This window comes from Phycodurus eques, chromosome 1, assembly GCF_024500275.1.
Source record: "Phycodurus eques isolate BA_2022a chromosome 1, UOR_Pequ_1.1, whole genome shotgun sequence".
NCBI classification, from domain to species: domain Eukaryota; kingdom Metazoa; phylum Chordata; class Actinopteri; order Syngnathiformes; family Syngnathidae; genus Phycodurus; species Phycodurus eques.
In genome coordinates, this window is record NC_084525.1 from 17,598,517 (window position 1) to 17,670,426 (window position 71,910).

At 42.4% G+C, this 71,910-nt stretch overlaps 3 protein-coding genes across 9 annotated transcripts in view; 2 read left to right on the plus strand and 1 right to left on the minus strand.

Moving 5' to 3' along the window:
• Window positions 1-268: 268 nt before the first annotated feature.
• On the plus strand, window positions 269-50,629 carry clstn1 (calsyntenin 1). 4 transcript variants are annotated; one of them, XM_061681144.1, is made up of 19 exons: window positions 269-548; window positions 23,947-24,069; window positions 29,005-29,034; window positions 30,386-30,581; window positions 30,775-30,983; window positions 31,370-31,519; window positions 35,637-35,822; window positions 35,909-36,157; window positions 36,774-36,895; window positions 36,982-37,144; window positions 37,368-37,418; window positions 38,168-38,325; window positions 38,445-38,593; window positions 39,071-39,315; window positions 41,242-41,412; window positions 41,497-41,642; window positions 41,732-41,867; window positions 42,804-42,988; window positions 47,970-50,629. In XM_061681144.1, exons 1-19 carry the CDS (start codon window positions 467-469, stop codon window positions 48,162-48,164), a joined length of 2,946 nt encoding a protein of 981 aa, XP_061537128.1. In that variant the 5' UTR covers window positions 269-466; the 3' UTR covers window positions 48,165-50,629. The 4 variants fall into 4 exon arrangements, with proteins under 4 accessions (XP_061537128.1, XP_061537147.1, XP_061537138.1 ...); XM_061681163.1 differs by lacking the exon at window positions 37,368-37,418; XM_061681154.1 differs by lacking the exon at window positions 29,005-29,034.
• Window positions 50,630-54,247: 3,618 nt separating this feature from the next.
• On the minus strand, window positions 54,248-60,873 carry lzic (leucine zipper and CTNNBIP1 domain containing). 3 transcript variants are annotated; one of them, XM_061684930.1, is made up of 7 exons: window positions 60,744-60,873; window positions 60,347-60,473; window positions 58,403-58,538; window positions 55,809-55,907; window positions 55,626-55,721; window positions 54,675-54,750; window positions 54,248-54,596 (listed from the first exon to the last, which is right to left on the minus strand). In XM_061684930.1, exons 2-7 carry the CDS (start codon window positions 60,445-60,447, stop codon window positions 54,541-54,543), a joined length of 564 nt encoding a protein of 187 aa, XP_061540914.1. In that variant the 5' UTR covers window positions 60,448-60,473; window positions 60,744-60,873; the 3' UTR covers window positions 54,248-54,540. The 3 variants fall into 3 exon arrangements, with proteins under 3 accessions (XP_061540914.1, XP_061540922.1, XP_061540903.1); XM_061684938.1 differs by having other exon boundaries at window positions 60,740-60,873; XM_061684919.1 differs by having other exon boundaries at window positions 60,672-60,873.
• A 56-nt stretch (window positions 60,874-60,929) lies between these two features.
• nmnat1 (nicotinamide nucleotide adenylyltransferase 1) overlaps window positions 60,930-71,910 on the plus strand; it is an 11,370-nt gene continuing 389 nt past the window's right edge. Inside the window, exons 1-5 of one of the 2 annotated variants that reach the window (XM_061681187.1) lie at window positions 60,930-60,980; window positions 63,727-63,865; window positions 63,987-64,170; window positions 67,062-67,186; window positions 69,329-71,910. The exon at window positions 69,329-71,910 is cut by the window's right edge and continues 389 nt beyond it. In XM_061681187.1, the coding sequence (XP_061537171.1) occupies window positions 63,751-63,865; window positions 63,987-64,170; window positions 67,062-67,186; window positions 69,329-69,729 (825 nt within the window). In that variant the 5' untranslated portion in view covers window positions 60,930-60,980; window positions 63,727-63,750 and the 3' untranslated portion in view covers window positions 69,730-71,910. The other variant, XM_061681196.1, reaches the window with a different exon arrangement.

A 71,910-nucleotide genomic window follows, 5' to 3' on the forward strand; every position in this document is an offset into this window, starting at 1 on the left:
CGGTTTCTGATATGGGGTGTGAAGCATCTCTACTTCTACTTCAGCACTTTTGCGGCCACTGCATGATTGTTATCATTTCATTTAGTATTTAGTAGAAACCAAAAGGTATGGATAGTACAAGTAAGTAAGAAAATGTGATGTTTATGGCCAAGTACGTAATTATACACAGAAGTGTTGTCACATGCTTCTCCCCCCCCCACCCCCACCCACGCCCTACCCCCTGTGTGGCATAGTTTCCGACCGTCTTTGAACGCCCCAAAGTGCAAACCTGCGAGAGAAGCGGCGATTGCAGACGGCCATCTTAGAGCTGCTGTCAACACCGCGGATTCATCTCCTGCTTTTTCTTTTCTTTTCCTTTTCTCGTTAGATAAGCCCTCCGCCGACAGAAGTAGAACGAGAACAGGAAGAAAAGAGGGGGGAAAAGGCGTGTGTGTTGAAGTTTGTCGCGGCTGAACTCGAAGTCGGGATGCGGTTCCGAAGGAATAAACTCTTTGCATCCGCCGTCGGACTGGTCCTGTCGTTGGTGTGCGCGCTGGATGCGGCTAAAGGTAACTCAGCTGTCATTTCTATTCCGTAATGCTGTTTGTTCCGCTTGGACACGTCGTTGAGGTTTTTCTGACTGTGGTGATAACCGACTGTTCTTTGGAGTCGCCTGGCTACTTCCTCGCCGGCGAAGGCTGACGCACTGAGGGATGCGTGCGGAGGAACCTGTTCGGGGCTGGTCAGCCGCCCGAGTCGCAGCAAGTGCAAACAGCGATGCTCGGCTCCAACGCACTCGGACACGGCTCTTTCTTCGCCCACGAAACAAAAAAACAAAAACAACACTTCTGTCCAGTATTGCGTTTCCACACGTCTCGGGCCGAATTGTCTTGTTTTTAATATTAATTCAGGCAACAAAACGACCCATTGGTATTCGTCTATTTTTAGCGTTCGACTGCACCGCGTCGTATTTGAGTTGCTTTAAATAAATAATGACCTCGCACCCCCCCCTTCTGATACCTTATATTTGGCTACCGGTTTGAGTACATTTAAACATTATGGAGAGACGCGCGTTAAATGGAGAATTCGTGGCTCGTTTTGAGGTTTGAACTAAATAAAAGCGTCCATATTCAGTGGTGCCATTAGCAGGCCTCGTGCAGGCTACGCATTGCAGATTTATCCTGTGGATTTTAAACACGCGTGGGATCAGTGAAGACAAAAACAATTGGTTCTGGTCGTAGTGGCGTGAGAATTCCCTAAACAAGACACAAGCTCGTTTCAGGGTGGAGGTGCTCCCAGGTCTGTGTTTGCTGCAGGCGGTGCACCTCCCTCCCACTGTCCCACGGCTCAGACACGATCACCCTGTTTGTGTTTCACGGTGGAACTCAACACACCCAGCGAGTTTTGGCCATCGCTGCACATCAGCGTGTCGCTGAGGCGAAAAGGTTGTTGTTCTCCTTGGGGTGAAGACGAGGAAAAACTAGAATGTCAAATAGTAAGGCCAAACCGATGCTGTGTTGGTTTTGCACCGTAATGTACACCCTTCACGAGCCCCCTTTACACAGCCTGTTCATGCTGGGCTTGATACACTTTTTTTCTCTCTCTCAGTATAAACAGCACGGGGAATGAATAGGGGGCTAAGTTGTTACAATATACCGCCTTCAGAGGTGGAATTTCAACTACAGTACACAGTCTATTCACAGTCTTTGTGCTATTTCTGAAACACCCAAAGATGCCACCAAAGCCCATTTTTTAAAAAGGAAAGTAGTACGGTGTCAAGGAAGTAGGTTGAAGTGATACATCTCGACTGAGAGATGTATCACTTCAACCTTTTATTGGATATCACAAAAATGTCTCATATAACACATCTTATACATGCACACAATCAAATATTGTTCAACAACACAAAACACAAACTCTTAATTGAACATGGGATAAATTACACTCAAATTATAAAATTTATCCATTTATTATTATCCATCCATTTTCTTTACCGCTTATCCTCACAAGGGTGACGGGGTACACCCTGAACTGGTCGCCAGCCAATCGCAGGGCACATAGAAACAAACAATCATGTCCACTCACATTCACACCTACGGGCAATTTAGAGTCGTCAATCCACCTACCATGCATGTTTTTTTGGGGGGGATGTGGGAGGAAACCGGAGTGCCTGGAGAAAACCCACCCAGGCACGGGGAGAACATGAAAACTCCACACAGGGATTTGAACCCCAGTCCCCAGAACCGTGAGGCAGATGTGCTAGCCAGTCGGCAGACGTGCTAGCCAGTCGGCCACCGTGCCGGCTGTTTATTATTATTATTATCGTTATTATTATTAATTAGAATAATAATAATGAAAATGTGGTTCATGTTGAGTCATTATTATGTACAACACTGTGTTACAGCTTTGTTTGTTATATTTTGTAAAGTGCTCTATAAATAAAGTTGAGGTGCGTTGTGTTCTGTTCTTGACACACTGCCCAGCAGGTATACAGTATGTGCTGCTTCTGTTGTACTCCTAGGGAGCAGTGTGGTGCACGCATACAGATAACATATGATGACATTGATGAAACTTAGACACACGAAGAACGTTGCGGCAGGGCTCCAGTTTTATAACTATTTTTTTCGCCGAGTAGAAAGAATATATGACTGCAAGTATTTTTCTGTCATCTGTCTTTATATGTTGCTGCGCACTTTGTGTTCAAATATTTGTTATTTAAAGGTTTAGGCTGTGACATTGATGCTATTCGTTAGCCTGTCTGTGGCGTTTTGCTTTGTGTGTTAGCATTAAGCTAGTGCTAGTAAGTAAATGTAGACTTTGCCGGAGAAGGATACAAACACTACTACAATAACAGTAACAATGTCATTGATAAAAATGTCCACGGTTTTCATGTGTGCAGGGTCCAAAATGCCACTGTAAGGTAAACAAACCAAACAACAACCAAAAACAATCCATTATCGGTTTTCATAAAAAAAAAAAAAAAAAAACGGTCTTTATGGATGTTTACACCCAAGCCAGGGCAGTCTTTGTGAGCTGCATCTGCTGGCTTCCCCGCACTTATCAGCCAAGGTGTAGTGTGAAATCACCATCTGGGTGAAGGCTTATGTTGTATCAGCCCAGCTTTATGTTCTATCAGCATGCTGTTGCTTCTGAATCTGTTGCTCTAGGCTCCAGCTCCTGTTTATCACCCCAGAAGCACACTCGGGTTGACCTCCATTATGTTCAGGTCTTGGCTAGTAATGATTTGCTCCTTATTTACCTGCTGAAATGTTTGTCACTGACATTGCAATGTGCACTTTTTTTAACATCCCGTGGGAGAGCACAACAGTTTTATCAGAATCAGAGTCATCTTTATTTGCCAAGTATGTCCAAAAAAACACACAAGGAATTTGTCTCCGGTAGTTGGAGCCGCTCTAGTACGACAACAGACAGTCAATTGACAGAGAACACTTTTGTGACATAAAGACATTGACAAAAAGAAAAAAACAGTCACTGAGCATAAAGGGTTGCTAGTTGTTTGGTAATGCCGGTAGATAATTATTTTTTGTTTGTTTTTTTGACAATTGTGCATAAGATGCAGAGTCCTCTAGCACTTAGAGCAGTTCGAATGACTAATATTGCAATAGTCCGATGCAATGACCATTGTGCAAAGGGCGCCGAGACTTCAAGGAGTGTATGCGGTTTAAAGTGACGAGTAGCGCGATAATCTGGGCCAATGTTGATTATGAAAATGTTGCAGATACTCCTCAATCTGTGGGCAAATGGAGCAGATGCTACTCTGGCATGAGTGCCCAGTATTGGTCAACAACAGATATGCAAATAGTGCAGCGTGGCGAGACTACTACAGTGTGTGAACGAGTAATATATAATTGGCCCCACAGAAATGTGACAACAAACACAAGTCAAAAAATTTCCAGCATGTTGTAATGGAATTGTAGGTTAGGTGTTTTCAAAGTTGATCACAAGAGGAAAGAAGCTGTTGGAATGTCTGCTAGTTCTAGTTTGCATTGATCGGTAGCGGTCTCGAGGGTTGACACAAGGCAGGTGGACAGCGTGAGGGGCAGCTGTGGCGAAGGATTCCTCCTGAAGTCCCGGATCATCTCTACAGTCTTGAGCGTGTTCAGCTCCAGATTGTGTCGGCCGCACCACAGCTCCAGCCGCTCCACAGACTCGTCACAGTCTTTGATGAGGCCGATGACGGTGTCATCTGCAAACTTTAGGAGTTTGACAGCCGGGTGCGTTGTGGTGCAGTCGTTCGTGTAGAGAGAGAAGAGCAGCGGAGAGAGGACACAACCTTGGGGCGCCCCAGTGCTGATGCTGCGTGTGAATGAGGTGGTCTCTCCCAGCCTCACCTGCTGTGTCCTGCCCGTCAGGAAGCTGTAAATCCACTGGCAGATGGCAGGTGTGACGCTGAGCTGGAGAAGCTTGGATGAAACGAGATCAGGCATGATGGTGTTGAACGCTGAGCTAAAGTCCACGAACAGGATCCTCGCGTAGGTCCCTGCACTGTCGAGGTGTTCTAGGATGAAGTGCAGTCCCATGCTGACTGCATCATCCGCAGACCTGTTCGCTCTATAGGCAAACTGCAGGGGGTCCAGCAGGGGACCTGTGACGCTTTTAAGGTGGTCCAGCACGAGATGTTCAAAGGACTTCATAACCACAGATGTCAAGGCAACAGGTCTGTAGTCATTTAGACCCGAGATTGAAGGTTTCTTGGGGACTGGAATGATGGTGGAGCGTTTGAAACAGGATGGTACTTCGCACAATTCCAGAGATCTATTGAAGATCTGAGTGAAGACTGGCGAGAGCTGGCCCGCGCAGACTTTGAGGTAGGATGGGGACACATGGTCTGGGCCTGCCGCTTTGTTAATCTTTTGTTGTTTGAAGATGCATCTCACATCCTGTTCGTGGATGGTAAATGCAGAAGTCAGATGTGTGATTGTGGTCGGTGCTGTGGCCGGGTGGGTGTGGGGTGTGAAAGTGTCCTTTTCAAAAAATTGCAGTCGAAGGTATTCAAGTCATTGGCTAGTGTGCTATTGTTCCCAGCTTGGGGGGATCGTCACTTGTAATTAGTCAGCGATTAGAATGCCTGCCAGACTGATTTAGAGTCGTTAGCGCTAAAATGTTTTTCCAACTTTGCCGCATAGTTCCTCTTTGCAACGTTAATTTCTTTAGTCAGCTGGTTTCTAGCGCGATTATACAGGGCCTTATCGACAGTAGTGGAAGGAATTTTTCACCACCTCTCACTCAATTTAAATCATTTACTGCTTAACGTGATTCCTCATGTAATGTATGCCATGTTCTAGCAATATTTTACTTTTGTTTCACATAACTTGCCCAAGTTACCCGCTTGCTGACTCACACTACAGTCAGCACTCTTTGTGTGCCACAATCAACACTTCCGCACTTATGAATGACACTTTTTTGGTTCCTCCACCATTTACTTTCTTTAATAATTGATGACTGAAATTTATGAAGCCATTCCGAATTGTTTACATCTGCATTGCGATGCATTAAATAATCTTTTTTTTCCACCACCCCTCTTTATCAGAACCAGAAAGTGTCTGCTTTTAAAAGCTGATCATGTGATGAGACTTGTTGCTCCAAATGTTTTTGATTAAGGCAACCTCCCCAACTGTAAACATAGGGTTGAGCATCGTTTGAATTTGAGCGATTACACTCCCGATTACAGTTCCTCATTTTGATTCTGATTCCAAACGATTCTCAATTCCGATTCTTTTAGGGGGCTGGGTCAAAAATGTTTGCATGGTTTAAATAAAGGGTGTCCAAATTATGAACATCAATTGTCTTAGCAGCCTGTATTATAGACTAAAATGAACATTTGACTCTGCGTTCTTTATAACCAGTATTAATATTAAACTTATGAACTAAAAGGCAATGTATGTGGAACTAACCCAATTGACTTAATATTCATAAATTAATGTTTCAGCTAAAAGTTAAACATAGCATTGCTAAAATTTTTATTTGGGACTGTTTTATCACATCAAATGGTTTATATGTGCAAGTTTTAACTTAACTTCCTGTTTTAAGCTTGTAGACTTTTATTTTGAAGGTTACGCACCGGATCTCAGCATTTTGGCATGAAAAATAACTTCACGCGACACCTGTGTTTTTTTTATGCTTCTTTTACTGAATGGAACCAAAGGTTATAAAACGTTGATTCCTTTCCCTACCCACCGATGAGGCACAAGGTTAGTGTTTGTGATACTGTGAGACAGCTTATTCTTCTTTTCCTTTCGGATTGTCCCTATAGGGGTTGCCACAGCGCGTCATCCTTTTCCATTTAAGCCTATCTCCGGCATCCGCCTCGAACAGGAACTGCCCTGATGTCTTCCCTCGCGATATCCATCAACCTTCTCTTTGGTCTTCCTCTAGCTCTCTTGGCTGGCAGCTCCATCCTCATCATCCTTCTACCAATACATTCACTATTTCTCCTCTGGACGTGTCCAAACCAACGAAGTCTGCTCTCTCTAACTTTTTCTCTAAAACATCGAACCTTGGCTGTCGCTCTGATGAGCTCATTTCTAATTTTATCCAACCTGGTCACTCCGAAAGCAAACCTCAACATCTCCATTTCCGCCACCTCCAGCTGTGAATTTTGTCCCAATTCAATGTGATTATAAAGTTGCAATGATGAAGTTTTAGCTCAATGTTAAGCTTTTTTTTCAGTCATCGGCTCTTACGTTGGTTTGAAGACTAAAATAAACATTAAAAACCATGAGTGCAAAAGTGCAACCAACCATTTACTTTGTCAGCTGCCTCAATGTTGGCATAGACGTATTTTATTGTTTCACTCACCCAATTGACTGAGAGTTGACTTCACTGACGCTCTGCACGGTGTAGGCTGAGGCTCGGAGCGCGTCAGATGCTACACATCGTGAAAGCCTCCTTTGCACAATATAATCTTATTCCAAGTGTTGCACTGAGGCGACTGGTCATTAATTTTAACAAAGTTGAGACACATTTTTGTTCGCTGCCGCAACCGTTGGGCACGAGAATGTCTTTGTGCGTGTTCTTCTTCGTTGGTTTTCGCTCCTTCTGCGTTGGTTTTCGCCACTTCTTCAGAGTTGGTGGACTTTAGGCATCAAAACTGGGAACCGAAATGTTTTAATTTGAATGATTCCGGGAGAACTGGAACGTTAGTCCCGGTTCCAATCGATTCTCGATGCCCAACCCTATGTAAACATTAACATTTTAGGTATAATAGCTTTAGAGTTTACCTTCTTTGGTGTCTAGATCTCATCTGTCTATTCAAGTTCTGCCGTGTGGAAAAGAGTCCGTCACTATTCCTGCCTTGGTCGACACAAAGCAGCTGTGACAAACAACGCATAAAGCGCTCTCCCAGCCACTTTAACTGGAGGAGGCTTTCATTGATCTGCTGAAGATTGCCCATGAGTCCGTTTTACAGCATTGTGCAAGGTCACTAAATTAATTGCATGGTCATCTGGCAGGTTTCTCCTCATTCACATCTTTACAGCACATTGAAATTATAACAAAGTATATTTGGTATGGGCTGTTTCTGTCCTGTTTTAGGCTGTAAAGGTGGCATGTGTAGTTATGCTGCATTTAAAGGCAAATAGAAACAATGTGACAATGTGGCAGCTGATGTTGAACTGTTGTTCTCAGTGGTGCTGGTGAGAGGGGCACTGTGTGCCTTCTTCATTCAGTGTAATAGTAGCATCATTACATTTCAAGAATGCCAATGCCATGTAGACCTTTATTTTTACAAATTATTAACCGATTGAAAGTTTTGAAAATCAATTCGATGAACTCTCTTCAACTGTAATAGAAGTGTTTTATAACTCTACCTCTTCATGATGCCGTTGAAGCCTTACAGCATTATGTCGCTCCAAGATTTAGTCTGTATGTTTTTTACAAAAACAAGTAAAAACATTTCCATTAGTTATATTTAAGTAGGCCAGTTTTGTTAAAAATTGATAGCTGTAATGGTTCGTTACAGAAAGAAGTCTCTTAGACCTTTGAGACAAAGTTTGGTAAGATGACATAAATGACAAAAGTATTGATACTTTCTCTCCAAAGGTATTGATACTTTCTCTCTCCCCGGTCCAGTATGCAGCTGTCTCAGGCCGCCCCCTACGTATAGACGCTGGTGCGCTCTGGTCAGTAAAAAATTCTAAGTCACAGAAAGATTTCGCCCGCCAAAAATGGCCCAAAAGTGCATTTTCAGTTGCGGACTGAAATATTTTTATCACCGAAACATTCCGTCCAAGATAAGATGTGGTGGTGACGCAAGGAAAAACCTCGATCGGCACGCACCTGAATGGATAACGAGCACAAATTAGCCTCAAGTTGATAGTCGAAGCTATCCATCCATCCATCCATCCATCCATTTTCTGAGCCGCTTCTCCTCACTTGGGTCGCGGGAGTGCTGGAGCTTATCCCAGCTATCGTCGGGCAGGAGGCGGGGTTCACCCTGAACTGGTTGCCAGCTAACGAAGCTAATGCCGCTAGCCTGAAAAGATTCATACCAGTGGCAGCAAGACCACAGAATGGCGGAGAGGAATAAGGGCAGCGACACAAAGTGAAGCTTCATTGCCAGATTATTATGTCCAAAAATGTGCGGACAACAACTGTACGCTAATGAGAACTTTTTTCATCATAGAAGTAAGACAGCGCACACCAAAACACCATGACACTTTGCGGCACTGTCGTAACACTTGACGGAATACGGCATACGACCGGCGTGTGTAAATCATAGGTCATCCCATGACAGTAAACAGCACTAAAAAGTTTGGAGAACGCTGCCTTTATATTCATTCATTCATCTTCCAATCCGCTTATCCTCACTTGGATTGCGGGCATGCTGGAGCTTATCCTAGCTATCTTCGGGCGAGAGGCGGGGTACACCCTGAACTGGTCGGCAGCCAATCGCAGGGCACATATAAACAAACAACCATTCGCACTCACATTCCCACCTACGGGCAAATTTGAGTCTTCAATTAACCTTCCCTGCATGTTACTGTGATGTGGGAGGAAACCAGAGCCTGCCTTTATATATTCAAAAATATATATGTATACATTATTTGTTTATGTATATATTTAATTCAAGGATAGTACCTTTGGATTCATCATCTCATTTTCAAGGGGCTCCTTTCAACACATACATATAATCACTAATATACGCAATAATTATTAACTCAAAATAATAATACAAGCTCTAATCATACACACATGTGCGTGTACAATACAGTATGTTATAATGCCTTGTTTTCAGTGAAGTCAGTACACAGTCACTGCCATGAATGCAACTGTACTAATAATTTCTTAAAGGCGCTTAAATAAATAATACAGTATAAAGACGCTAATGACGAAATAATCACTAAAATTTAACATATGGTATCATGAATAGACGGGGCCGTTACAGGTTCTGACGGCCAACTTTGGGCAACCACCTAAAAAGGCTTAGTGTCGGACCCTGACATTCTAATCAATGACAGCACGATATATTAGCGTTGTTGTTTTTTTAAGCTTTTTTAATGCGCAATTGAACATGGTAATTAGGATGTGTTGTGTTGACGTTGGTTTGCAACAGTATATAATAGCAATATAAGGTATAGTACCAACTTTATTCGGTAGTAACTGAAGCAAGGTGGCTTTTTTTTTTTTTAAACCGAAAAGTAGTGGTTTTCGAGCCCAAAGGTAACGTTATGTAGTATTCTCTATATCACAGCAAAGATAGGCTCTCACGTTGTTTGATTTGTCTTTCTGTCGTTTTGCTGTGTGAATCGCAGCAATATCCTGCCTTTTCTGGGTTCTGTGTGAAAAGCAAAGGTGATTGCCTGGGATCTCCATGAGAGAGGCTGGACTGTATATAGATTCTGATTCTGTTTGATGTTGGAGGAACATGTTGCCATTTTTGAGATGGTAGCAAGTCAAAAATGACAATGTCCGTCATTATAACCATGTACGTTTTCATTAATGGGATTCAATTTCAGTGTCAGTGATTTCTCCCATATATTTTCCAGTATTACCAGATTGTCAGTCAACTAACAGAGATATAAATAAGACATTTTTGCCACTCCTGGCCCAGGGTAAATCACAAATGCTGAGAAACCAACTGTATATTATCTGGAAGCAGTTCTGGGAAAATAAATGAGAACAGTAGGTTCTTTTTATTCTATATTAATTCATTCATTCACCTTCCATTCTGCTTAACGTCACTCGGGTTGCGGGCGTGCTGCAGCCTAGCCCAGCTATCTTCGGGTGAGAGACGGGGTACACCCTGAACTGGTCGCCAGCCAATCGCAGTTATTATATATTATTTTGGTAATTATATAAAATGCCATCAAAAGAGTAATTTAAAAACAGATATTCACCATTACCAAATATCTTGTGTCTGTATTACCCTGATTAACTTTACTTGGCCTCCCAGAGGAGCTCTGTTTTTACAAGCTAACTGATTTTTTTTTTAGGGTTTCCCGTCAAACAAAGAACATTTTTGGGGGGGGGGGGGGGGGGGGGGGGCAGGACTTGTGCATCTGGATTTCTCCATCGCATATCACAATGTACCCTCTGTTCAAAGGACCACAACTCAAGTCCTTCAAGAATGTGTACATGATATAATCCCCAGAAGGCGCCTAACTTTGGTAAATCACCCCAGAGTTTCAGAAGAGATCGTTCATGTCAAGACTGGTGACTTTGCTCACATTGGTGCCTTCACAGGCTGAATGGAGTCAACGAACCGTCAAGAATGGGTCGTTGAGTTGTGAATATTAAATCAGCGTCAGATGACTCGGAGGTTGTTGTGCGTGTCCCTGTGGAAGCTTTTAAATTTATATGAGGCCTTTTGGTGAGTTGAATGTAGTAGATTTTGGGTGGGAAAATGCATGACAGAGGATAAGTTGCTTCTGTGTGAAGGTATAAAAAATGTTCATGAAAGATCAGTATTTAATTGGGATATCTCAACTCTGATGGGAGTTAGATATCCATACAAAATAATTAACGATTTTAAAAAAATGCTTTCATGTGATAGCATGTCCTCATTGAGCTATTATCGGGAAAAAGGTAAGAGAACATTTTACCTGCTCGGGCAGGTCGGTTACACCCGGCAGCTCTCGACATCTCACTTCTTCCCTCTCACTCTCAGTGGCCCTTTTGTGGCAGTCACACAGAGACGCGACTGAGTTGCATTTAAGGCTCAGCATCTCCCAGACCCCAACCAAGCCTGCCCCCCTACTCAGAGGCGGTCCGTGGCCGCAGTGGGTGTACTTTGTGTCGGATGCTCGTAATTGCGTAGAGGACAAACAAATGCTGTTGCCTGGCGAACTGAGAGGCACCCCAATGTAGAGATCCTTGAGGTCTTGAGGTTCCAGGCTGTGAAAGTCCGACTTGAACAGTTCCCGATCTGTTTTGGAGGCGGCTCGCATCAACAAGCTCAGGAGGCTGTAAGGGGAGATGGACAAATAGAAAAGTGTGCTCACTGTTTCAGACCGTGAGCAGATTGTTGTTCATGATTCCTGCGCTGTAGAATTAAGAGAGCCACTTGAGCACAAATTGAAGCCATTAATGCAGAGATGGATGCGTCATACCTGCACCTATGGCGAGGATGTTCGTTTAAGGCTTGCTTGAGGTATGTTCACATACTTTTAATAGGATACGGCTCACAAGCAGGCAATAAAATGTTATGTAGCCTAGCAAGCTAGTGGTAGCACGAACGGTTGGACATAAACATGTCGTCGTTCTGTCGAATCATGCTCTAAAGTTTCATTTAATTAAAAATAAAGTAATTTAATTACAGTAAGTTAGCACCCATTATTTCTGTCATATATAATGTTGGTTTGACCTGAGTGATTAGAATTCACGATCTGACTAGAGCAGTGATTTCCAATCTTTATGGAGACAAGGAACATATTTTACAATTGAAAGATCTCACGGCACACCAACAAACAAAAATATCACAAAAAGTGGATACATTAATTACTGTATGTACTTCCTGCCATCTAATAGATGAGGATTCATTTGTTCTGTCTGTCACTATGCCTCACTGGCATAAATAGAGGAACAAAGATACATTATTTATTGTAAATATAATTTTTTGAGCAATTAAGTACACAAGTATATACAGCAAATGAACAGGTCATTTAAATAGACACATTCCTCCATCTTGTGATCGGTTATCGTTTTTTAAAATCCTGATCGTGTAAAGCTCATTGATTTTGTTTTGTTTGTTTTAGTTAATCTTTTTTTCTTGTCTAATTAAAAATCCAAGATACTGCTGTATATTAATATTTCCGATTTATTATTATTATTATTATTATTATTATTATATTATTGTGGGGGCACAATTTCTGAGGACCGGGGTTCAAATCCCAGCCTCGCCTGTGTGGAGTTTGCATGTTCTCCCATGCCTACGTGGGTTTTCTCCGCTTACTCCGCTTTCACTCCCGCTCCCACATCCCAAAAGTATGTGTGGTAGGTTAATTGAAGACTCTAAATTGCCCGTTGGTGTGAATGTGAGTTGTTTGTTTATATGTGCCCTGCGATTGGCTGGTGACCAGTTCAGGGTCTACCCCGCCTCTCGCCCGAAGATAGCTGGGAGAGGCTCCAGTACAGCCGTGACCATAGTGAGGATAAGCGGTACAGAAAATTGATGGCTGGATGGATATTATTGTATTATTATAGTACTATATTTATCTTCTATAGGATTAAAATGAAGTAAAGATAAGGGTAGGAGTAAATACGTTTTACTTCTTCTTACTCCTTATTGAATATGTATAATTTAACTTTCATTTTGTTGTTCAAATCTTGTATGTTTTGTTGTTTTTCTCATGTTCGAAATAAAGAATTCAATCAAAATCAATCTATCAGCATCAATGTCAATGTGTTATAATTCCAACGGATATTTGACCACAAACACAGCGCAGTAACACATGTAGACAAATAATATAACAATACTCCCAAGGCATATAATCTTTATCCTCTTTGAGAAACAACTAATATTACTGCACCTTACTAAGCAGTTGTGATCCACCGTCTTCCTTTTCCATGTACACATATTGTACTGCCCTCTGGTGGCCCAGGCACACACACCATAAGGCGCTGAAAATGAATTAAAGCATGAAATCATTAGTTATATTTCATTATGTTATTACTGTATGTTTTTATAACATATAATACTGTGTTTTCTAGTTTAAAAAAAATGTTACAAACATAGTTCTTGCTTTATTGGGTGCTGCAACGGATTAATGGCATTTCCATTCATATCAAAGGGGTAAGAATATTTGCGATATGAGTGTTTTGAGTTAGGAGCATGGTCATGAAACAAATTAAACTCATAAATTAATCCCCCAATGCTAGGAAGGAATTTTGAAAAGTGCGTAGACCTGCCAATATGGAGAATGTTATTGGTAGAATAGGATAGTGTATGAAAAATAATGAACTGTAATTTTTTGTTTTTGTTTTTGCACGGTGACCGACTGGTTAGAGCGTCAGCCTCACAGTTCTGAAGACCGGGGTTCAATCCCCGGCCCCGCCTGTGTGGAGTTTGCATGTTCTCCCCGTGCCTCCGTGGGTTTTCTCCGGGCACTCCGGTTTCCTCCCACATCCCAAAAACATGCATTAATTGGAGACTCTAAATTGCCCGTAGGTGTGACTGTGAGTGCGAATGGTTGTTTGGTTGTATGTGCCCTGCGATTGGCTGGCAACCAGTTCAGGGTGTACCCCTTCTCCTGCCCGATGATAGCTGGGATAGGCTCCAGCACGACCGCGACCCTAGTGAGGAGAAGCGGTTCAGAAAATGGATGGATGGATGGATGTTTTTGCCCCCACAAATTAGTAATATGCTTCCCATGTAAGGAATACGTTGAAAACAAACACCTCTTTCAGCATTGCTCAATAGCACAGCGTTTTTACTGTAGTGGCAGAGGTGGTTGAGCTCCATCTATGTAGCAGAGCTTTTCACTGCCATGCGACACAGACATGACTCTTGCGTGCGCCATCATTGCACAACATCCTCTCAGAGGGTCCCAAGCATTATCTGATAATGACTGCCTGATCATCTGCTGCAGTCATGATGCTGCAATGTGGACAGCTGCTCGAGTAGTTCTCAGGCTTCCCCTCGGTTACCAGGAGCATGTGAGCAGTCTGGCAGCGGTATATTTGGTTTAGTCTGTGGCACTAGTGAGTGTCATCCAGTGGCAGGACATCCAGTGCTCTTTAAGTGTTATAAAGAGACTGGTCTCAGGTTTACCACAGCCTATTGTGGGTCTAATGGTCTTTCACAAAGTATTTCATCATGGTTATTGGGTCAAACTCTTCAATTAGGCCTCCTTAAAAAGAGCTAAACAACCATAAATGAACATTGTCTTTGTGTTTCTAAGGTTGCCTGTTGTGTGTGGGGCAGTGGCATTGATGGTGTCAATGTTGCTTTTGTAGTTTTATAATGCTTTATTCTACACGAAGTGTTTTTATTTTAAGAGAAACTGTCACACATGTTGCCTTTGTGTTTGGTTAGCACAGGTGTTAACTCTGTGGGAAATACAGTGGAACCTTATAGGTGGAACATCGTTTCCAGAACCTGTAATTTTTTTGTTTTTTGTTTTGTTTGTCTGTGTTAAACGGAATGTAAATAGAAATAAAGAGTTGCAGTGTCCAATTGTCACTATAATAAAACCTAAACTAACTGTAGAGGCAATGTAACCATAGGAAAATTCTTACCGGTCATGTAAGAGGTTAATCACTGTATGACGCAGCTATATAAAATAAAAATCCAATCAAACTATCCAGGTTTTGAAAATTTACCTATGTCAATAATGCTAAAAAGAACTGATTTTGCAATGTACTTTGCATTCTTTTATTATTGATGATGACTTATTGGCACGTGTGTAGCTACCACTGTATAACAGCCTATTTCCAGTGTATGGTCATTACAAAAGCACACTTCTGTAGGTAGTCCTTTTGGTACACACTCAGCTGAAGTTGAAAAATTTGGTGACATCTCGAAAAGAGGAAGGGAAAACAACAATCTCGATTTTGACACAGGCTGATCCTCATGTCATGAACTAATTTAAAATGGCTTCTCTTGCTTTTAAGGACACACTCTCTGGTGGCAGAGGCCCAGTGGTCTTTTGCTGGTTAGGCACATTCAGTTACATCACACATCCATATTAGTTCAACAAAATGTTTGTTGCCTTTAGACCACCCTCTGTAAATAAACTGTCTCTCCAACAAGCCAGAAAACCTAAAGCTGCTTCTCACTGAAGACAATAAGTTTTACATAAAATATTTATATTTGTTGTGTTTAAGAATCTTTAGAGTTTTAGTTTCATAGGGTCAAACACCAGGCAGCGCTAAAGGTAATTGGGTGGCAAATCACATAAACCTGTGTTGAATGAAACTGCATTATGTACTGTTGCAATTGGTGCTTCACAGTGGCATGTAGGATGTGAAGCTTGTGGCTCAATTCTTCAAAAATAGAAATGTAATCAAACATTATTTGAACACGGTCTTCTTGGCTTTAACTGAAAATGGGTTTCTTAAGGGTTCCATGCCATCCATTTAATTTTTTTTTTTTTTTTTTTCATAATCTGCGATGTCCTTTTATTGGGTTTCCAAGATAATTTGGGTTGGAAATGCCCAGGATGCCCTTCTTCAAGCAATTCTAGTTGGTCTTTTACGCCTGGCAATTGAGGCGGCTGGATTTCTTGTTAATATTCAATATGTAAATAAGTTTTGCTCTGATTGGATCACTGTTATTTTGTATTGAAATATGGAAAACAGCTTTGCTCTGATTGGTCCATGGCGATATCACAGCATCTTGTGGCTTGTGGCAGGCAAGCTGTCATAGCGACATTGCGTTTGGATCTTTCGATAACTATTAGTGTGAAGCAGAATTCACCATGCCTTGGATTGTTTGCCCATTATTAAGGAGCCTGAGCTTTAAGGGGATTTGGGAGAAAATAAAGAGGGGGATATTTTGTGGTTAGGCTCGTCATCCACTCCCATTAACTTGAATTGAACCTTTGCATTGATGATGACAATGTATGCAAGCTTTCCTACTTCATCCACAGTTACATTATAAATTATAAATATAGTTAAGTATTGTTGTTAAACAACATATGTCTACTTTGTAGACTCTATTTGTATGGCTTGATGGCAGCTGAGACTCGCTCGCTTAAAACTTGGAAATGCCGTGTTTACGTCCATCTGAGTTGAGTGGGTACCAACCATGAAGTTGGCAGCTACTTGAATATTAATTGACAAAACTAAGTAACGAAGACGGCAATTTTAAAGCCACCCGTTTTGCAAGCCTTATTCCATGTATTGCATTTTGCATTCAATCGACAAACCACATTCATGTCAAACTTAAACCATGTCACAGACTCATATTGACCTATGTTTTGCATAAAACGGTAGAAAAAATGGATTCTGATTGCATGAAATCTTTAAAGGGGCAGTTATCCCATAATCACAGGGTGGACAGGAATTAAAGCGACACATGCTCAGTATCTTCTTTTCCTTTCGGCTTTTCCCGTTAGGGGTCGCCACAGCGCGTCATCCTTTTCCATGTAAGCCTAGCTCCTGCATCCTCCTCTCGAACACCAACTGCCATCATGTCTTCCCTCACGACATCCATCAACCTTCTCTTTGGTCTTCCTCTAGCTCTCTTGCCTGGCAGCTCCATCCTCATCATCCTTCTTCCAATATACTCACTATTTCTCCTCTGGACGTGTCCAAACCATTGAAGTCTGCGCTCTCTAACTTTGTCTCCAAAACATCGAACCTTGGCTGTCCCTCTGATGAGCTCATTTCTAATTTTATCCAACCTGGTCACTCCAAGAGCGAACCTCAACATCTTCATTTCCGCCACCTCCAGCTCTGCTTCCTGTTGTCTCTTCAGTGCCACTGTCTCTAATCCATACATCATGGCTGGCCTCACTACTGTTTTATAAACTTTGCCCTTCATCCTAGCAGAGACTCTTCTGTCACATAACACACCTGACACCTTCCTCCACCCGTTCCAACCTGCTTTGACCCGTTTCTTCACTTCCTGACCACACTCACCATTGCTCTGGACGGTTGACCCCAAGTATTTAAAGTCCTCCACCCTTGCTATCGCTTCTCCCTGTAGCCTCAGTCTTCCCCCACCACCCCTCTCATTCATGCACATATATTCTGTTTTACTTCGGCTAATCTTCATTCCTCTTCTTTCCAGTGCATGCCTCCATCTTTCTAACTGTTCCTCCAGCTGCTCCCTGCTTTCACTGCAGATCACAATGTCATCTGCAAACATCATGGTCCACGGGGATTCCAGTCGAACCTCATCTGTCAGCCTATCCATCACCACTGCAAAAAGGAAGGGGCTCAGGGCTGATCCCTGATACAGTCCCTCGTCCACCTTAAATTCGTCTGTCACACCTACAGCACACCTCACCGCTGTTCTGCTGCCCTCGTACATGTCCTGTATTATTCTAACATACTTCTCTGCCACTCCAGACTTCCGCATGCAGTGCCATAGTTCCTCTCTGGGTACTCTGTCATAGGCTTTCTCTAGATCTACAAAGACACAATGTAGCTCCTTCTGACCTTCTCTGTACTTTTCCATCAACATCCTCAAGGCAAATAATGCATCTGTGGTACTCTTTCTAGGCATGAAACCATACTGTTGCTCGCAAATACTCACTTCTGTCCTGAGTCTAGCCTCCACTACTCTTTCCCATAACTTCATTGTGTGGCTCATCAACTTTATTCCTCTATAGTTGCCACAGCTCTGCACATCACCTTTGTTCTTAAAAATGGGCACCAGTACACTTTTCCTCCATTCCTCAGGCATATTCTCACGCACTAGAATTCTATTGAACAAGCTGGTCAAAAACTTCACAGCCACCTCTCCTAGATGCTTCCATACCTCCACAGGAATGTCATCAGGACCAACTGCCTTTCCATTTTTCATCCTCTTTAATGCCTTTCTAACTTCCCCCTTACTAATCATTGCCACTTCCTGGTCCACCACACTTACCTCTTCTACTCTCCCTTCTCTATCATTTTCCTCATTCATCAACTCCTCGAAGTATTCTTTCCATCTAGCAAGCACACTGCTGGCACCAGTCAACATATTTCCATCTCTATCCTTAATCACCCTAACCTGCTGCACATCCTTCCCATCTCTATCCCTCTGCCTGGCCAGCCTGTATAGATCCTTTTCTCCTTCTTTAGTGTCCAACCTGCCATACATGTCATCATATGCCTCTTGTTTGGCCTTTGCCACCTCTACCTTTGCCCTGTGTCGCATCTCAATGTATTCCTTTCGCCTCTCCTCGGTCCTCTCAGTGTCCCACTTCTTCTTAGCTAACCTTTTTCCTTGTATGATTTCCTGTACTGTGAGGTTCCACCACCAAGTCTTCTTCTCTCCTTTCCTGCCAGAAGATACACCAAGTACTCTCCTGCCTGCTTCTCTGATCACCTTGGCTGCAGTGGTCCAGTCTTCTGGAAGCTCCTGCCGTCCACCGAGAACCTGTATCACCTCTTCCCTAAAAGCTGCACAACACTCGTCCTGTCTCAGCTTCCACCACATGATTCTCTTCTCTGCCTTTGTCTTCCTAATTTTCCTCCCCACCACCAGAGTCATCTTACACACCACCATCCTATGCTGTCTAGCCACACTCTCCCCTACCACTACCTTACAGTTGGTAACCTCCTTCAGATTACATCGTTTGCACAAGATGTAATCCACCTGTGTGCTTCTACCTCCGCTCTTGTAGGTCACCCTATGTTCGTGCCTCTTCTGGAAAAAACTGTTCACTACAGCCATTTGCATCCTTGTTGCAAAGTCTACCACCATCTGTCCCTCCAAGTTCCTTTCCTGGATGCCGTACTTACCCATCACTTCTTCATCACCCCTATTACCTTCACCAACATGTCCATTACAATCTGCACCAATTACGACTCTCTCTCTGTCTGGGATACTCAGAACTACATCATCTAGCTCCTTCCAGAATTTCTCTTTCACCTAAAGGTGACATCCTACCTGTGGGGCATAGCCACTAATCACATTACACATAACACCCTCAATTTCAAATTTCAGCCTCATCACTCGATCTGATACTCTTTTCACCTCCAAGACATTCTTAGCCAACTCTTCTTTTAAAATAACCCCGACTCTATTTCTCTTCCCATCTACACCATGGTAAAATAATTTAAACCCTGCCCCTAAACTTCTAGCCTTACTGCCTTTCCACCTGGTCTCCTGGACACACAATATATCAACCTTTCTCCTAATCATCATGTCAACCAACTCCTGAGATTTTCCTGTCATAGTCCCAACATTCAAAGTCCCCACATTCAGTTCTAGGCTCTGTGTTTTCCTCTTCTCTTTCTGCCGAAGAACCCGCTTTCCACCTCCTCTTCTTCTTTGACTTCGACCCACAGTAGCTGAATTTCCAACGGCGCCCCGCAGGTTGACGGCGCCGGTGGCGGACGTTGTTAACCCGGGCCACGACCGATCCGGTATGGAATTCTTTGGATGAACGCTCATATTTGTTTGGCAAGGTTTTAAGCCGGATGCCCTTCCTGACGCAACCCTCTGCATTTATCCGGGCTTGGGACCGGCCTACAGTTTGCACTGACTTGTGCCACCCATAGGGCTGCATTTGACACATGCTCAGTATGATTATGAAAAAAATATATACATGAGAAAAACTACTCATTTTTATCAAATAACTTGTTGTGGACAATAAAACCATACAAAAGTGTGATGTAGTATCATTTAACCACTTTTTACACACACTGTCTTTAGCACAGCAATGTGTGGGACATGCCTAAATCATGTACAGCCGATGAAAAAAATTGTATAGTATAAATGAAGGAACCACATTTTAAGAGACTTTTCATTGTGCTGGTACGTGTGCAAATGTTTGGCCTTTTATAATAACTGACTGATTCTGATGTGGACACCAAAGCCACTTTACTCTATAGTGCTATTGACATCAGGAGTTGAATAAGCATCACTAGCTACCTGTGTGTTGAAATGCTGCACATACAAGCTATTATCTGGATAGCATCTGTTGCTGAAATATTCTTGATGACTCAGTGCTGAAAAAAATATTCTCAGTTCCTCTGTCATATCTTCTGCTGCTGGCTAACAGTTGACACACAGTCTTTAAACTTCACCACAGAAATTATATTATGTTCAATGTTTATTCTTGAGAAATGTGTGGATGTTGGAGGTTAAACCTTTGACATACTACATGTGCATTGCATCATATTCCGCCAGTCATGCTTTGTCACCTCTGTGTGTGTGTGTGTGTGTGTGTGCGCGTGTGTGTGTGCGTGTGTGTGCGCGCGTGTGAGCGAGCGCGAGTGAGTTAGAGGATGTGAGCAATGCCCTCACCAGACCCTGTGGAGGACAGCCGCTCTGCAGTGACACCACACCAGTGACACAGCAAAGTTTGCATGGTCATTGTCCACCTTTTACAGAATCTCACATGTTGCACCTGATGTGTAATTTGTGCATTGTCCAAAATGCCTGATTCACCAGGCAAAGGGTGTAGTATCTATTTATTTATTTATTGGTATAACGTGACAGTGGTAGCCTTCGTTGCTTTGATTGCTTTGACTTGCAAGTCTCTTGACCTTGACAGAGAATCAATGGACACATCTCATTATGGAATTAAACCCATTTCAGTTTAACAGTTTTTTTGTAACAGCATTGCACAGCTGCTAGTGTGTTGCCGAGTTATAAATGTTTGCCGTGTCACACCATCTCACCTTTTGGTGTCTCGCTTTTGTAGAGTATAGTTCATTTTCCATTTGATTCTTCAGTAATATACTAAATATAACACTTCACTAATATGTTTTCTTTCGTTTGTGCAGGCAAGTGTTCTTATTTAGAACAAAGTTTCTCAATAAATATTTTTCCTATTATTAGCAAATGTTTTATTTTGCATCAGATGTCTACATGAAAGAAAATTTGGAAGGACTAATTTGCCATGTAGAAATTTTCTGCCAAAAAGTTCAGATGTCAAATATATGCTTTTCCATTTACAAGACTCACTGCTTACTTTTAATGATGTGTCATTTCAACCTATATTAAAAATAACTACTACTAGGTTTATTTTTTTATCTACTCCTTCTGGGACTTTGTAGACCATTACATACTCTGCACAATTATGATAAAAAGATACAAAGGGGATGCAACCAACAAACTGGGATATTCATTAGAAAGAGTCTAATCTGGAATCTCTTGAATGGTAGTAAATTTGCATTAGATGAATCGATAATTTGATACTACAAAAGGAGGATTCTGTACATCTCAAAGCCCCTGTTCTCATCTCATTCACCCTAATTCCTAAAGCCAACCCTCAGAAAACCCAGCCACGTTTACAATTTACTTGTGATAATAGAAATATGCATATTGTCCTTTACTCAGACAGAATGCAATAAAGAGAGATCTTTGTAGGATGTCTTTTTTGGTTTTGCCGCTTACATGCAGTGATTTCTCCAGATACTCTGAACCTTTTGATGATATTATGGACCGTAGATGACGAAATCCCTAAATTCCTTGCAATTGTACGTTGAGGAACGTTGTCCTTAAACTGTTCGACTATTTTCTCGCCCACTTGTTCACAAAGAGGTGAACCTCGCCCCATCTTTGCTTGTGAATGACTGAGCAATTCAGGGAAGCTCCTTTTATACCCAATCATGGCACCCACATGTTCCCAATTAGCCTGTTCACCTGTGGGATGTTCCAAACAGGTGTTTGATGAGCATCCCACAACTTCGTCAGTCTTTTTTGCCACCTGTCCCAGCTTTTTGGGAACGTGTTGCAGCCATAAAATTCTTAAGTTAATGGTTATTTGCAGAAAACAATACAGTTTATCAGTTTGAACATGAAATATCTTGTCTTTGTAGTGTATTCAATTAAATATAGATTGAACATGATTTCCAAATCATTTAATTCTGTTTTTATTCATGTTTAACACAATGTCCCAGCTTCATTGGAATTGGGGTTGTACAATTCAGTGCCAGATTAAGTTAAACTTTTGACAATTAATGGACAGTGTGAGGCCCAAATGTGACCTAGGTCATTGTAACTGGGACTCTATAAAGGCTAAAGAAGATTTGTGTTGTAGTCTGTCCCCACAATCTGTTTAAAGACATCCACTTCCCTTTAAGTCACAATATGGTCTGGCCTAATCAATTATCCATCCATCGATCCATTTTCCGTGCCGCTTAATTGGGTTTAATCAATCTCAAATCACTGGTTAACACAACCGTTCGCTCCTGCCCAATGCTGCATGTGCAAGATAATGTTTACAGTCACAACTTCAGAGGGTGTGATAATTGTTTTTGATGACAGCCACAATGTTCACATTTTTCTATAAACTTAAGATAGCGCTGTATCATATTGTCTTTCCATTTTTAGTAGGTGAGTAGCCTATAATTAGTTTTCAGTGATCGGATTATGATAAGGAATTGTGTAATAATACACAGTGACAGTATTGTGTACTTGCAAACAATTACCATTTGCAGGAACTCAGCTTTAACTTTCAATTGACATTTAACTTTGTACACTTTTGTAGTCTACCTTGTTTGTCTGGGTAATTTGAATGTTTATATATTTACAGGACATTTTGTGTCGTTGTGGATGACGTACCGTAATTTGTGGCGCTTTCTTATGCGTTAAATAGTAGTGGCTCAGCAATTATCAAGCAAAGAGAAAATGTTCGTTGTCAGGTTGTCTAAATGTATTGAGATCAAAAATATTGTTTTCATTTTGAAATTGCTGCAAATTGTGCATCATTATAACTAACAGAGAGCATCTTTTATTTTAGAAGAGATGTGTTTAAAGTCAAATGTTCAGCTGATGCCAAAAACACAGCTACCCGTTGAACATAGCCAATATTTTTTTATGTAATGTATATCGATAACATTTACCCAGATGGATTATTACATAACCAGAACAGTTTTCCACAATACTCGAGTGCACTAGCATATTATGCTGTGGTCAAATGTGTTGCTGGCATTAGGTCTTAAGCAACTTGTCCATGTTGCTGGAATTACCCGCTTTGAATCAGGCACAGTAGTAGCCGTACATCTTAAATCAAGAAAATAAATGGACAGCCATGAAACATAAGATGAACGTTTGTAAAGCTGGTTTATAAATAGGCCTTGCATGCACAAAGAGATTATATAATGCCTGCAGCCTTTACCACCAAAATAGCATAATACAGTACATCAACCAAACAAGACTAATAAATACTTCGACATCCTTGTGTAAAAAAAGTGTTCCTTCTCCCTGAGAATCTGTCCTTTGCTGTCAGACTGGGTTAGCATCACATTGCCAGATCAGTTTCACAGCGGCGGCATCATCTCACGTCCATCCACATTCGATGTGCGAGAGCTGTCCGATGTCAGTGTTCTTTTCGCCAGCCCAAATGTGCCACTCCCTGCAGCTTTTCTGCAGCCGCCAGCTACAACAGCCATGCACACGCTGTTTGCTCCCTGTAAATGGTCCAACCACTGTTCCACACACTGACCGGAACTTCACAAAGCGCAGCTATCATGTCTGTCAAAACTGGAATGTGTTGGGTCATATTAAATGGAATTCTTATTCTATTCCAGTTTTTGGGATGATACCATGTCACAGCAAGTTGCAAGAAAGATGAGCAGTGAAGGGTCACATTTTCAACCCTCTTAATATTATGCTCCCGCAGCTGCGCCTTATTTGTTTACATCGTAAATGCACTTATTTAATAAAAATCTATAGTTGGTTTTCGATTCCGAATTTAGAGGTCCTGAAAATAATCAGGACAAAACCTGTAAAATTAAAAGGCATTTTGGGAAAAACCTCAATATAAGTTTAAAGTTTTAAAGAAAAACTCAAATGTGCACAGTAGAAATTTTAAATGGATGGTTTCACCTTAGCACAGCAGTTGTTTATACGAGTTTTAATAGATCCTAATGGTCTTTTTTTTCTCTTTGTCACAGTCAACAAGCACAAGCCATGGATAGAGACAACATACCATGGCATCGTGACAGAGAACGATGACAAAGTGCTGCTGGACCCCCCCTTAATTGCACTGGACAAGGATGCGCCTCTACGCTACGCAGGTGAGGAAGCAGGTCTTAATGATGGTGCTGTTTTTAAAATTGGATATACAAGTAGGTAAAAAAGTGGTTATGCTGAATAAGTACAGAAATTAGTTTCAAAACTCAATTGTCTTTCTATTGGTTTGAAAACGTTAGATCTATATTGCAGGAATATGGCTGGCAACCACGGCCTCCAATATGAACCTATGTATTGATATTCAGATTAACATGAAAGTTTTTGGTTTTTTTCGTGGGGGGAGGTGGGGGGTTAATCACATTGAGGTTGACTCTGGCAGGGGTTTCAAAGCACCACAGCCGTGGAAATAATTTCCCCTTGTTTCAACTCACATGAGCGCTTGGATCTTTTGTCTGCTACTCCCTTCCCACTCAGTGCTCTCGCACCACTTGATCCGACCCATTTTTATCTCAGATTACCTCTTGTGATTTAGCAAGCAAGCTACTTCCATCCACGTGCCTGTTGGAGCCTCCTAATGTGACTTACCTACAAAGTCAACTGAATTGTGACGTTTCCAAGTGAAGATCTTTCCAACAGCAAATAAGTACATTATTTCTAAAAAGAATGACATATTTACACCCACTTTACATTTACAGTGAATATGAAGTCTATACACCCTTTGTTACAATGCCAATTGATGGAAAATGTGAACGAATTATATTAGAAACTTCACATAGGAACTGTAGGATGCTGAGGGCATTGTGAGTAGGCGTGTTGTGTTAAAGCAAACACTGCAGGTGCATTGCATGTGGCCCACATTAACAGGGACAACTCGTAGTTTATAGTTTGGGTTTGAAATATATCTTTTGTTACACCAGTCCTTGAACCTTTCTGACACACTTCATATGAGAGTGGCAGCATCATGAGAAAATGTGCTCTTAGCCAATATTACGAATGGTTCTAAACACCAGTCAAAAACCGCCCCAAAGCTACCTAAATCAGTACATCATCACAACCCTTTTTTATTTTGATTTCTGTAACCAAAAATATCAAATAATAGTTACAAAGTAACGCGTTACCTTTCCCGGGAAAATAGTCAGACTACTGTTACTCCTTCATAACAACAATAGTTACTTTTGAGTCATCCATATTTCTCGCCAAGTTCAAATTTATGGTTGGTGACTTGTATAAAGAGCAGTCTAGTGGTTCAAAAATATTATACCGATCACGCAGACCGCTTGTTATTCAATAAACACAACAAAGCGATTGGAAGGTGATTTTTTTTATTATACAATGCACAGTGATGGTACAGTACCATAAAAGTGCAAAGAAATGCACAATTTCACTGTCGCCACACTATTTTTATTTTCCTTCGTAAAAAGTGTATTTGATTGTTGTTACTTTTTTATTTACACATTAAAAAAATAAAATAAATAAATAATAATAATAATGTACCGGCATTACCAGATAGTGCAGCATGGCGAGACAACTACAGTGAGTGCACGAGTATACATAATACTACATAATTGGCCCCACAGAAATGTGACAACGAACTCAAGTCAAAAAATTGCCAGCTTGTTGTAATGGAATTATAGGTTAGGTGTTTAAGAAGTTGATCGCAAGAGGGAAGAAGCTGTTGGAATGTCTACTAGTTCTAGTTTGCATTGATCGGTAGCGCCTACCTGAGGGAAGGAGCTGGAAGAGCCGGTGACCGGGGTGCAGACGGTCCGAGAGGATTTTGCACGACCTTGTCTTAGTTCTGGCAGCGTGCAAGTCCTCAATGGTGGGTAGGGGGGTACCGACAATCCTTTCAGCAGTTTTGATTGTCCGTTGCAGTCGGAGTTTGTCCTTTTTTGTAGCAGCACCAAACCAGACTGTGATGGAAGAACACATGACTGTTTCGATGAGCGCTGTGTAGAACTGCCTCAGCAGCTCCCGTGGGAGGCTGTGCTTTCTCAGAAGCCGCAGGAAGTACATCCTCTGCTGGGCCTTTTTGAGGACGGAGTTGATGTTGGTCGCCCACTTCAGGTCCTGAGAGATTGTAATTCCCAGGAACTTGAAGGTCTCGACGGTTGACACAAGGCAGCTGGACAACGTGAGGGGCAGCTGTGGCGAAGGATGCCTCCTGAAGTCCACGATCATCTCTGCAGTCTTGAGCGTGTTCAGCTCCAAGTTGTGTCGGCCGCACCACAGCTCCAGCCGCTCCGCTTCCTGTCGATATGCAGACTCGTCACCGTCCTTGATGAGGCCGATGACAGTGGTGTCATCTGCAGACTTCAGGAGTTTGACAGTCGGGTTCGCTGAGGTGCAGTCGTTCGTGTAGAGAGAGAAGAGCAGCGGAGAGAGGACACAACCTTGGGGCGCCCCAGTGCTGATGCTGCGTGTGGATGAGGTGGCCTCCCCAGCCTGACCTGCTGTGTCCTGTCCGTCAGAAAGCTGTAAATCCACTGGCAGATGGCAGGTGAGACGCTGAGCTGGAGAAGCTTGGTTGAAAGGAGTTCAGGGATGATGGTGTTGAACGCTGAGCTGAAGTCCACGAACAGGATCCTCGCGTAGGTCCCTGCACTGTCGAGGTGTTTTAGGATGAAGTGCAGTCCCATGTTGACTGCATCATCCGCAGACCTGTTCGCTTGGTAGGCAAACTGCAGGGGGTCCAGCATGGGACCTGTGACACTCTTGAGGTGGTCCAGCACGAGACGTTCAAAGGACTTCATGACCACATATGTCAAAGCGACAGGCCTGTAGTCATTCAGACCCGAGATTGCAGGTTTATTGGGGACTGGAATGATGGTGGAGCGTTTGAAACAGGATGGAACTTCGCACATTTCCAAAGATCTATTGAAGATCTGAGTGAAGCTGGTCCGCGCAGACTTTGAGGCAGGATGGGGACACATGGTCCGGGCCTGCCGCTTTGTTAATCTTCTGTTGTTTGAAGGTGCGTCTCACATCCTGTTCATGGATGGTTAACACAGAAGTCAGAGGTGTGGTTGTTGTCGCGGGTGCGGCCGGGTGGGTGTGTGGTGTGAAACTGTCCTTTTCAAATCTGCAGTAGAAGGTATTCAAGTCGTTGGCTAGTGTGCTATTGTTCTCAGCTTGGGGGGATCGTCGCTTGTAATTAGTCAGCGATTGGAATGCATGCCAGACTGATTTAGAGTCGTTTGCGCTAAACTGTTTTTCCAACTTTGCTGCATAGATCCTCTTTGCAATGTTAATTTCTTTAGTAAGCTGGTTTCTAGCTCGATTATACAGGGCCCTGTCCCCGCTCTGATATGCGTCCTCCTTAGCTTGGCGAAGCTGCTTAAGTTTAGCAGTGAACCACGGCTTGTTGTTGTTGAATGTGCGAAATTATTTTGTTGGTACACAAACCTCTTCACAGAAACTGATATAGGATGTGACAGTGTCCGTATATTCATCCAGGCTGCCAGCTGAATTTTCAAAGACACTCCAGTCTGTGCAGTCTAAACAGCTTTGAAGTTCCATCTTGGCTTCATTGGTCCACTTTTTGACTGTTTTCACTGTAGGCTTCGCACATTTAAGTTCTTGCCTGTACGTCGGTATTAAGTGAATTAAGCAGTGATCAGACGAGCCCAGGGCTGCACGAGGTATAGCACGGTATGCGTTTTTTACCGTAGTGTAGCAGTGGTCTAAAGTATTATTTTCCCTGGTAGGACAGTCGATGTGCTGCTTGTATTTAGGGAGTTCGTGGTTGAGTTTAGCTTTGTTAAAGTCCCAGAGAATAATGAGGGGTGAGTCCGGGTGTTTTTTTTCAATTTCGTTGACTTGTTCGGCGAGCGTTAGCAATGTGGCGTTCGTGTTAGCTTGAGGCGTAATATAGACTCCAGCCAGTATGAACGATGCAAATTCACGTGGCGAGTAGAATGGTTTACAGTTTAAGAATAGCGACTCCAAATGCGGGCTGCAGTGTGTGCTGAGCACCGTGACGTCCGTACACCATTTTCCGTTGATTATGGAGGCATATCCCGCCGGCCTTTGTTTTCCCCGATGATTCCATGTCGCGGTCCACTCGATGAATGTTGAAGCCGGGAAGCATGACGGCGCCATCGGGTACAGCGTCGCAAAGCCAGGTCTCCGTGAAGCACATGGCCTCGAACGTCCGAAGTCTTTACTGGTCTTTCACAGAAGATGAAGCTCGTCCATTTTGTTGGGTAGGGAGCGTACATTCGCGAGGTGGATCGACGGGAACGCCAATCTGTGTCCTCTCTTGCGGAGTTTCACCTGGATGCCGGCTCGCTTCCCTCTGTGGCGCCGCTTCCGTCTCCATGCGCCGAAAACCGCGGACGCCGCTCCGGTGAGTAACACGGGGAAAAAACTGAGCGGATTTTCGAAGGTTGGTGACAGAAAGTCCGGAGTAGCCTCCTTGATGGTTAGCAGGTCTCCCCTTGTGTAAGTGAGTCGTGTAAGGTCTCCAAAGACGGACGAAAAACACAAAAACAAAGACAATACTAGAGAGCGCTTTCCCGAGGCGACCACACTGGTAGGCACCATCTTGGAAAATGACTGTATTAAAAAAATAACAACTATTCCACCTGAAAAGCTTTCTGTCCAGCTCCTCTCTGACTTTTCTCTTTGTGTCAATACTGAAATGTTTAGAAGCCTTTCTTTTAAAATTCTCTGTGCTGCAAACAGTCTCACCACAAACTTCAGCTTTACAGATGCCACGTATGCTCTGCAGTCAGTGTGTGTTGTGGTGTTTACACCATGTGTTTACACATGGGGGTGCCAGATGTCATACCGACGGTAATTACACCCAATGCGTCTGTTTGAAGTGTGAACCCATATTTGAGGAACTACTGTATGTCAGGATGTTTTGTCACTCTGTCAACTGACTATTTTGAAGGGATTTGATTCTTTACTTTGCTGAATATGAGCTTTTGAACATGAAATAAGCATGCCCTAAGTTCCCTCCTGTCTTCTGTTTTCTCTGAGCTTCTAACTCTTCTTTAACTGACCTCGGTTTATCTTCTCTCCCCTCCCTGTAGAGAGTTTTGAGGTGACCCTCACTGAAGAAGGTGATCTTGGGCTTTCTTCTGCTTTGTGCTTATTGTTACTATTAACCCACTAACACAAAATGGCATCCGCACATTCACACAGAAACGCCCACCATGCTCCGTAATCTTCCCTTTTGGTTTTCTCGACTTTCCCCCTCCACCCTTCACCCTAGAATAGTTTGGAGTTTTATAACTGGATGAACAGTTTGGATGTGGGGCTTACAAAATTAGAAATATCTGTGCATGAGGCATCCATCGCAGTTTGCAGACCCTAACAGTTTTTCAGCTATCACCAGGAAACAGAAGGCTGCTTCAAAAGAGCAGTTCTTGCTTCTTTTTTTTTTTTTTTTTACCAAAAAGAGGAAACTAAATAATTGAATAATGAATATAATGTATTTTTCTAAGTCTATTCACCCAATTGGATGTTTTAAAAATCTAAAGTTAGAACATTGTTTGAGGCAGAAAGTGTTTTTGTAGTGCCTCCATGTGAACTATCTTATGTTGATGTTTCTAATTGTAAACTCTTCAAATGAAAGCTGCTGAGATTGTTAACCAATGCAAACTCTTCGCTGTTGTTGCATCTTTGCCCTCTTTTTTTTGGGATCCTCTACTACTACTATATCCCGTTAGCATGGCTGCAGTTGTCATTTGATATGGATGTCAAGCAAGTTGATATTTCTAACCCCGGTTCTCATCCAGTACTTTTTGTCTAAAAATATTTCTCGTGTAGATGTCGTAACCTTAATTTTGAATGAATTATACAGTAGTTTTGCTGTGAAGACTGTGGATAAATGTATAAAAAGGCACCGAGCAGTGTGGTGACACTTATTCCTTCATGGAGTTATGACTGAATTTGTATTGGCATTGCAATACTGTTAAAACCCCCCTCACCACTTTCTTTTTCTTTGACTTTGTTTCTGCACATTTTCCACACAAATAGCTTGTAGCCTTTAGTCATTTACATAGAGAAATGGTCACCAATGATACTGCTCGCTCATGTTCTTATTTCGGGCTTTGGTTTCCTCTTATATGAGTCTACCCCGGTGAAATGCCTGTTCACATCTTTTTGGTTTCTGCCTGCATGACTGAATGCAAAGTTTTCAAATGGCTTGGAAAAAACATGCCTTCTTCTGTATATTATTGAATGTCCCACACCCCAACCCAACTCCCCCCAAAATGCTCACCCACCTATATAAGTGCTTTTGGGCTTCTTCCACGGACACAACCCACCCCAAACTTTAACTCCCTGGCTCCTAAAACCTGTGGCTGATCATTTTTTGCCTTAATTTATGAATTTTGCTGTGAATTAGTTTTGAATCCAAAGACATTTGACACCGTTTTAAAGCAATCTCTCTTTTTTTGTTTTGTTCAGGCGAGATTTGCGGCTTCAGGATCCATGGACAGAATGTCCCCTTTGAAGCTGTGGTCCTGGACAAGTCCAGTGGTGAGGGAATCATCCGGGCCAAGGAAAAGTTAGACTGCGAGCTGCAGAAGGAACACACCTTCACCATCCAAGCATATGACTGTGGAGAGGGACCTGACGGTGCCAACATGAAAAAATCACACAAGTGAGTTAGAATCGTCTACATCTAGTCTGAGTTGACCGACTAAAAGCCTATCAAGATCCCTGATCCCTTCCACCTTTCCTTCATTTGCCTCTTTGCTTTACCTCCCGTTGAGTCATCTGGATCTTGCAAACCCTCAGCAATGCAACACCTGTTTTGCTGCTAAAGCATATTAACTGGCTTTTGTCATTGTCAGGGCCACTGTGCACATACAGGTGAATGACCTTAACGAGTACTCGCCAGTATTCAAAGAGAAGTCCTACAAAGCCACCGTCATCGAGGGAAAGAAATATGATAGCATTTTGAAGGTGGAGGCAGTGGACGCAGACTGCTCTTTCCAGTTCAGTCAAATCTGCAACTATGAAATCGTCACCCCGGATGTGCCCTTCACCATTGACAAAGATGGTAAGGACTCCCGCCAGTGAAACTCACAGCACCTGCCGGGATAAATGCCTCAATTTGCATCACACTGGACACATTGATTTGTGCAATCAATTGAGACACAGGCAAGGAAATGTCACCTAAGATGGTATACTATTTAGGCTGCACCACAGTTTTGGCCAAGTCAATCAATGTTCTATTTTTTTAACAGCTTTTAAGTGTTGCAACTCACCAAAAAAGTTACATGTTGAAACATTATGCTTCCAATCTATTTATGATACTGTAACTACTAGTGAACAGCGAACAAGTTTCAGAAATGACACAGTAGTTTGAGTAATTTTATTTCACAGCAGCTTTAATATAAAACAAAGAGTAACTCACACCTGAGCATTGTTTCTTGTTTCAATCAGGCTTCATCAAGAACACCGAGAAACTAAACCACGGCAGAGAGAACATGTATAAGCTGACTGTGACCGCTTATGACTGTGGGAAGAACCGTGCCTCTGAGGATGTTCTGGTCAAGATCAGCATTAAGCCAACTTGCAAACCCAGCTGGCAAGGTATCAATCTAATTGCTAACCATCACCGTTTATGCGTGTAAAAAAATATTTTGTAGTTTATTTTAATTTAATCTTTATTTAACCCGGAGTACTCCCATTGACAGTCAGAATGTCTTTTGCAAGGGAGTCCTGGCCAAGAGAGGAGCACAATAGTTCCAAATAAAATACACATAAAATACACAATTAAGAACAATGAGCAAGAGTTACAGTATGCAAATCACATCAATAGATCAATGTAGTCACTTGTGTTCAGTGCGAAAACAAGAGCATTCAGTACTCAGATGTTCCATCCATCCATCCATTATCTGAGTCGCTTATCCCCACAAGGGTCGCGGGAGCGCTGGAGCCTATCCAAGCTATCATCGGGCAGGAGGCGGGGAACACCCTGAACTTGTCGCAGCCAATCGCAGGGCACAGGAAACAAACAACCATTCGCACTCACATTCACACCTACGGGCAATTTAGAGTCTTCAGTCAACCTACCATGCATGTTTTTGGGATGTGGGAGGAAACCGGAGTGCCCGGAGAAAACCCATGCAGGCACAGGGAGAACATGCAAACTCCACACAGGCGGGGCTAGGGATTGAACCCCGGTGCTCAGAACTGTGAGGCAGACACTCTAACCAGTCGTTCACCGTGCTGCCCTCAAATGTTCCTTCAGTCTTATTTTAAACTGCTCCATACTCGGCAAATAATCCAATTTAAGATGCCATTGTCATTTCCACCACAACGACAGTGCAAATGCCTTGAATACAATCTCACTAAAGACAGTCCTTGTCCGCGGAATAATAAACATAATTTGTCCAACAGATCACAGACTGCTTCTAGTGGTTGCTTTTTAGATCAAGAGAGAACATGAATAAGGCGGCAGGCCACACAGAATAGCCTTATAAAGGAAGCTGTACCAATGTCCTAATCTATGATTGTGCAGAGAAGACCAACCAACACTTTTGTATGAACTGCACTGATGAGTGCGTTAACCTGAATCAGTTACAAATCTTAATGCTGCATGATACACTGAATCCATTATTCTGAGCACAAAAGAGATTTGTATCCATATATAAAATGGCACCGTCGCCTATCACTGAAAGACAAGTTGCCTGTATAAGTCTTTTTCTAGCACCAAAGAAAAAACATCCTTTGTTTCCATAAAATAAACCCAGTTTAACAAGCAGTTTCTTTGTAAGACACTGAATATGCTGTTTAAATGACATCTTTTCCAATCCAAGGGATTTAATTTAATGTAACAATCTGACAAACATCATCTGTAATCCTTGATTTTGGAAAATATCCTTGATTTTGGAAAACATCTTCAGCATTGAGTATAAGGCGCAACTGATGATTATTCTGGATAACAATATTGGCATATTGCAGATTTTCTACGGCACTTGCTAATGATGATGCAAAACAATACAAAACTGTATCATCCCCATAAAAGTTAAATTTGGTGTCAGTTACATTATGACTCAAGACATTTATGTAAATAGTAAATAAAATTCGACCCAGTAGGGACCCCTGGGGGAGACCATTTTGAATAAGGACTTTGAACAAACACCGTCAAACTTGAACTCTGTTCTGCCACTCAAGTAGTTACCAAACCATTTGACCGCTTTTGAAGACATACAAATATGCTTCAATCTCTTAGACAAGACAGTGTAGTCAACGGTATCAAAAGCCTTTGATAGATCTAGAAATAACACGCCACAATCTTCTTTCAAATCATTAGCACTTATGACCGTGCTGTTTTTTTTTTCTTCAGAAACCAGATTGTGATTCATTTAGAATGCTGTTTGTCGTCAAAAACTCTTTCAACTGATCACCTATAAATCCTTCCAAGACATTGGCTGAAACAGGCAATTTGAATATCGGCCATAATTATTGGGGTTTGATTGGTCACCACCTTTTAGCAAAGGAGTGATACATGCTGACTAGGTATTATCCCAGTTTCTATTTATAGATTGATAATGAACTTAAAAGGTTCAGCGATATGATCAACAGCAATTTTTAAAAAGTAGGGATCCAATCCATCAGAACCAGATGATTTCTTGGCATTTAACTTAGTGAGAGCATCATCAACCTTCTTTCTAGTAATGAGTCCAAGTTCAAAACCCAAAGGTACTTTTTCCTCAGGTAGATAGAAATCCTTTGAATAATCTCTTCTGGTGTTTCGTGCTCAAACAGCAACCCAGATTATATGAAGTGCTGGTTAAAAGAGTCCAGCATAAATGTTTTACCTGTAATAATCTTATCATTTAACTTTATTGAATTCGGTAGCGCAATGTTCTTTGTGGCTAGAGACAATGACTCAATCATCTTCCAGAATTTAGAAGGGTTGCTTGTGCCATCACAAATTTCACTAAAATAAAAATCTTCTTTGGTTCATGTATTTGAGAGAAAAACCTGTTCCTTAGGTACCTAAAATGTTTCCAATCTGAGTTAAATTTGGATTTTCTTGCAGCTATCCAAACAAGAGTTTTTTCATGAATGATTTCAGACAATTGCTCTGAGAACCACGGATTATCACACCCTTTAACCTTGTATTTCATGAGAGGAGCATGTTTTTTATAATGCCCAAAAATAATGATTTCAAATATGTTTTAGCTTATTCAATACCTGGGATCAGATGTTTCCTGGTCCAATCACATTGATAAAGATCATTTTAAAAAAGCTTTTTCACAAAGTAACTTAGAATTTCTCTAAAGTATAAAACATGGTTTAGGTTTTGTTAACGTTTTGTCTCTCACACAAGCAAAAACGCAGCAATCGCTAAGATCATTTGAAAACACAGGAATAGCTTTGCATTTCTGCGGAACATTTGTTACGATCAAATCAAGGAGCATTGCCTTCTCAGGATGTGTTAGGTTTAGTCCAGTTGGAGAATCTATAATCTGGGTCAAGAATGCTGAGTCACAAGCATTTAAAATAATCAGCAGCAGGAGTTAGCCAGTCTCGGTATAAGTCCCCCATTAGGACCAATTCACTGTAGCTAAGTGATGATAACCAGTCAGAAAATGGGGTTTATCTTTTGATGCAGAAGGAGGTCTATAACATCCTGCAAATGCAATAACACAGCTCTTTGTAAATTCGACTTTCAAGACTAGCAATTCAGATTGTTTCGGCACAGTCATGGACAATTGCACTGATACCTGAAACTTATTTTTCACAGATCACCACCCCTCCACCTTTAGCACGGGGATTGGCATAAAATATATTATACTCCATCCATCTATCCATCCGTTTTTCATACCGCTTGTCCTCACTCTGGTCGCAGGCGCGCTAGATCCTATCCCAGTCGAGTCTGGGCAAGAGGCGGGGTACACCCTGAACTGGTTGGCATCCAATCGCAGGGCACATATAAACACACAACCATTCACACTCACATTCACACCTGCAGGCAATTTAGAGTCCTTAATTAACCTACCATGCATGTTTTTGGGATGTGGGAGAAAAACCTCACAGGCATGGGGAGAACATGCAAACTTCACTCAGGCGAGGCCAGATTTGAACCAGGAGTTGTCCACCGTGCCGCCCGATATTATACTCATCCACATAAATATACTGTAACTGTCAGACATGAATCTAGCTAGCCATGTCTCAGTTCAAACAATAATGTCAGCATTTGTTGATTTGGTCCAAATTCTAACCATATAAAGTTTGGCCAAGAGACTTCTCATATTCATATGTGCAAGGCCAATACCAGACCTATTTAAAAAATCAGCGGCAAGTTAGTATTGATATGATATCACACACAGCACTTGGGTTGGCTGAACATTTTCTGACATCAACAAAATAAGCATGATCATATTTTTTAACATGCGAGTAAAAAGAAAATGCTTCTACATTTTCCTAGGGTTACCCCTCATAGGCCAAAAGACAGAAGAAAGCTAAAATGATGTTTAAAGTTTACACTTAGTAAGTCCAGGCTCATTCCAAGCGTTCAACAGCACTGAATCTCACGTCGACAACTATTGTCAGAAAGCTTAATCTATGTTGGCCTTGAAAGGAAGTGCTTGTTTTAGCATAATTCGTATTGACAAACCCAGTATAGATTGCCGCGCTTTATCGTCACTGTATTGAAGGACACCTTAATCACACTCCCCGGATTTCTTGCCCTCAGGCTTCAATAAAAGGATTGAATATGAGCCAGGCACAGGAAGCTTGGCACTTTTTCCCAGTATGCACCTGGAGACCTGTGATGAGCCAATCACGTCCATCAGAGCCACAATTGAACTAGAAACCAACCATATTGGAAAGGGCTGTGACCGCGACACCTACTCTGAGAAGTCCCTGCACAAGCTGTGCGGTAAGGAACTACTTTTCTGAGTAGTGGCAATTCACTTTAAGTGATTCTACTGATTAATTGGAAAAAAAAAAAAAATAATAATTTAGGAGCCAGCTCTGGTACGATGGAACTGCTGCCAGCACCCAGCAGCTCTGCCAACTGGACGGTAGGACTACCAACCGATAACGGGCATGACAGCGACCAGGTGTTTGAGTTCAATGGCACCCAGGCTGTCAAGGTTCCTGATGGCTTGGTGAGCACCAGCCTGAAGGAGCTCTTCACCATCTCTGTGTGGATGAGACATGGCCCCGGGGCCCACGAGAAGGAGACCATCCTTTGCAACTCTGACAAGACAGGTAACGGCATATACAGGTTTGATCACTTGATTGTAGTTTGAAAACAGCTTCATATTACAGTCTATATTGAAATGGTTGCAGTGCCAGGTCCCCTTTCTAGGTGAGTAAATAAACTAGCCTAGACACTATTTGAGGAGATGCATTATCTGTTTTCAGTTTCTTCTAATTTGGTATCAGAAAATTGTAAAATTGTAGCCTCTCACACACTCTAATCCATGTTTGTGCGCACAGCTGGCTGTCTTTCATCCTTTCTTTGTCACTCCTACCAAGTTAGCTACAGTTAGTTACATCAGCGCAGTAGTGCGCTGGACACTGCCTCTGATCATGCCACTGTTATGACCCCCTCTCTCCCCCACCACCATTCAGCACAGCATATGGAGTCATAAATTGAATATGCTGTAGGTTATTTTTGGAAACTGATTATGTGCAGATGCAAACATACAATTTATTCAAGATTGCTTTTGCCTTTATATTAACATAGCTTTGTTGTTTTGCGATAATGCATACGCTTCTGTCACAGGTTGCATTGAGTTATAAATTAAGTGATAAGTGTTGAGGTTTTTCCAAATATTTTCCAAATTCATATTGTGATGTCTGCTCATATTCCTCCCTGCAGACATGAACAGGCACCACTATTCACTCTACGTGCACAACTGCAGGCTGATCCTTCTCCTCCGTCAAGATCCATCGGAGGTGGAGAACTACAAACCAGCCGAGTTCCACTGGAAACTCGAGCAGGTGCGCTACTGCTGCCAGTTCAATTCAAGCTGCTTGTTTTTTTCCAAATGGTATCACCTGTTCCATGTGCTCCGTGTTCTCTGTAGGTGTGTGACAAAGAGTGGCATCACTATGTGCTGAATGTGGAGCTCCCCACGGTGACGCTGTTTGTGGATGGATCTACTTTTGAACCCTTCCTGGTCACAGAGGACTACCCACTGCATGCCTCCAGGATTGAGACTCAGCTCACCATTGGTGCTTGCTGGCAAGGTCGGAAATGTGACATTTGTCACACAACAACATGACATGTCTGCAATCCAAATGTTGAGATTGCTCCATTGAATCGGTTTCATTCAAATTGATTTACCGATATATATATAATAAGCGATTCTCCACTGATGTAGCATAACCTGCAATGTAGACGGAATCCCTCTAGCAGATCCTCAACCTCCTTCCCTGTCTCTCCCGACTCTCTTGTTCCTGTCCTCTACAGAAAACTCGGGACATGACAATGACACTGAGACAGTCTCTGAGTCTTCCTCAGGTTGCCCAAAATCTCTCCCTTCTCAGATATTTCCATGTGTCCGCCATCTCCCACCACGCTAACTGCATCCTCGTGCCACATCCACTAGAATGATTCGTATACGTTCTCGATGCCGACGCATTTATTTTCCCATTTTGTTTTCAAGCATGTTGCCATGTTGATAAGACTATGATTTATTGCTGTTTATGTATCATTTTTACATCCTCCTCATCCACTGAACCTTATACACAAGATAAAGTGAAATAGACATGGGATACGCACATAACACATTGCTCTGTGCAGCCTCCTCTTTCATAGCATGACCTTGACAGCAGAAATGGGAGTTCATCCAGGTCAGATAGGAGTGGAAAGTGCATACACAGAGATGGTAGATAGACGCACTGGACTACGTTCTATCATCAGGAGGGATTCACCTGTCTGGCATATCCCTGTCCCTCCAGATGGCTATTACATTGTATTGTTTATGTTTTGATAAAGTCCTCTGTAAGTTTGTTTGCGCTGTTCTGCTGTAAACCAGTAGTAGTTAACTGTGGATTTTGCATGTGTATAAGATCATCCATTATTTTGGTGTCTGAATGACCCTCAAACGGGTACACACACTAACTTGCATGAACTTCAGACTGCCTTTTTACCTCTAGCCTGCATGCACCAGTGTTTTGGCCAAAAAGGTGACAAATACGTCAAATTGACTCCTAACTTTTCACTGTCTCTTTGTGTTATCCTCCTCGTCTCTATCGTGACGTACACAGGCGGAAATGCACGCATGGCCCAGTTTTTCCGTGGAAACCTTGCAGGGCTGATGATTCGCTCAGGCAAACTGGAGAACAAGAAGGTTATTGACTGTTTGTACACTTGCAAGGAGGGCCTCGATGTGCAGCTGCCCGAGGAGGTAGCTTCCACGGTTAAGGTAAGGAGGGCAAAGCAAACGACACAATCCTAACTTGGCTAATCTTAACGATTTTTGTGCATGTCTTGTTATATTCGTATGTAGTCGCTCAAATTCCATCTTGTTGTTTTCTCTTCCAGGTGGAGTTTAACCCCAACCAGTCCTCCCTGACTGTCGAGGGGGACGACATTGATGCCTTTGACAAGGTCATGCAGCACATCTCCTACTTGAACTCCCGCCAGTTCCCCACACCCGGCATCAGACACCTTCGCATCTCCACCACTGTCAAGTAAGCACCAGCCACGAACACTGGAACCAGTGTTAGATTCCTCTCTGTCATTGTTCAGGAAGAGATTTTCTGGTTTTAAATCAGAGGGAGGATCTTTGAGGTGAAACTGAGGACAAGTCTAACCACAGCAAAGAGAATTGACAACTTGTTTTGCAGTTAGAGAACAAGTATGGGATTAAACAGTCTTTAACAGAGGGGGAATGCTGTTTGTCGCGCTGTAAATATGTAGCAATCACACCAAATGACAAATACATATTTTTTGTATTTACTACCACTCTAAGGCCAGCCAGGTTTCTGTTATTGATGTTGTTTTTTTTTGTCATATTAAAAATAATTTGTACATACCATAGATATATACAAAACTAAAATAAAGTATGTTCCTTTGTTGTTCTCACAGGATTCCAGGTATAAATGATTTTGTCTCGCCTCTTAGTAAAATTCAATCACAGGGATAATAAAATATAACTATCTATCTAGATGCTTCAACGAGGAGTCCTGCGTGACCATGCCAGATGTTGAAGGTTATGTGATGGTGCTGCAGCCTGAGGAGCCCAAGATCAGCCTGAGTGGCATTGACCACTTTGCCCGCAGCGCTGCCGAATTTGAGAGCCAAGAAGGCGTGACATTGTTCCCTGAGCTGCGCATCGTCAGCACCATCACCCGCGAGGTGGAGACCGACACGGAGTCTCTAGCCACAGAGGGAGCGGATGATGACCCCACAGGTGGGAGAAAAGGACACTGGAATTCAAGATTATCTTTTTATAGTTCCCCCACTCCCTCTTTTGTATCAGGAATTTATTTCCCATCTAAATTGCATCATGCGCATTGAGCAACCCGAGTCGTGTGATACCTGAAGCGGCACAAAACCATGATGATGGACAAATACATTGCAAATAGACAGGTACAATCACAGCGTGGTGGGAGGATTATGCGTTGTAGCCAGAGGGATTGTGCCGAGTGAGTGACAGATAAGTTGTTTACTCCTTTATGGGAGGGGCCATTGCACCCGTACCATATGTTAGCTTTGTACTGTACAGAAGCTGAGATCAGGAAACAAAAGATCTTCACGGTGGTTGAAACGGAAACTGGAAGATTTCATGTCCTGTAGCGAAGTGGACAGTTTATTAAACCTCACAGCACAAGCAACCAACAAGTATCCATGACTTTATTTAAAAATATGGGTACCGGTATATGCTGCAATAGTTGAGGTATTAAATTCTGAGGGGTTTTATGTACTTTAACACATCATTTTACCTTTGAAAATGACATACTTCTCAGGTCACACCAAGCAAGTTGTTGTTGGAATCGGAGTGCTGCAGTTGCCAAAAATGAATGGCCTTTTCACACCACCTTTGCTCAGTGTGAAAGGTCCGCGCGGAAAGGACGACGGCACCCGGTACGACCAATGCCAAGCATGCCCATATTTGAAATTGCTGTCGTAGCAGTCTACGAAGAAGTCGGGAGGCTTTCCTCGCTGAGTAGACCTCAACTTGGCAATATGTATTTGTCTTTGTTCCAAAAGAAAGCCCAGGCTTTGCTTATTTTAAGAAGGAGGAGGTAACACAGCAGCTAAAAAAATGGGAACGAGTGCATCCCCTACCAAGTTCACAGTAGTATCTCAGAGTTTAAGTTAGTCCGTGAGCTACAGTTCCATGAAGAACACTTTGAGGTACAGTATATTTCAGGCTGAGCTGGGATCGGTTTGAAATCTTCCTGCAGAGACGTCTTGGTGTATCGTTTTTCTATTGTCCCAAAGGTTCGGAATAGTGTGACACCACATTAATTATGACTTCCTCAATTTTTCCCCTTGCGGTTTGGAGTACAAGTCCGGCAAAATTGCACTCAGAAATCACTTTCGTCTCCTATTGCAGGCACTTTCTGATGTCATTTAGGAAGTTTTCTTACATCGTCACTCCCACCACACTTCAGTTGTACAGCCGGGTTAGCGACCCTTGTCCGACATGCTTCTTCTCCTGTCCTTGTCCTGTCCTATCTCGTCCTTTTCGTTCCCTCACAGGTTGTAGCACTACTGCCCCATACAACACTCACATCTAATGTTTCATTGTTCTCGATATGTAATGATTTACTTTTCCCATCTTGTTTACAATTAGTGCTTTGCCTTTTGTCTTCGTCTCTCACTCCGCTCTAGAAACTTGTTCTGTTCGACTGATCGACTGATTCTCAATAAATATCAATTATAATACTAAGAAACCACAGTGGCATCTTAAAACTCCACTTTGACACAGTAAAACTGTTCCGGCATAAAAGGGAAACAGATCCTCCATTCTGCTTGACCTAACAGCCGAACAGGACAAAAAAAAAGAAAGTTTTCTTTCCTTTCCTAACCGAGCGAGATGACTCAGAAGAACTTAGAGGAAAGGTGGTTTAAATTCTTTAAATGATTCAGAAAGGTGTCTCGTTGCAACCTTTAACCCAACCTTTACGAAAAGAAATGAAAAACGTTACCCAGAATCCTTTACGGCAGGCAATATTTAAAGCAACAGGCCACCGACGAAGTTTACTGACTCTACGTGAAGACGCATGACGGTTTAAAGCAGGAGACTTTTGTCAGCAATACGTGATGACTGTTAGAAAAAGTGAAGTCGAAATTATTTTAAACCCTGCAGTCTTTTCCTATGATCATTTAGTCCAAGAAACAGTGGTGTCGGAGGAGATCATGCACAACCTGGACACATGCGAAGTGAACGTGGTGGGAGATGAACTGGATGCGGAGCACGAGGGCCTTGAGGTGGACATGGACCAGCTCCAGCAACGCAGCCTGGAGATGAGCTCTTCTCACCTCGGCCTCGTCATCACAGGTATGGACAGTAGCACTTTTATTCAGCCTTTGGCCTTCTTAATTCTCCTTGCATTTTTAAAACATACACGTCACTTTGATCTAGGCGTGAACACCATGGCCAACTACGAGCAGGTCCTGCATCTCATCCGTTACAAGAACTGGCACACCGAGGCGCTCTTCGACAGGAAATTCAAACTGGTGTGCTCTGAGCTCAACGGGCGCTACATAAGCAATGACTTCAAGGTCGAGGTAGGGCTGAATTTGTTAGCCTCGTCTCATAACTGTAACGCCTTCAAGTCGAAAAGACTTTTCGTGTTGTTTGTGCGTATCCTCTCCAGGTGAATGTAATCCACACAGCCAGCACCATGGAGCATCTCAGCAATGCCTTGGTGCAGCCCAACTTCATCAACCCTGTACATCAGGCCTCCGTGGACCTGTCTGGTCACAACCTGGTCAACGGTCACCAAGCATCAGGTACTGCAACATGGCCAGCCTCACTCACCTAACCACCACTTTGCAATCACCTCTTACAATATGTTAGCAATGGTATTCACTGATGCGCTATTAGGAATCCCACTCGTGTTCTAGGCAGGACACACCCCGCTGCAACATGAGTGACTCGTGCATAGCGGGAAAAGGCGGGCTACGCAGATGTAATGAGATGACCATTCCAAATATGTATCCCATTTGTACAAAATAAAAACGAAGTTTGTTATTGTTAGGTTTAAGGCTAGGCTTGAGGTTAAGGCAGTTTAGGATGGGTTTAGGGTTAGGGTTACGTGTTAATAGGAATCCCAACCAGTAATATTGGAGCAGGGTATGTCCTGCCTAGAACATGAGTGGGATTCCTAATAATGCTTCACTGACACATCGTGGCACTACTTTGTTTTTCCTGAGAGGAAAAGGGAAGCATCTGTATCATTCAAGTGGTGACCCATCTGGCACTGAAGTGGGTTAGAACACATGCCACTATGTGAGGAAATAGTGATAGTATTTAAAAAAACGATTTCCAATATTTTACATTTGTACTCCTTTTATGTTGATTGAGAAGCACGTTGCTTCTAATCCTGCAATTTGGAGTTGAATTACAGTCTGTTAACCACAAGTAGGACATACAGTCCTACTTCCTTACATCCTTTGCCCATCCCCCTTTTTTACTTTTAATGGAATACGTTTAGGGATTACACTTGAGTGCAATGTTGACATCTGTGCACCGCCATTTATTTCCCGGTTCCAATAATCTTACAGGCTGTCAGGATTGCTAAACCTACCAATGCACGATAGGCCCTCGATACCGCTAATATGGGGCTAAGTCATTGTCTGTGTGTGAATGTGTGTGTGCGCGTGTTTGTGTGTGTTTGTGAATGTGTGTGCGTTTGTGTGTGTGTGTGTGTGTGTGCGTGCGCACAGTGGTTCCCAGCGCAGCCACCATCGTCATCGTCGTCTGCGTCAGTTTCCTGGTGTTCATGATCATTCTGGGCGTGTTCCGGATCCGGGCCGCACACCAGCGCACCATGAGGGACCAGGAGAACGGCAAGGAGAACGAGATGGACTGGGATGACTCTGCCCTCACTATCACCGTCAACCCTATGGAGGTAAGAAAAACCGTGGGTTGGTTGGTAGCAAGACAGCTGTCTACCAGCTAATGCTCTTTGGTTCATGCTGTTGTCAGCGCCCTACTTTTTCACTGAGCTGTCATGATTGACAGGCTGATGGAGAGGGAGGTTATTTATGGGATGATACCTTGCTAATTTGCATTACAAAGCACACACACACACACAACTAGTCAGAAAGGAGCCTGCATGCTTTTCTGACCTACATCTTTATATAATTGTCAGTCATGTGTCCTTATAGGTTTGTTCTGCCAAAATAGTGCTGATTTTAGACTTTTACACTGCACGTTTGAGGGTGGTAGCCTTTTATTTGAAAGTAGTACAAATAGTAAAGGGAGACTTCACACGTTAGACTACTGCAGCAAAGTCGACACTATGGAGCAGGGTTAGCTAACATTGGCATGTGATTAAGGATTGAGCGATTATCATACTGGACAATTACACTGATCAAGAACAAATTTCAAAGATATTTTAGCTGATTTAAGACTATTTTGATGTGCTGAATCCAAATATCACATTGGTGCACTATAGCCACGTTTTTGTTTACATGTTCAGGTATTTTCGCTTTAGAAGTTTAAATAATCGGAGGTTTATGTCCTGAATTATGAACAATGATGACGTAAGATTCAATTTAGAAGTATTTACTTTTCAATCAATGTCTACTATTCAATTTACAGGAAGCAAAGGTTGTAACAATAGATTGATAAACTGTTAACAACTTAAGATAAAAACCCTGACCTGAACAAGAGAAACACATGTTCTTTTCTGACTCAGTGATGCAAAATTATCTCAAATCAGTTGAAAAAACATAGACAACTTACTCCAAACAATTTTTTGCCAGTTTTGCCAAACCCAATGTTATCGGCCAGAATGATTATCAGCGCCGATATTTGGCATTTTGACGCACATGAGCAGGGCCGACCTGCCCATCGGGTGATGTTAGCAAATGCTAAGGGCATCACAGCCTCAGAGAGGCGCCATAAATCGGGTGAAAATTGAAAAAAAAAAAATTGGGGGGGAATTCACCTTCAATCTACAGTGGAACGTCGATAGAACGGAATAATCAGGGCAGAGGTCGTCTGATTATAGCCAATTGTCGGTTACATTGAAGCACTTTTTGTTTAGGCCATATGCACCCATATTACTGTACAGTATAAAATTATTGTTTTGTAGGGTTTTTTCGTGGCCTAAAACACCCAGTACAGTGCAAAGTTATTGTAAATTTTTAAAAAAGCTGTTTAAAAGTGTAGCTTTTTATCCATACTTACCACGCCGATTTGCTTGGTCATGGTGACGTTGACATACAGCACTCAACAGAGGCGAGTCAATTAGTGTGCTTTCTAGTTCCAAATCTGTTGCCAAAAGAATGTTACTGCACCAAAAATAGCATCTTCCAGACTCCAGAGACTTGTGTTTTGTATTCCTCAGCGTTAACAATGCCACCATGCCACTCTCTCTCTCTCTCTCTCTCTCTCGTTGCGCTACGAGTCTATGTACAATAGACAATAGATATATCCATCAAGACATGGCCGCCACGTCAATGCCCCACATTCAACATGGCTGTCATGTAGGGAGAGTTCTGGAACGAACACACTTTGTCAACGGCCGTTCAAGGGACAAATGGAAACTTTATTTGGAGACATTGTTCAGTCCCAATGGTCCAGTTTATCCAATATCAAATATATCGGGGTCCATTTTATCGGGCTTCCACTGTAGTTATATTAAAATGAAATGAGAATGAATTAATATAAACAATTAAATAAAAGAAGAGGAGCAGGTCACCTCAAGGCTCTCTCTCTCTCTCTCTCCCTCCCCCATTTCTCCACAATTTGCAGAGCGATACATTCAAAGCCCCTCGGAATTAACAGCGTTAAGGACAACAGAACACTTGCTCTCACAACAACCCCAATAGCAACAATAAACACACATAACAGTTTGTTACAATATTGAAGGGCAATAAGAAGATATAAATACATACATTATTTAATGTTAAACTAAAAAAGTGAAAACAACAGGGACAGCCTCATTTGTTGTAGAGAAATTTTAAAAAATTAATAAATCTAAGGCTGGAGCTTGATGTTATAGAAATTTGAAATTTTTGTCTTATGTTTCTCTCTTACTACTTACACTTACTCACTAACATATTTTTTCTTGTTATTTGTGTCGATATTTCTAAATATAATAAAATGACGATGCCACTGCACTTAAAGCACCTCATTGCTAGAGACAACTGTCAAATTACTGACTGCTAATATAAAATGAGACGAAAGGAAAATGTTGCTTGGTCATTGAGTAAAATCCAGATGAAATGTTTTGTCACTGAATCAACCTCATCAAAGTGGGAAAGCTGCACATATTTGCAATAATTTGACAACTAACTTTTAACAAGGAAAACATAGACAACAAAGATTCAAATTGAAAGAAATACCCAATTAATAGTATTATAAAATCAAATAGGCGGCACGGTGACCGACTGGTTAGAGCGTCAGCCTCACAGTTCTGAGGACCGGGGTTCAATCCCCGGCCCCGACTGTGTGGAGTTTGCATGTTCTCCCCGTGCCTGCGTGGGTTTTCTCCGGGCACTCCGGTTTCCTCCCACATCCCAAAAACATGCATTAATCGGAGACTCTAAATTGCCCGTAGGCGTGACTGTGAGTGCGAATGGTCGTCTGTTTGTATGTGCCCTGCGATTGGCTGGCAACCAGTTCAGGGTGTACCCCGCCTCCTGCCCGATGACAGCTGGGATAGGCTCCAGCGCGCCCGCGACCCTGGTGAGGATAAGCGGCTCAGAAAATGGATGGATGGATGGATGGATAAAATCAAATACTCCCCTCCTCTTGCTGATTTGGTATACTGCTCGCTCTCTGTTGGGGTTGAGGCAATTTTATTGACGTGACACCAGAGAACTAAGGAAACGTCGAAATGACCAAAACTGTCCAGAACACAGGGAAGAAGAAAAAAGGGGGGAAAATGGGAGAAAGAGAGGTCAAGTTGTTGCTACTTTTGGTTTGTCCCATCAGATGTCGCAACAGCATGTCACTCGCATGATTTATTTGGCTGCAGCGATAGAATAATGAAATTTAAGAAAATGTTCTATTTTGTATTTTCAGTTATGTGCCATGTTATCTTATAAATTAAAGGCAATGTTAAAAACTATTGTTGTTCGACTTTTTTGTAAGCTTATGTAGATTGTTGATGGAGGCCATATAAAATCTCGCCTACGGCGCCACATTGGCCCTGCATATCAGCATCTGCCTGTTTTTAATCCGACAGCTGATCGGAGAACAATTTCAAACTGAACAATTTCAAACTGGGTAAACTTTAGTGAAGTATGTATTTATTTATTTATTCATTCATTCATCTACCGTTCCGCTTATCCTCACTAGGGTCGCGGGCGTGCTGGAGCCTATTCCAGCAATCTTCGGGCGAGAGGCGGGGTACACCCTGAACTGGTCGCCAGCCAATCCCTGGGCACATACAAACAAACAACCATTCGCACTCACATTCACACCTATGGGCAATTTAGAGTATTCAATCAAGCTACCATGCATGTTTTTGGGATGTGAGAGGAAACCGGAGTGCCCGGAGAAAACCCACGCAGGCACGGGGAGAACATGCAAACTCCACACAGGCGGGGCCGGGATTTGAACCCCGGTCCCCAGAACTGTGAGGCAGATGTGCTAACCAGTCATCCATAGTGCCGCCTTATGTATTAATTTATTTATTACATTTTTAGTTAACTTTATAAGCGATGTCGCTGACCTTGGGAACTCCGTGCACTTTTTGTTTTTGTTTGAACTTAAAACAAATCAACGAGTGAAAGATTAACATTGCAGTTGTATTGAAATTGTGGAAAACTTTATTTATTGTAGAAAACTTTAGGGAGCTATTTATTTGTTTAAGTTTTCTTTTAACTTTATAAGACATAATGCTGAGCCTTTGAGTTCCCTGCACTTTTTGTTGAATGTCTACTGTGTTGTCTAAGATAAACAAAAAAAAAAAGTTAAACATGTTTCAAATCTGAACGGCTGTTCAATGAACGTATACCTGAAGGCATTTAAATGGAGTGTTGGAGTTTTCATTTTTCAAAATTTTGACGCCAATATTTTCCCTTATACTCCAATAACTGATATTTGGAGCTGATATTAATTTGGTCTCCTTGAGTACTAATAATTGGTATCGGCCCTAAAAAACATATCAGTCTATCTCTCCATGTGATTATTCCTTTTATTGTCCTCCAATGTTAAAATGATGCAACGCTGACCAATGAGCGAGGATCTCGCCATGCTTGGAATCTCGGCTAACCTGGTAGCATCCGGTCGTACCTGGTTTTGCCAATGGAATACAGGAATCTATTCTGGGGGACAGGGACTGAGCCCTATCGTTAGTAGTGAAAATCCACAAGTACTTGACTCAGCCACACCCCTCCAAAAAGTTTTTGCCAGAAGATACCACATGATGGCGTCAAAGCACTGCTTCTGTATTTGACAGGGCTTTGGCCTGACTTATTGAAGCTCCTTTCGTCACTACAACCTAGTTCCTTGGCACCGAAATGCCACAAGAAGGTGCTAAAGCCCTACTTTTACATTAGACAGCAATTTGGCGCCATCCTTTGGCATTTTATGGCATTTCAGAAAGAGGTAGGCATCTACAATTCGGTGCTGATCCAAATTAGGTGTGTGGACTTGGTGGATGTCTGCACACCAGAAACAACAAGTTGCTTTGCAATTTACTTTTTTATAAGTCTGTCATATTTAATTTTGTCACCACCGCCCCAAAAAACAAAAATTCTGGTCAGGAAGTGGATTAGATCATCTGGTTATAGTTGGATTTTGGTATTCCAATAATGGCTTTTTCATCATGTCGTTTATTATTATACAGTAAGCTCCTTCAAATGTCTCAGGGTGGATTTAAAGCTCGGCTGCAAGTTCTAACGTTTTTACTGATGCCTGTTCCTGAACAGACGTACGAAGACCAGCACAGCAGTGAGGAGGAGGAGGAAGAGGAGGAGGAGAGTGAGGAAGGGGAGGAGGAAGACGACATCACAAGCGCCGAGTCGGAGAGCAGCGAGGATGACGAGGGCGGCGAGCAGGAGGACCAGCAGGGGGCCAGCAGACAGCAGCAGCTGGAATGGGACGACTCCACCCTCACCTACTAGAACACACATGCATATGCACACACACACACACACACACACACATCACTAATTGCACTCATTCAGATGTTCATCTTCACTACATGAATACAAGGAGCCGCGATGTTTAAAAAAAAAAAAAAAAAAAAAATCCTGGTCAAGGTTTCCCTCTTGTCATCTTAGTGGAGGTACTCAGTGTTGTGTAGTCATCGGCCACTTGTTTTATTTAATTTATTGTGTTTGCAGTCAGAGGAAATCTTGACCACAATTTCTTTTCCAGTGTGTGAGGAAGCCAACTGTGCACTTTTTAGTTTTCTCTCCCACACAAGGCTTCAGAATCATTTTAGATTTGTTTTTGCAGCTTAAAATCCACCCTGGTAGACCAGTGACTTGAATTAACTCTTTTAGCAACTAGACCACCATTTGCTTGGTTTTCTTTGCTTTTTAACCTTTTAGTGCATGACGAAGTCATATGTGTAGAGAGATCCATTGGTTTTTAAAGATGTTGTAAATATTAAGAAACCATGTAATTAGTCAATGTGCTCGTGAAGGCCTCCGCCACAGGGTCCAATATCTACAAATGCTTAGTATTTGTGTCACGCAGGTTGTAGCATGTTGCTGAAAATCTGTACAAAAGTGTTGGCTTTCATGACCAATGTTGTAGGGATTGTTTTTTTGAAAACCTGTTTCTGCTCTCGATTTCGCACAGAGGAGACACGCGTCGTTTTACTTGCACGCGCGCCCTTTTCATTCCTGCTTGCTCTCACCGTTGTACAGACGAGATTTACAGTGTGCAAATGGACGACGGTTGTTAAGGTGGGCCGTGAGCAGCTTTAAAAGACAACCTTCCATCCTCAGCGTATTTCAAAAATTAGCAGACCAGCTCCAAGTAAAGCGTCTTGTGACCTGTAAAGTAAATTGCCCACGGCACGGCTGTTTTAATGTCAACTAATATTCAAGAATTTAGCTCCATGTGAAAACAATTGGGTGTTGGACTGAATATTGGACAGTAGGACTGCAGAGCTTGTTTACATTCCGTAAACTACAGTCCTCCCACTCATCAAAATGATTACGTTTTGATTCTCCTCCCGCACAACGTTGTATATATCATTTCCCAAATGTACCTTTCATGCACACGAATAAGGAGCAGATGTGGTCCCCTTTTACACTGCCTCTTCAAACTGCCATTTACTTATTTATAAATGGCTCCAGCAGACAGATGAGTGATGCCAACCCTCCCCATTTCCTGGAAGGCCCAGGCGGCAGTAGTCTGTAGAACGCCGGAAATGATGGCCATCGAATAGTTTCCTAGCCTTTGCGTAAGAACAATGCCACCAAATGTAAATGCAGGAGACTGAAAGCATGATCTTGTCTCAGTTTACTCCAAAATTGAAATGTGAAATCTGAGCCTGTTTAGTTTAACACAAAGCTATTCTTTTGTATGAATGGCAACAGGTGGATATGCAGGTTATTTGGATGTTCTGCAATCTAGTTGAAGAACATTTTATTGTTCTGCCTGTCACTGTATGTCGCTTGCATAAATAGAGGAACTAAGATACAAGTATGTTTTTTTAATAAATAATTTTCAAAACAATTAAGTCAAGTTGAATAATTGTATGTGCCACAGCTGAGCTGTGGCACACTCATTGTCACGTTTGTTACTTATCTTTTTTTGCTCAGTCTGAATGGGCCTTGAATTCATGAAGTTAAAATTAAAAAGTCATTTTACAACAAAGTAAGATGGAATCAAAAGTTATAATTTAACGAACGAAGTCAACATTTTTGTAAGGATGCTGACATATTTTGAGGAAGAAAAGAAAAGAAAAAGTCTGGAAAAAGTACCAATAAGAATATACAGAAAGAAACTTGACATGAATGGTGCATTATTTTGGGATCAGAAGAATTAGATGTCTGGATATCAGTTGATCCTCACTTTTGGGAAATCTGGAGGGTCGGTATCTCTGGAATCGGGGGTACCAAATCAACTTGGCAATTTGTTTGCCTTTGGAGGTTGTATCGGAACCGTAATAGAGTGCCCGAAAGGCCGGGCCATGACATGCTCTTCTCCCGTCCCGATGCCTCGACAGCAGTTGTCGCTGTTGAAAGACTTGAATCTTATTGTAGATGTCACAATTGCGGCAACATCTCACTTTGCTGCATTCTGTGTAAAATGGCAAAGACGGGTAAATGGTGGAAATTCTGTTATGGCTCCGCCGCGGGATGTTTGAGTTGAAGAGGCTGATGAGAACAATGTCGTTTTGCATGCAAATATGCTTAGAATGATTTTTGTGCAAAGTCCCCTCTGTAGGCCTGATGACGGGAGTGCCTTTTGCTGGTCATAGTGCAATGAGCAGATGTAACAAAGCCCTTGCTTCCATTAATGCCGTTTAAGTTGTTGTTGTTGTTAATTTGTAACTGTAAACTGGTCGGTTTCTTACTGACGTTAATGAGTCTGTCTTAACAATAAAGCGCGGCTAGTTTTGATTTTACACACTGTCGATTTGTCCATGTTGATGTGTAGCTGCTGTAGATCCATTGTGTATCTTCTATAGATATTGTCCCTAATCCAACTTTAACCAGATGTACAGTACGTAATGACAAAGCTTTGGCAGCATACGCGAGTATCCTGTGTGTGTGTGTGAGTGTGTAGTGGCGTTTTCTTGTTGGGAATCACATTTCAAATGTCTTTGTGTGCGTGTGTGATCAGATTTGTGATCATCCCCATTGAGCGACACATCACTCTCCCTAGTTGAATGTCTCAGCAATACCGCTAGAGTCAAACAATAACACTTAAAGTATTAAAGTCGCATGAACCACAAGTTAGTCAACAGTTCATGATGTGCGAGACTGGAGTGCGGAGACGTGATCCACTTATTCCTTCACACATCCACAACCCCCTCCCCCCCAAGGTTTTCTTTGACATATTTGCTCAAAATGTGGAAATGTTTTGAGAGTTGTGCTTCTCGGACCTGCTTTCACTTTTCTACTACCAATAGAGAGGCAAACTATAGTCAAGTTGATGCTTGCTCATGAACAAAATAAAGGAGAATGTAATGGAATATAGGGTCTGTCGCTTTTCCCTCCTTTGTGCCCTTCCTGAGTTCTGATTTTGTTTTTGCGCTTTTATCACACTTAAATATTTAAGACAATCCGGCCAATTTTAGTATGACAAAGACAACACAAGATAATACAAAATGAGGTTTCTAAATAATCATTAAAATCTGTGGAAAGTGAAGAGTAAAACAAAATCTTATCAATTTGAGACACCACAGAGAAGAGTGCTGTTAACAAGCCTGCCCAATTTGGATGAATAAAAAAAAATTAAATCAAGTATATAAATTGAGGCTCCAAAATTGTGGTGTGTCCACTGAATGGATTGAAATGCCAACCTACCCTCTGAAATCATCAATTAGCTGTGATTAATCATAGTTTTTGGATAGCTGAGTTCAATTTGTTACATTTGATATTTCAAGAAATCTCCCAAAGAGTAGCTGTCAGACACGGTAAAGTAGGCTGCAAGCTCTCCAAAAGAAACACACCAAGCCATGACACAAATAAATTAAAGAACAAATGAGAACGAAAGTGACTTAAATATATCAGTCTGGAAAAGGCTACAAAGCAATTTCCAAGGCTTTGGGACTCCAGTGAACCATGGTCAGAGCCATCCATTTTCTTCCGCTTATCCAAAGTCAGGTTGCGGGGGCAGCATCTTAACCAGGGAAGCCCAGACTTCCCTCTCCCCAAGAACTTCATCCAGTTCTTTCGGCGGGATCCCGAGGCGTTCCCAGGCCAGCCGAGAGACGTAGTCTCTACAGCGTCTCCTGGGTCGTCCGTGGGGTCTCCTCCCGGCGGGATGTGTCCGGAACACCTCACCGGGGAGGCATATGGGAGATCTCCTAACCAGATGCCCGAGCCACCTTATGTGGCTCTTCTCAATGCAGAGGAGCAGCAGCTCGACTCTGAGCCCCTCCTGGATGACCGAGCTTCTCACCCTATTTCCAAGGGAGAGCCAGGACAGCCTGGGTAGGAAAACTCATTTCGGCCCCTTTTATCTACGATCCTGTTCTTTCGGTCATGACGCACAGCTCGCGACCATAGGTGAGGGTAGGAACATCGATTAAATTGAGAGTTCTACCTTTCGTTTCAACTCCTTCTTTACCACGACACACTGATACAGAGTCCGCATCACTGCAGATACTCCCGGAGCACCCCACCCCTTCTTAAAACAGGGGGACCACTACCATGATATGCCAATCCAGAGGCACTGTCCCCGATGTCCATTGGAATGTTGCAGAGGTGTGTCAACCAGCACAACATCCAAAGCCTTTAGGACCTCAGGGCGGATCTCATCCTCCCCTGGGGCCCCCGCCACTGAGGAGCTTTTTAACCACCTCGGTGACTTCAACCCCAGAGATAGAAAAACCCACCTCAGAGTTCCCAGACTCTGCTTCCTCATGGGATGGGAAGGCGTGCCGGTGGAATTGAGGAGGTCTTTGAAGTATTCGGCCCACTGACTCGCATCGTCCCGAGTTGAGGTCAGCAGCACACTGTGCCCACTATACACAGTGTTGCCGGTGCACTGCTTCCCACTCCTGAGACGGCGGATGGTGGACCTGACTTTCCTTGAAGCCGTACGGAAGTCATTCTCCATGGCCTCACCGAACTCCTCCCGCCCCCCGGGATTTTGCCTCAGCAACCACCAAAGCTGCGTTCCGCTTGGCTAGCCGGTACACATGAGCTGCCTCTGGAGTCCCAAGGCCAAAAAGGCCCCAATAGGACTCCTTCTTCAGTTTGACAGCATCCCTTACTGCTGGTGTCCACGACAGCCACCGACAACTTTACAGCCACAGCTCCGGTCGGCCACCTCAACAATGGAGGCACGGAACTCGGACTCAATGTCCCCCGCCTCTCCCGAGTGGTGGGCAAAGTTCTGTCGGAGGTGTGAGTTGAAGCTGCTTCTGACAGTAGACTGCTAGATGTTCCGAACAGACCCTCAGAATACGTTTGGGTCTGCCATGTTGGCCCGGCATCTTCTCCCACCATCAGAGCCAATTCACCACCAGGTGGTGATCAGTTGACAGCTCTGCTCCTCTCTTCACCCAGGTGTCCAAGACATCCAGCCGCAGGTCCGATGAAACGACCACAAAGTCGATCATTGAACTGCGGCCTAGGGTGTCCTGGTGCCAAGTGCCCATGTGGACACCCTTCAGTATGGACAATCCATGATGAGCACAGAATTCCAATAACAGAACACCACTTTGCTTCTTGTTGGGGAGGGGGGGGGGCATTTCTCCCAATCACACCCCTCCAGGTCTCACTGTCATGTCCCACGTGAGCGTTGAACGCCTCCAGCAAAATGAGGGAGTCCCTAGCAGGAGCGGTCTCCAGCACCCCCTCCAAGGACTCCAAAAAGGAACAGGAAGGGGCCATCTCCAAACTGTTCCTACAAAGTCGCAAATGTCCAAAATCTCTTGGGGTCCTGAAACATTCAAAGTTCCTTTCACTGGAGCTCAGGGACTAATATTTTGGACATTTCCAACTTTGTGGGAACAGTTTGGAGATGGCCCCTTCCTGTTCCAACATGTCTGAGCATCAGTGCACAAATCAAGGTTCATAAAGACACGGATGAGAGAGTTTGATGTGGATGAGCTTGACTGGCCTGCACAATCCTGACCTCAAACCTATAGAACATTTTTGGATGAATTAGAGCGGAGTCTGAGAGCCAAGCCTTCTCGTCAAACATCAGTGCGTGACCTCACAAATGCGCTTCTGGAAAAATGTTCATAAATTCCCATAAACTCTCTCCTAAACCTTGTTGGAAGCCTTCCCACAAGAGTTTAAGCTATTATAATTGCAGAGGGTGGAGCGATGTCCTATTAAACCTGATTGGACTAAGAATGGGATGTCACTTCAACTCATATCAGAGTCAAGGCAGGTGAGCGAATACTTTAAGGAATGTAGTGTACATGTAAAAAAGTGGATTTTTTTTCTCATACTATTGCTTTTTTTTTGTTTAAAGGTCCTAATACTCCTATGTAATACTAGTATGTAAATATCACATCATTCATCCAATAAGAGGGCCACATCATGCAACACACAATGACAATGAACATCTTTAACAATCAGGTTTTTTGTTTAAGATAAACAATGTAATAAAACACAGCACAAAACACAACAGCACGTTTCTGATACAACTTTTTTTTTTACCACTTTAAAGCAAATCACATTCTTGAACCTGCTATAACGTACACATCAAATACACAAAGGCATATAAAAGAATACTAGTAAAAAGCATCTACATCTACAGCTACATCAACCACAAGTGCATTTGTTATTTACAAGAGCAACCGTCTTTTTCACAAAACACTTATTAAAATAGTTTATTTTAAAATGATGCAGGCTATGCCTTAGTTTTCACACCAGAACTCACTAAAGCCAGTATTTTATCTTCAGACCCTGGAAAAGAAGGATGGAAAAAATGAATATGTGCAAATCCCATTTCATTTTTATCATGAAAAATGTCATTTTACTCACCCGCCGTCACTTTTTCAAACTGGCTCAAAGTTGCCGTGGCGTTTTCTGCCAGGAATGTTTCGTCTGGAGTTGTGAGCTGTCAACACGGAGATTTGCTTTATCTGCAATTGTACTGTAACAGTATGGTTTTTTACATTTTATTTTCTGAAAAAATACAACTTTTTAAAAGTTTGAAGACAGAAGTATATAAAAAAAAAAAAATAAATAAATACATAAACGTAAACCTTAATTCTCTTTGTTTTTTTTCTGGAAAAATTACAATAATTTCATAGCACACTTACCTTAAATAAACACATTTTGGAATTTTTTAGATTTAAAAAAAGTAATACTGTAGTATGATTTTTTTTTTTAAATCTCCTAATACAAATTACCTCATAGTATTACAGACTATTGAGAAATGTTGTAATACTACAATTTTTACAAAAATCTCGTGATAAGAATATTTTTCTCTCTCATAATGTTGCAACATCTCCCTCACAGTTCTACGTCCCCTCTCGCCCAAAATCAGCTGGGATAGGCTCCAGCTAAACCGTGACCCTAATCAGGACAAGTGCGATAGAAGAAGCATGGATGAATATTATGACTTCTTTTTTCCGAATCGGGAGCAAATCAAATCAAACTGCTCCTGTGATCTCTTTCCTTGACTTTCCATTGTAAAAATACTACTTTATTAAAATAATGTTATGTTAAGACCTCCATCCATCCATTTTCAACACCGCTTATCCTGGTTAGGGTCGCAGGGCGCTGGAGCCTATCCCAGCTGACTTCGGGCGCACCAAAGTCAGGCGAGTGTGCCACTGCACCATCAGTGACTTTATTCATTCATTTAATGTGTTAAGACCTTTTTTACTGAAAAAAATATGACTGTTTTTCTAGTAGTACCGGTATTTTTCTTTCAAGTGTGGCCCTTAGACTGTGTCTGGCTCAACCAGTGAGTCCCATTTTGCTCACCTTCTCTCCCAGCTTCCTCAGTGCTGCGAGCACCTCCATCTTCTGCTGTGTGTACTCGGCCTGAGACAGCTTCCCCACAATGACGTCACGGTCCATCTGTAAATGACAATGTCCAACAAGGTCAGTGGGGAAAGGCGGAAGCCAGCAGATACAAAACAAACAAATAAAAAATACAATTCAAACCTCTGCCAGTCGGGTTCTGAGCTGCCCCGGCTGCTTCTTAGCAAAAAGTCGGATCACCTCTGGAGTTTTGAATGCTTGACTGATGGCAGCCTGGATGGCCTGAATAAAACATACAGTGTATGTCACAGATGGATACTGCTGATGAGAATAAGCCTTCCATCCATCCGTTTTCTGAGCCGCTTATTCTCACAAGGGTCGCGGGAGTGCTGGAGCCTATCCCAGCTATCTTCGGGCAGGAGGCGGGGTACACCCTGAACTTGCCGCCAGCCAATTGCAGGGCACACATAAGCAAACAACCATTCACACCTATGGGCAATTTAGAGTCTTCAATTAACTTACCCTGCATGTTTTGGGGATGTGGGAGGAAACCGGAGTGCCCGGAGAAAACCCACGCAGGCACGGGGAGAACATACAAACTCCCGGATTTGAACCCCGGTCCTCAGAACTGTGAGGCAGACGCTCTAACCAGTCGTCCACCGTGCCTCCAGAATAAGCCATTAATTGATCATTAATTACGTTGTAAAGTGAATTAAAAGCTTAGTTTGTAATTACGTAATACATGTTTGAAAATAATTGCTGAAAATGTGCAAAGACTGAGAACTAGGGCTTGGACTCTCCCTCTAAATCCTGATTCGTTATTCGTGTTACAGTAATGAATGACTTCTCAATCAGTATTGATATGATGGCAGTGTTCGGACATTAAGTGACGACAAGCTTTTTCTGTATAGTGAGCATCTATGGAGAGGAAACGTTTAACAAAATCCATAATATTGGGGTTTGCATTTTGATATTTTCAGAGGTTGACATGGGCATGAGTAGATATGTCCCGATAAATTTTGGCGACAATTGATGGCAGTTTTGAGATATTAAGCGATGTTAAGCTTTTTTACTCTTATGTTAAGTGTTTTAGACTGTCCCGTGTTACATGAAGAATATATTCCTAGTCACAAACAGCGAGAGGAAATTGTGAGAAAACTCCAGTTACACGATGGTTGTATGCATCCAGAAGCTAACGCATCTTTTACTGGACTCCTTGCGCGTACTATGAACTGACGGTGTCATGTGATTAAATCTACCTATCAGAAGAGGCTGGAAGATTACACTAAAGTACACAATACTAGGCAAAGTCACACAATTACAAGTCAGCTCACGGTGTGGCTCAGTTGGTAGAGCGGGTTGTCCAATAACAGAAGGGTCACTGGTTCAAATCCCGCCTCTGACTGTCCACATGTCTGAGTGTCCTTGGGCAAGACACTTAACCCTAATTTGCTCTCAGTGGGCCTGGCTGGTGTGTGTGTGTGATGGCTGAATATGACTCAATCCAAAAAGTCTGATTCAGTGATGGCCTTTTCAGGCTGCATATGTTCTATTCAATTGTGGAAAAATACCATTAAACTGTTTTTAACCATTTTAGTTTTCCTAAAAAGGCACCCGATGATGCACTTTGGCATCTGGCAGAACACATCACACAGAGAAAGGCAGAATCACGAGGAGTGTAGATTTTTTTTAATTTTTTTCTAATCTGACTTGTCAGTCAGCGTGTGGTAGACCGGGTCTTCGGGCTGGCGTGGCTGCGTTAGAGCGCATCGTTGTCGGCCGTGAATACCCGCATGTCAGGGAGAGAAGGCGGAAGAGCATGGGGGTGGGGGGTGGGGGGGGGGGGGGGGGGAGAAAGTCCTACATGATACACTTTAAGGGCATGTATTTTTACAGCTCAATCAAATGTGTCCTTTTTCTAACCAGATAAGGCAATTGAGAACATTTTAGGGTTCAGTGTCTTGCCCAAGGACACTTCAACAGTGGACAGTCCGAGCAGCAATTCAAACTACCAGTCCTTTGGTCAGTAGCCGACCCGCTCTACCAACTGAGCCACAGCCGCCGCAAACATATAGTCCCACTACACATATAGTCGCAAACACAAAACATATACAAACATATAGTCACATGTAGGCATAAGAAAGATGCTAAACAAAGTAGCATTGATTTCTTTCTTTTTTTTAGGTTTTTTTGATTTTTCACAATTGTTAAGTCGCATTTCATATACAGTACTTGCCCATTTTTTTTTCAGACATTCAAATTTGGCTGGGCAGTTAACTACACTCTTCTGTTGTGTGCCAAATTAAGAAGACATATTTTCACTTTACGACGACTTTAAGAATTCTGTTGTGTGGAATTGGTCACTCCATTCATTGTCTGGAAGCGACTGATGTAAAATGTCTCGGCAGCAACCGACAGGGTTGCCGTTTATTCAACTTCACCTGTCATAGTTTGTGTGGAACACAATAATCTTGGTATTTTGGCACCTGAAATAAAATGTAATCACCATGCTGACTCTCACGGGTTAGTCTTGGTACTACGACTGACATCATTACGTGTGTGTTGTTCATCTCAAGTACGCCACACAATATAAGAGCGTTAAGCAAACAAATAGCATTTTCTTCCCCCTCATCATGTGTGGGGTCTCCCGCAAATCAGTGAAGATGTTAAAAATTGGTATGCATGTACGCCACTGTACTGAGAGCCATTCTGGTTAATCGGTGGTAAACCTCGCTGATGTCACAAGACAAGTTGCTGAGTGTGTCCGCTGCGCATACCAACTGCATGCCGCTGAGTTCATCCACGAGCGTCATGTCCCCTGTCATGATCTTCTTCAGCGAGTCGTTGAACTCACTCAGCTGCTCCAATGTCTCTTTCTTTGTCTCCTCATATTCTTCTTCATCGAGCTCTTCCCTGCAACCATGACATATTGTGAACATCGAGAAAGCGTGACGGTTTGGTTCTATAGTGCGTGTCCACACTGGGATCACTAACAAACACCCATTCACACCCACATTCACATCCATGGACAATTTAGGTGTTAAACTTCATTTCATCTCGAGCCACATCAGAGTTTTGGTTTCCCTCAGAGGGCCGTTAAGACTGAAAACCATAGAAATATACGGTCACCTCGTCATATTATACACAATTGCCCCTGCAATTAACAAAAAAATTGTCATCAAAAGTTATTTATATTTGTGATAGGGCTGGGCTGCACAATATATCGAAAGAATATTGTCTTCGCGATAATGACACATGCAATATGTGCATCACAAAGACATGTAATAAATTAATACGCAAGTGGTATTGTATGCTTTGTTGCACCCGTGCTGCGTTTATCTGAGTTTAACCAATCAGATGTGACCTTAAATGCACATCACCATCTACCCACCTAGATACTGATTAGACCAGCTAGAACGTACTGTGAGAATCTCAGCAGCACCGGGCAGAGGAAGAATGGGAGACGTGGGAGAAGAGGAAATGAACAAGGATGAAAACAACAAACAACTTGAATAATAATAAAATGAATAACACGGCTGAAATATAGGAGAATACATGAAGCCTGCTTGTTTTGCCTCATTAAAAAAAACTATATATATATATATGTATATATTTCATTAGATAAAAATATAACTTCTTTACAGGCATGGTAAATATCGCAATATCATCGATATCGCAACATTCAACGCCCGTATCGTATATCACGTTTCTTTAATATCGTACAGCCTTAATTTTTGGCATATACATATTTAAGAATACAAGTAATGTTTAATTTATGTTAAGAAGGGATTTGGTGAAGGCCCGGTGGAAAAAGTGTTTAGCGCATCCGCCTAACAGCTCTAAAGTTGGGCAGTCGGATCCTTCCTGTGTGGGGTTTAATGTTCTCCCTGTTCTGGTTTCCTCCCACATTCTAAAAACATACTTCTTAATGTGAATGGTTCTTTGATTTTAAGTGCCAATTTGGCTAGAGACCAGTCCAGAGCGTACCCCAACTCTTACTTGAAGTCAGCTGGGATAGGCTCCAGCACTCTAACCCAAATGGGATTATACGACCCATTCTCAATACAGCTGATCCTGTTCAGGGTCGTGGAGTGCCGGCGCCTATCCCCGGCAACTTCGGGCGAATGGCGGACTACACTCTGAACTGGGTGCCAGTCAGTCGCAGGGCACATACAGACACGGACAACCATTCGCATTCACATACACACCGTCACTGAGTGGAAACTGAACCCATGCTGGCTGCACCAAAGTCAGGCGAATGTGCCACTACACCATCAGCGACTCGAAATTGGACTAGGTGAAACTACATGTTAGTAATATCAGTACTTCAAAGTGGAAACATTGCAATTACAGTATAGCTTTTATACCAAAATTAAAAGAACCATCCTATAGAACAAAATAAAAATAACAAAGTAGACACATTTTATTTACTTTAGTGGGCCACAAAGTGATCCGGTGGCCCCTGGGCCAGGAGTTTGACACCCGTGATTTAGTCTTCAGTGAACCAAACATGCATTTTTTTGGGGAATGTGGGAGGAGGCCGGAGTACCAGTAAAAGAACCACGCAAGCACAGAGATAACACGCAACTTCTGCACAGGTAGGCCGAAGCAGACATTTGAACCCAGAACCTTCCAACTGCGAGGCTGACGTGGAACTGCTCGAGTAGCAACACCAGTAAATCAAATGTCACCCAGTATGTTTCGTGTACTCCATGCGCCACCTGCATTCCTCCAGATCCTGCAGCTGCTGCATCAGTCTGTCAAGTTGCTCCTCCATATTTTGTCTCAGTTTGCCCGTTTCAGACTTTCCACGGGAAGCCATGCTCTTCGCTTTGCCCTCAACGCCACCTAACACAAGACAGGGATTCATTTATCACACGTCAAGTTAACGTGCAACAGGGGCTACAGTTGGATGAATTGTACACATCGAGGAGAGTGACATCGTGCTGTCAAATCGAACTCGGGGATTTAACTGCAAGTGCGCTTCTTGAAGTTATTTGGCTGGACAGTTTGATATAGCATGCTAGATATGGGACAAAAGCTCACCACGCCCAGGTTTGGAAACAAGTTGGATCAGTGGCGCAATTAATGAGGGGACAAAAAAATATTCGCACCCACTTCAGAAACGCGGCGACCGAAACCCGGATGGTCTTCTCGGCACGGTCGAAACCACTCCCCGATGTGTTTGCTGTGGTCTGTTTGCCATCGTAAACGCAGCTAAAAAATGCGGGCGCTGTTCGCTACGGCTTCCTGGTCGACTCAGCCAATCAGCATTCAGAATGGCAAGGTTGTCTTTTACGTCATATCGGAAGTTGGTTACACCGCTCGAGCGCCTGACTGCAGTCGAGTTGTCTGGTAAATAGTTCCTACAGCTATTTTTCAAGTCATGTCTATGGATTCTCGGTATTTGCTCGTAATGTTTCTCTATTCTGAGATGAAGTGTTATCTTCATCGTTATTTTGGGAAGTAAGCGAACGTGCTAACGTTATCGTTGTTTATTTCCAATGGTAACGTCGCTAACCTAGCAGAAGGTAGCTGTTGAAGCGAGAGGCGGAGCCCATTCTGGACAGGATCCAAACCACTATTCGCACTCACATTCACACTTGTGGACGATTTAGAGCCTTCAGTAAACCTAAAATGTATGTTCATTTGGGAGGAAGCCGCTTTACCCGGAGAGGGCGAACAGGCAAAACCCAGCACAGCAAGCCCGTGTTGTGACAAAATTCGAACCCTGAATCTCATAATTGGGAGGCAGACGTGTGAGTACAAACTTGTACACCTGCTACCAGTCGCAATTATTAGAGTTATAAAAAAAAATGTTGAAAGATTATCATTTTTTATAATCGTAACAAGATTTTTGAAAAGGTTGCATGACTATGACATAATTATAATGCTACTAGATTTAAAAAAAAAAAAAACGTCGTTTATGTTTTTATTCAATTCAAAGCCTTTTCAAAAAAAATTTCATGGGGATGGTCGGATATTTTTTTTTTTAGAGAATGAAAGGATAATATTACGACAATAAAGTTGTAATTGTGAGAAGAAGAAGACTTGGTGGTTGAACCTCAAAGTACAGGAAACCATACAAGGAAAGAGGTAAGATAAGAAGTGGGACACAGAGAGGACCGAGGAGAGGAGAAAGGAATACATTGAGATGCGACGTAGGGCGAAGGTAGAGGTGGCAAAGGTCAAACAAGAGACATATGATGACATGTATGCCAGGTTGGACACTAAAGAAGAAGAAAATGATCTCTACAGGTTGGTCAGACAGAGGGATAGCAATGGGATGTATGTGCAGCAGGTTAGGGTGATTAAGGATAGAGATGGAAATGTGTTGACTGGTGCCAGTCGTGTGCAGGATAGATGGAAAGAATACTTTGAGGAGTTGATGAATGAGGAAAATGAGAGAGAAGGAAGAGTAGAAGAGGCAAGTGTGGTGGACCAGGAAGTGGCAATGATTAGTAAGGGGGAAGTTAGAAAGGCATTAAAGAGGCTGAAAAATGGAAAGGCAGTTGGTCCTGATGACATTCCTGTAGAGGCATGGAAGCATCTAGAAGAGGTGGCTGTGGAGTTTTTGACCAGCTTGTTCAATAGAATTATAGCGCGTGAGAAGATGCCTGATGCCATTTTTAAGAACAAGGGGGATGTGCAGAGCAGCTGTGGGAACTATAGAGGAATAAAGTTGATGAGCCACACAATCAAGTTATGGGAAAGAGAAGTGGAAGCTAGACTCAGGAGAGATGTATTTATGAGCAACATTATGGTTTCATTCCTAGAAAGAATACTACAGTTGCATTATTTGTCCTGAGTATGTTGATGGAAAAGTACAGAGAAGGTCAGAATGAACTACATTGTGTCTTTGTAGATCTAGAGAAAGCCTATCAGAGAATCAGCCCTGAGCCTCTTCCTGTTGGCAGTGGTGATGGATAGGCTTACAGATGAGGTTAGACTGTAGTCCCCATGGACCATGATGTTCATCGATGACCTTGTGATCTGCAGTGGAAGCAGGGAGCAGATGGAGGAACAGTTAGAAAAGGTGAAGGCATGCACTGGAAAGGAGAGGACTGGGGATTAGTCAACGTAACACAGAAAATATGTGCATAAATGAGAGAGGTGGAGGGGGAACATTGATGCTACGGGGAGAAGACATAACGATGGTGGATGACTTAAAATACTTGGGGTGAACAGTCCAGAGCAATGGTGGGTGTGGTAAGGAAGTGAAGAAATGGGTCCAAGTAGGTTGGAACGGGTGGAGGAAGGTGTCAGGTGTGTTATGTGATGAGATTCTCTACTAGGATGAAAAGCAAAGTTTATTAGACAGGAGTGAGGCCAGGCATGATGTACGAATTAGAGACTGTGGCACTGAAGAAACAACAGGAAGCAGAGCTGGAGGTGGCGGAAATGAAGATGTTGAGGTTCTCTCTTGGAGTCACCAGGTTGGATAGGATTAGAAATGAGCTCATCAGAGGGACAGCCAAGGTTAGATGTTTTGGAGACGGCGTTAGAGAGAGCAAACTTTGATGGTTTGGACACGTCCAGGGGAGAGAGAGTGAGTATATTGGTAGAAGGATGATGAGGATGGATGGAGCTGCCAGGCAAGAGAGCCAGCGGAAGACCAAAGAGAAGGTTGATGGATGTCGTGAGGGAAGACATGAGGGCAGTTACTGTTCGAGAGGAGGATGCAGGAGATTGGTTTACATGGAAAAGGATGACACGCTGTGGTGACTCCTAACGGGACAAGCCAAAAGGAAAAGAAGAAGAAGAGTTTTGGAACTAAAAAGTTAAATACCCTAGTGAGGATAAGCGGTGCAGAAAATGGATAGGCAGTGATTATTTTACATACCACTAGTGGGAGCCAGCGTATCACCTGTGGTACCAGTACCACACTTTGAGAATCACTGATCGATTGCATGCATTTCAGATTTATAATCTCTCAGTCAGAACGGTTTGTCAGATGTATGTTTTTCCAGACCCTCATAAACTCATTCATTCATTTATACATTTCTCTACCGCTCTCCTGTTCAACATTCAATCCTACAGCCTTCTTGCTGTGATGTGGCAGTGCTAACCACTGTCACAAACGCTTTTTTCCCCTTGACAGGCTAACTCTGCCCCAGAATGAAGCATGGAAGATGAGAGGAGAACAAGAGTGGTCCTTCTGGCATGTGGGTCCTTTAATCCCATCACCAACATGCACCTGAGGATGTTTGAACTGGCTCGAGACTATCTGGAAGACACAGGTTGTGTATCATCTGGTCTTTCATTCATGCTTTGCGTGTGTGTGTTTCTTTGTTTTGTTTTTTTGGGGGGGGTTGCAGGGGCAAGTGATTCTCACACAAAGGTTAAATTACATTTTGAAAGGTCGCTACAAGGTGGTGAAAGGCATCGTGTCTGCGGTTGGGGATGGCTACAAGAAGCAAGGTCTGATCGAGGCTTTCCATCGTGTGAAAATGGCCAGACTGGCAACTGAGAACTCTGAGTGGATCACAGTGGATGCATGGGAGAGCTTGCAGCCTGAGTGGGTGGAGACAGCCAAAGTGATTCGGTTAGTGAGTTAACAACTCTCCTTCTCTTGTGTTGCCTTAGGCCCACTACACACAAAATCGCGCTGTTTTTATCCGGATTGTGCCCCAGGCACGTCTATGTCTTATACATTTATCCTATAGCATTACTCTTTGGTCTGTGGTGTGTTGAGTAGATTTGTCCCGATAATAGGGTCCAAAACCGGTCAGGGCCAACAATCTTCCAAAAAAATCTTCCATGTGTGTGGGGGAAACCCGCTTCCAATCAAGAAGTGCCCTGACTCAGGAACTAGGAAATGACCGTAAATAAAAACAAACATGTCTTACCTGATGTTGTTTTTTTTTTATAAAATAGTGGGCAAAAGTATTTTCACGTTTGCAGCTCCGGCAACCTTCGGAAATATTAGGCAAACATCGGCGCTTATCTAAAGTGTTTCTTCTTCAATTTTGTTGGATCATGTGTGATCATGCAAAATTTCTGCCTTGGAGGACTTAGTTGTAGACCAGCGGTGGAACAGAATCTTTGTGTTTGTGGTGTTGTGTGTTGAGATTATTGCAGCACACCACACGTCATACAACCAAAACTGTTATGCCTGAATCAGACTACAAGACAAATTTGGTCTTTCATGATTGCACTATGTCAGACTACTGCCATGACATCTTGCCGTATATCAGTCAGACAGTGGCAACCCTACACCCTATCGGAATACATGCCGTATTCCGATACCACCGTATCAGTCTTTTACGATCCCTGGGCTTTAGCTTGTCAAATCAAACACTGCCGGAGAGGCCGAACCAGAAAACATTTCAGCGGATACAGCCGTTACCATGGCAACGACAACAGCAATGGATCGCACCAGGGTTGTGTTGGTGGAAAAAAAGAATGAAATGAGGAAAAATGTCTGGTGGTCGTCACCAGTGGTCTGGGGAAGATGTTTATTCAAGGATTGCTTGAGGTATGTTCACATACTTTTAATACGATATGGCTGTGAGTGTGAATGGTTGTTTGTTTCTATGTGCCCTGCGATTGGCTGGCAACCAGTTCAGGGTGTAGCCCGCCTCCTGCCCGATGACAGCTGGGATAGGCTCCAGCACGCCTGCGACCCTAGTGAGGAGAAGCGGCTCAGAAAATGGATGGATGGATGGATGGCTCAAAAGTCGCAAAAAAAACGTTGTGTATCCTAGCAAGCTAGTGCTAGCACTAACATCCATCCACCCACCCACCCATCCATCCATCCATCCATCTTCTGAGCCGCTTCTCCTCACTAAGGTCGCGGGCTTGCTGGAGCCCATCCCAGCTAACATGCATGGTAGCATGCACTCTAAATTGCCCGTAGGTATGAATGTGAGTGCGAATGGTTGTTTGTTTGTGTGTGCGCCCTGTGATTGGCTGGCAACCAGTTCAGGGTGTACCTCGCCTCCTGCCCACTTGTACGTAAAATATGCCGGTGTTCTGTCGACTCATGCTCTAAAGCTTCGGTAAACATTGGTTTGTGCGCGTTAATAAATGTTGACAACAGCGACAGCGTATTTTGACAACGGCAAGCACAGGAAGTGATGCGCCGCTCACATTACGCAATCCTATTGGTCGACATCAAGGTGCGCTGTCGGAGAGTTGTTGTTGGCATGTCACACTACGCGGAAGATATATTAAAAAAAATAATAAATCAAACATGCTGCACTTTTCATTTTCAAATCCTGTCGTCTGATCTAGGCATTACATGTCAGATTTTTTATCTTCATGTGTGGTGTCTGTAGCAGATACAATTTTTCATCTTTGTTTGTCCCAGGCCTTAAAGACAACCCTCACTGCTCAAAAATTTGCTTTATATGGTAGAACCTTTTATCAGCATTTAGAATGGGTATGGCGGCACGGTGTCCGAGTAGTTGGCACATCTGCCTCACCGTTCTGAGGACCGGGGTTCAAATCAGAAAATGGATGGATGGATGGATGGATGGATGGATAGAATCGGCATCATAATCCATCCATTTTCCATACCACTTATACTCACTAGGGTCACGGGCGTGCTGGAGCCTATCCCAGCTATTATCGGACTAGAGGCGGGATACCCCATGAACTGGTCGCCAGCCAATCGCAGGGCACATATAAACAAGCAACCATTCACACTCACATTCACACCAACGGGCAATTTAGAGTCTTCAATTAACCTACCATGCATGGTTTTGGTATGTGGGAGGTAACCGGTGTGCCCGGAGAAAACCCACGCAGGCACGGGGAGAACATGCAAACTCCACACAGGCAAGGCTGGATTTGAACCTCGTTCCTCAGAACTATAAGGCAGATGTGCTAACCAGTCGTCCACCGTGTCGCCGGCACAATAATCGATTGTTAAAAAGTGATTGATTGTTTGAACCTGATTAAAGTATCAATTTATTAAAACTTTTCGCTGGTTTCTGACATTATTTAATCAAAATACACAAAGGATAAAAAATTGTTTCTGTTAAAAATTCCTCATTTTTTGGGGTGGTTTTGTCTCATGCAAATGAGTCACTGCTCACCCCACCCCCTATATGACTGAGCCAGTGCTGAGTACGGCTTTCATTAGACACTGACTGAGGGTGGAACGATTAAGCCTTGAGGGTGAAATGCTTATAAGCTTACAAGGATTCAATATTTCCATTGTATTGTCCCACATGGAGGCAGCACTTCATCATCAAGCCATTAAATTACACTTCTTAGTTAGTGTGTGGGTCCATGCATGAGGCCCATGCAGCGGACACATGGCCGAACACAAATATCCAATTCCCCAAAAGGGTGGAGAAGCAATCCAGTATTTTTATATAAGCAATTAAAAAGTCACTTTTCCACAATATTCACACCTTTAACAACTTTCACTTTCTTTTTTTGGTTTACAGTTGATTAGTCTTAAATTTCTGTTCTGTATCTCCACAGGCATCACTATTCAGAGCTAACAGCAGCTGAGCAAAATGGTGATGAGGTGGACACTGTCAAGTATGCCAAAAAGAGACGCATTGAAGAGAATTATGTTGAGAGTGCATCATATCACAACAAAAGGGGTAGGTGAAGGACTCTATGCTGCATTCCAATAAAGTTGGGACATTGTATAAAACGTAAATAAAAAAAGAATACAATGATTTGCAAATCCTTTTCAACCTATAATCAGGTGAATACGGTACAAATACATTTAATTTTAATTAATTAATTAATGTGTAATTTTAACTGATGAACGTTGTTTTTTTTTTTTCTTCACGTTCCAAAAAAGCTGCGACGGGTAACAGAATACTGGGAAAGTTGAGGACTGTTCAAAAAACACCTGTTTGTAACATTGCACAGGTGAACAGGTCCATTGGAAACAGGTGAATATCATGATTAGGTATAAAAGATGCATCCCGGAAAGGCTCAGTTCACCACTATGTGAACAACTGCGGGAGCAAATAGTCCAACAGTTAAAGAGCAACGTTTCTCAACGTACACTTCAATTCAAAGATCTCATGATTGTTCCATAATATCATCAAAAGATTTAGAGAATCTGGAGAAATCTCTGCATGTGAACAGCAAGACTAAAAAAAATTGAACTCTGCCATGCAAAGTGAAAGCCATGTATCAACAGCACCCAGAAACGCCGTCGTTCATCTGAGATGAACTGACACAAAGTTGAAAGGTGTGCTTTGGTCTGACGAGTCCACATTTCAAATTGATTTTGGAACACATGGACGTGTCCTCCAGACCTGAGAGGAAAAGGACCATCCTGATTGTTATCAGCGTAAAGTTCAAAAGCCAGCATGTGATGGTATGGGGCTGTATTAGTGCCCATGGCAAGGGTAACTTGCACATCTGTACAGGCACCATTAATGCTGAAAGATACATACAGGTTTTGGAGCAACATATGCTGTCATCCAAGTAACATCTTTTTCAGGGACGTCCCTTCTTATTTCAGCTAGGCAATGCCAAGCCACATTCTGCATGTGTTACAACAGTGTGGTTTTGTAGTGAAAGAGCCTGCCAGCAGTCCAGACCTGGCTCCCATTGAAAATGTGTGGCGCAAAATACGACAACGGAGACCCCAGACTGTTGAACAATTGAAGTTGCACATGAAGCAAGAATGGGAAAGAATTCCAAGCTTCAACAATTAGTGTCAAGCGCTTATTGAGTGTTGTGGTAGGGAAAGGTGATGTAACACAGTGGTAAACATGCCCTTGTCCCAGCTTTTTTGGAACGTGTTGCAGGCATCAAATTTAGAATGAGTGAATATTTGCAAATAAACTACAAATTCGATCAGTTTGAACGTTAACCATCTTCTCTTTGTAATGTATTTGATTCAATATAGATTGAAAAGGATTTGCAAATCATTGTTTTCTGTTTTTATTTACATTTTACACAACGTCCCAACTTCATTGGAAAACGGGTTTGTATTTTTATTCGTCCCATCTGCTGGGAAACAAATAGTGAATGCTTCAGCTGATGGCTAGGCTACCATTGTGATTGACACATTGCTATATTTATATACAATTCGCATTTAACTCCTCCGTCTTCATCATTTATGATAATTTCCATGGGCATGAACATTAACAAGTGACCTTGTTAATGTTGATGAATTGGTTGGGTTTGAGGTCTTTTTAAAATGATAGAAATACAATTAAAGATGGAAAGTAATTTATTGAGTTTATGCCTAATTTAACATACTTATCATCATTCATAGTGCATGTAGTGCACCATCCTCCATGTTGTTGTTATTTAAAAAAAAAATAAATAAAACATTGACCAATAAATATTAATCCATTCCTTGTGACTGTTAGCAAGCGATGGATGCTCACGTCAAGCTGTATGTTTACACTGGGTGTTTCTTATCATTTTAGAGGTGATGTGTGAGGACATGACATGTGTGTAAGTGCCTTCCAAAAATAGCCACAAAAGCATTAACGGCTAAGTGACCTTTAGTGCATCCGGAAAGTGTTCCCAGCATTTCTTTTTTTTTTTTCCAGTTTTTGTTATGTTCCATTGTTTGTTCCAAAATTAATTGCATCTTTGTAATTTCACATCTTTTTCCCAAAATGAATTAAATTATTTTATATTTCTTACCCTAAAAGTTACACGTACAGTAGCCTATATTGACAATAGATTTTTGCAAAGGTATTAATAAGTAAATAACTAAGAAATGAATAACAGTCTGACTAAACTAAACTCTACTGGAATTGCAGACGCAACTCAGTTGATGCTGCTGTGCGGTGCTGATGTCCTCGAGTCTTTCGGGATCTCCAACTTGTGGAAGGAGGAGGACATCTCAGAAATAGTGGGCCGCTTCGGCTTGGTGTGTATCACACGCTGTGGCAGCGACCCACACAAGTTCATCCACCGGTCAGACATGCTATGGAAGCACCGCAAGAACATCCACGTGGTCCCTGAGTGGGTGGCCAACGACATCTCCGCCACGCACGTGCGCCGGGCTCTGCGTCGCGATCAAAGTGTTAAATACCTGCTGCCGGACAATGTGCTTCATTACATCCATGAGCATCACCTCTACAGTGCCGAAAGCGAGCAGAACAACGCCGGTGTGGTTCTCGCACCCCTGCAAAGATACGCAGGTGACCCCTCTGGTTAAAAAGTAGACTGCTTTTACGGTGAAATGACACTATTTAAAGCTTCCACCAGTGCCTACTCCACAAAAGAGTAATAGTGTAGATCCTTAAATTTGGATATCTTTCTTTCAAAACAAAATTTCCCATTGAGAGCAGTTTTATTTGTTATAATTTGTTTAAGAGTCCAAACTGTCATCATCATAGAACCTTTAGCAATCATACAGGCAATAATTAATTCCCATAAACAGAAGTTAGCAATTAATTTATTCACAGCGTCGATGATGGACCTCGCACATCAATTTTTGACATGAATTGTTACACAAATATAAAATGAAATCAACCACCAATGCAGTTTTTCCAACATTTTTTGAGCTAAGGCACATAATTTACGTTAAAAAAAATTCATGGAACATCGTCAAACAAAAAGTCACAAAAACTATATAAAAATAATGATGTCAACGCACATTACTCACAAATTTACAAAGTTTGTACTAAAACTGGGTCTTGTTTAGTTGAACACCTATTATTCTGTTGTATGCATGCCAACAGGTGGATACACAGTTTTATTGTAGGTTGCTGTGAAAAAATATTGGCTTCCTTCTCAAATTCTTATTTTTGTATAATTTCCCCACTTTGTTTAAAGTCATCAAATAGATGTAAATATCAGACAAAGACAACCCAAGTAAATGAAATGAATGTATTTATTCAGGGAATAAAAATATTCAACCCTACCTGGTCCTGTATGAAAAAGTAAAGGCCCCCTAAACCTAATAACTGGTTGTGCCACCCTCAGCAGCAAAAACTGAAATCAAGCGTCTTCAATAACTGGCAATGAGTCTTTTACATCTCTGTGGAGATATTTCGGCCCACTTTCCCTTGCATAATTTTAATTCAGCAACAGTGGAGGGATTTCAAGCATGAACGGCCAGCCTTTTTAATGTCATGCCACAGCGTTTCAATCAGATTCAAGTCTGGACTTTAACTAGGTCGCTGCAAAACTTTCATTTAAAAAAAAAAATTAATAATGTTTAAGCCATTCAGAGGTTAACACGCTGATGATATGTTTTGGATTATTGTCCTGCTGCACAACCCAAGCGTGCTTCAGCTTGAGGTCACAAACTGATGGCTGAACATTCTACTTCAGGATTTTCTGGTAAAGAACAGAATTTATGGTTGCATTAATCACAGCAAGTCGTCCAAGTCCTGCAGGAGTAAAACAGCCTCAGACCATCACGCTACCATCACAATGTTTGACTGGTGGTATGATGTTCTTTTTCAGAAATGCTGTGTTAACATTTATGCCAGATGTAATGAGACACACTCCTTCCAAAAACTCCATAGAAGATTCTCCCAAAAGTCTTGGGAATCATTCAGATGTTTGTTTACAAAAGTAAGACGAGCCTCGATGTTCTTTTTGGTCAGCAGTGGTTTTTACCTTGGAACTCTGCCATAGATGTCATTTTTGCCCAGTCTCTTCTTTACTGTTGAGTCATGAACACTGACCTTAGTTCTTTAGATGTTGTCCTGGGTTTCTTTGTGACATTAACTGAGGCAAGGGAGGCTTGCAGTTCTTTAGATGTTGTCCTGAGTTCCTTTGTGGCCTCCTGGATGAGTCATTGCTGTTCTCTTGGAGTAATTTTTGAAGGCCGGTCACTCCTTGGAAGGTTCACCGCTGTTCCATGTTTTCTCCATTTGAGGATAATGGCTCACACTGTGATTTGCTGAAATCCTAAAATTTTACAAATAGCTTTGTAACCCTTTCCAGACTGATAGATGTCAGTTACTTTATTTCTTGCCTGTTTTTAAATGTCTTTGGATTGCGGGATTTGGTTGCAGCTTTTTGAGATCTTTTGGCCGACTTCATTTTGTCAAACTGGTTCTATTTGAGTGATTTTGTGATTGAACAGGTCTGGAGTCTTGAGTGTGGTCAGTGGGGAGAAAAAAAAAAAAAAAAAAGGAATCTTGCTGAACCGCAATAGTTTTGTAAAGAGGAATGGTCCAAAATTAATTCTGATCATTGTGCATGTCTGATCTTTAATTAGAGGAAATTTTGGTTGTGGTTATTGCTGCCAAAGGAGGGTCAAGCGGTTATTAAATTAGTTCAGTTCATCCACCCCCCCCCCCCCCCCCCCCGTCCTGTGAATGTGTAAATGTTATGCTCTCTAAAAATATTAAACCATAATTGTGTGCTATTAGTTTAAGAT

Bases quoted from the DNA above. Each gene is read 5' to 3' on its own strand.
- lzic (XM_061684930.1), bottom strand. From the start codon at position 60,447: ATGGCTTCCCGTGGAAAGTCTGAAACGGGCAAACTGAGACAAAATATG. The intron at 58,539-60,346 runs GTGGCGCATGGA...TCATGGTTGCAG, and splicing joins CAGGATCTGGAGGAATGCAG to GGAAGAGCTCGATGAAGAAG. The intron at 54,751-55,625 runs GTGAGCAAAATG...CCGTGTTGACAG, and splicing joins TGAGGAAGCTGGGAGAGAAG to CTCACAACTCCAGACGAAAC.
- clstn1 (XM_061681144.1), top strand. From the start codon at position 467: ATGCGGTTCCGAAGGAATAAACTCTTTGCATCCGCCGTCGGACTGGTC. The intron at 549-23,946 runs GTAACTCAGCTG...TCTTTGTCACAG, and splicing joins CGCGCTGGATGCGGCTAAAG to TCAACAAGCACAAGCCATGG. The intron at 41,643-41,731 runs GTAGGGCTGAAT...TATCCTCTCCAG, and splicing joins GCAATGACTTCAAGGTCGAG to GTGAATGTAATCCACACAGC.